General features: G+C 42.6%; 2 pseudogenes; both read left to right on the forward strand.

Moving 5' to 3' along the window:
* Positions 1–29,645: 29,645 nt before the first annotated feature.
* Positions 29,646–33,203, forward strand: LOC148032821 (uncharacterized; annotated as a pseudogene).
* Positions 33,204–37,165: 3,962 nt separating this feature from the next.
* Positions 37,166–42,577, forward strand: LOC148032822 (small ribosomal subunit protein uS3y pseudogene; annotated as a pseudogene).
* Positions 42,578–72,089: the final 29,512 nt, after the last annotated feature.

A 72,089-nucleotide genomic window follows, 5' to 3' on the forward strand; every position in this document is an offset into this window, starting at 1 on the left:
AATATACATGTCAAATAGTCGCAAGGTACACTCTCCTAAAAACAAATCAAAGATCCCAATGCATGTAATCTGTTAGACAAAATCATGCATAGTCACATGACGAAGTGTATAATAAACATATAAAAGTAGTAACAAAATGAAATGTCTAGAGTCTCTCGAAAAAAAAACACACTCTCTCTCAGCATGGTACCGGTCCACACACTATGGTGGACAAACACTCCCCATAGAGCACATCATCTATTTGTAGACACATGCAATGTCTCGTCTCCTCTACACTGGCCCACGCCAATCCACCACACCCCGCAAACACATCCAAAACATAGTCGTAGCGCTTTGTAAATGTAGCCAGTAACCACCTAACCATATCACCAATCACATATCACCAATCAAGATACAAAATCTTTGCAGCCATGCAAGTAGAAACAATGAAAATACCATACAAGGTAACCTGAGAGCAAAAACATGCAAGACTACTTATTTACCGATAGAAAAGATGAGACCTCTCTGCTCTGCCTCTAACAATGACACCATCAATGTCCATGGGAAAGACACAATCATCCATCATGTAGCTACAATACACTAGAAACAATCTCTCTAAAATCTTCTCCCCAACCTCTCTGTCGTAGCAAGGCACAACATGACCAGCACGATGCCAAAGACACACAGTAAGATCAAGTACCTATTCACGAGTGGAAATAGAATAAGTGATCCATGTTTTATTTAAAGCATGTAACACAAACTTTATTTAGAACATACAACCATACGTTCAACGTATCCAACTTTGTTATCTTACCGCCTCTCTAGTAACGAGATGTCGATAAGCCTTGGAGTCACACATGAGTGTCCAAGTGCGGTGAAGCACAAGCCCCACTCTTGCCGCATCCGTAATAAACTCACCTATATGCTCTACTAAGCACATAGTTACTAAGAATCCCTGGATGGCCAAATACTCGTGAGCAAGGTCCATACAACCCATAACTAGCTTTGAGAACGTGTTCCACTTGGGAATAGTCATGCCCTCTAAAAACAACATTGGTGTTATCATATATGAGAAGTGAGTTTGATGTAAACCTTGTGTGATAGAAAGCATAACTTACCCAATGGGATGGGACCTAGAGCATCCATAAGCAAGCTCGTAGGAAAATCCGCAAATATCAATCGAGCCACCTCTTGACATGGAACTCAATCTTTGCTATAAAGATGCATCTTTTGTGTTGCAAAAAACCTGTTGATGCTATACACAAAATAAGATAGTCATTAATGCAAAGTAAACGATGATGCAATGCTATATGCAACATGTAAATTGATGTTCTTGCAATATGTAGTTGTCATGTCTACCTATCAAGGGCAAATCTATCAATTTGGGTCACATCCACTAATAGAGCATCGACATATGTTTGATATATGGAACCCTGCAACAATTATTTCAAAGTAATTTATTTTTAATAATCATACATGACTATCTTCATGGGCGACCAATAAAGCACATGAATTTCAAGTTAGTATAAGACTTCTCACCTACTAAACTGGTCATAGGTCGCCTCTTCCAATTCTCTCAACCAAGAGATGACTCTGACAAAGGAGGTGGTGGGCGCCATAGAGGACTCTGGCACATTTTTTCTCCCTGGATCTGTAGAGGTGTCTATTTCTCCCAATAAGCCCTTTTCCTCTCTTGTCATCAACAATGATAGCAAGGGGAGTAGTAGTGGCTTTGGTAGTAGCTTCAATAGCATGTGCATTACCTTGAGTACCTTGGGTGGCATGTGTAGCATCCTTGCTAGCTTCACTAGCCTAAGTACTTCCTTCTGCACCTTTGGTATCCTTGGTTGCTTGCTCCTCTACAGTGGTGGGTGCGGTAAGTGGTTCATGACTATCACCTTCCTCCTTGAATCCTACATAGTATCATTCACCCTTAGATTCCCATACATGAGCACAAAAACTATTGCTACAAAAGTGACGAGATGTTTACATAGATTGAAGTACTTACTCTCATGCATATCTTTCTCTTGCTTAGGGATAACCCCCATAGGGTAATCTAGCCACCAAGGTGTAACGTGTCCACTAGAATCATCTAGGACACGTCTTAGTAGTCCATCGGGAAGAATGTCTAGAAAACTCTGCCCGGCACTCCCTTGGAATGTTACGGGTTTTGCAATCTAGGTCTTCCCGCATCTACCACGTAGCGGAAGTATCCTGACCGTTTCCCACTTAGGATCGACCGGAATTAGGGTTTCCCTGTTAGGTCATTAGCTAGCAGCAACTAGCATCAGACCCGAGCGAACTACTTTACGCAGGAACACCAGGTCCGAAGCGGATTCACGCTGCACTTGGTTCAAGGAGAATGGGAAACGAGAGGGATGCAAGGCTCAACCTCTCTGCCATAAGGCAGAGTCCCATTCCGTTCCCCTAAAACAGCGTAAATCGGGTAGGATGTAACTCTAGGTCATCGTTTTCATTATTAGCTTTGATGATGATGATCATCCGGTTGTTTCAAGATTTTTGAGAAAAGTTCCCGGCTAACCGGGACCACCCATCCATAGGACGGACCCATGGTCCAACCTCCGCACTTTCCTCGGTTTGTTTTAGTTATGTAATTACCTAACACATTAATTTAACATATAACAAACAGCTTCCTTGATTAATCCCGTTAAGCACTGGTTCCTTCACGTAATCTTATCACGTGACATAGAAAAACAATATCAAACAACTTCTTTATTATCATATCATCATTTTATCCTTGAAATACAGAGTTTTCGCCCGTAGGCTTGTTCATAATCCGCCCGAAGGCTATCCAGTAATCCGCTAGGGATCACTATTCCAAGCTTCTGCCCGTAGACTAGTATGCGGGCCTCGAGATCCAATCCCGAGTCACGTCAGCCTCTTGTGCAGGACCCGGAAGGCGAGGGATTTACGGCCAGAGCCCCCCCTGGCACCCAAGCGTCCTCCTGCACCAAGTAGAGCTCAACGGAAAGACCTCTCGCGGCGGGTTCAGTCCACGTTCCCGGCGTGGTCAACAACCCCCTTGGTTAGGGTCAGGCAGGCAGTCGGGGGTAACTGAGCTGCCACTCCCTTCAGGCCTTCAACCTGAAGCATTTATATATCTTTCATCCTTTAATTCCTTGAACAAACAATGCAAACAGTGCTTTCTAAACTGTTACAAGCACAATCAATTCCAGTGGTCGTTTAGTTGGCAAACTGTTAAGGAGTGACTCCTTCTCTCCGAATGCATCCCGCATTCGATCCGGAATCAATTGCAACTTGGCAAGATTCCTATCGTCCTTGGGTTAGGGTCATACCCAACTTAACCAATACCTTAGGTTTTATTAATAGTAGATCCCGGCGACCATGTCGCTTTAATTTATTGACTAATCATTTGCGCCGAGCAATTACTTAACTTCCCTTAACTTGGCAATTTTTCCCTAATGAGGGCGATGTAACAGGATGACTACCCATCCCTTTTCAAGTTAAACTTGCGCAAGAACCTGCCAACCTCATTCCAAGGAATGGCAAAACTTTCTTACGATCAAACCACAAGGCTATGCGACATTGCAACTAGTTGCACAAGTGTCGCCTCCATTCCAAGAGATCATTTCACCTATTGAATGGCATTTTCTGGTCACGGAATTATCTTCAGACGAGAAGCAGGGTTTAGGGTGTCTTTTTACCCGTCCCATCCCTAATTTCACTAGATCGACAACGTTTAGTCCTAGGGTTCCAACTCAATTCGAGTTTCATCATTTTGAGCGATTGGTCCTTAAGGTAGGAACCCTGGATTATTGTTTGCATGAGCACCCAATTGACTCAACATTTTGGGAATATGGTTAGGGCCATTGGGCATGAAGGTTTCGACTTAGCGACAATTGGAAAACTTGGCCGAATCCTTAACGTGCTAATACCTAGTTAGTGTTTGGGGTATCTATCGTGTTGACTGAACCATGCCATACGAATCCCTTGCGGCTAGGTGATTTGGGTAATTCACTATGCTTGTCTCGCGACAAGGATGAATCCTTCCCTAGAGATAATAACTAGATCTAAAAAAGAAAAATAGTTTCGACTATCACCATACATGTAAACATGCGACTCACTCTATCTTTCATTGGTAAAGTAAAAATACATGATAAGCTAGATACCAACTTTCTTAGGACCTACTAGGACTTACTTCAAATAATCATGTCTACTACCTTGTTATCTACACTTTAGAATCTCGTGCTTTGTTTAAATCCTGCAAACTTTCCCAAATGCAACACTTGATGAATGAATTTTATGCACGATGAAAGTGCAACATGCAACCCTTTCATAACTACAACGTGGTTAAATGAGATTATTGTTGAGTTAGTGTTGGTATATTCTTTCTTGCAAGCACATGCCACATGCCAATCCATAGATTCATTTTTGATACACCACCATTACTTTTCGGATAACCTCCTACGGGTGTTAACAACTTTTCCCCCATGAACCATTACAATAAAGATTTTTCCTAAATTGCGACATAAGCTTATTCTTTCCATGTCTAGTCAAAATACACTTAATAACTTCAGCCTTATAATGATAGGCGGTAGGTGTTCTAGGCTCGTCACTTTGAAATCCATGATAAGGCAGCATAATACTAGGGTTGTAAGATGGATAGACAACTCACGTTCATCATATTGAAAATGTTAATAACTCCATTTCATGTCATGAGCTAATTCTAGTAATCGATCAAATAGACAAATTTTCCTCAATTGCCTTTTTAATTCGGCTTGGTAAATTTGAACATGCATATGTGCTTTCTATTCCGTGAGAGTTATTATACCTAATGCATTACTTTTGCGTAGAATCAAAAATCATAAAAAAAACCTGGGTCTGTGGGCTCGGGGAGATGTCCACTTGAATGCTAGGAGATGAACCTCCCGCAGGTGCGCCTTGCGTCTTCTTGGGAGCCATTGTAGACATGAATACGGACTCCGCAGATTCCCTCTAGCCTTTACTCTTGCTCTTCGAGACGGCTAGGAGGTCGATACCTTCTCCTCGTGTAGGAATAGGAGTTTCCCGAACCCGGTTTTTTAGAACTGAGAAGCCACATAGGATCAAGGCCTATGGCCTTAACCTTAGAAGCTTCTAAGAAGCTTCTGGGCAACAACAGCAACGTCGGGGGGTCCCAATGATTGGGAAGGAGGTCGTGGTCAAGAAGAGGATGGGCGGCGGCCTGGGCCTTTCAGCAAGGCGGCGGCGTTCCTGGTCGCGGCAGCAGACGGTGGTCACGGCAGCCTCCTCCTCCTTCGAACCTCCCTCACGCAGCCTTCCGACTAGCATTCCCCTCTTCAGCACGGCGACGTGTATCCCACCTCTCCCCTCAGCACGTAGGGGATGATTTTATAGGCATGGGGGGGGGAGAAGGCCTCCACCATGTGGCCCTTGCATGGGTTCCCCCCCCTCCCATGCAGGCCCACGACTCATCCTTGACCCATTCCTCCACACTCCCTTTTCTCCAGTCGTGCATCGGCTGGGGAAAAAGGGATAAAAATAAAAAAAAATTGCCTTGAATATTCAAATTGCTCCTCCCAAGAGGGTGTTTATGTGAGACTTGCGGTTTCGAACTTTCGGTTTTGATTTACCAATGCGGAGGACCCCATTTCACGCGTGCAGGTCACACATTGCACTGCCGATAATTTCAATACGAGAGATAACCTCTACACAAGGTTTACGTCATGTGCGAGAAGTCAATATTCACGGGTGGGAATATTACATTCTCTCCCCCTTAGAAGAACCGAGATGTCCTCATCTCGAGATAAATTGGGGATATTGAAGGTTGAGAGAGCTTTCATCCATCCAGGTAGCTTCCTCTTCGGGATAATCTTTCCACTGGACGAGGTATTCTTTCAAGGTTCTAGATCTCAACTGTCTCTCCCTAACATCTAAAATCTTTTCCGGTCTTAGTTCAAGGACTCCTTGACTAGGCATTACAATTTGTTGGTCATCAAGTACATGATTAGGGTTGGGCACATATTTTTTTAAGAGACTAATATGGAATACATTGTGAACTTTTAGGTTAGCAGGAAGTTGCAATTTATAAGCATTGGGTCCCAGGCATTTGAGGATTTTATACGGCCCACAATACCTTGGACTTAGCTTCTTGCATTGTCCTAGAGATAGAGAACTCCTCTTTGGGCGTACACGAATGAAAACCATGTCTCCTTCTCCGAAGATCCTCTCTTGGCGCTTCAAATCCGCATATGCCTTTTGTCTATCTTTGGCTGCTTGTATGTCTTGTCTTATTGACCTTATTTGGTCATCCATGTCCTCCAACATTTGTCTTGAAGCTTCAACTCTTAGGGTTGGATCAGAAAAGTTTAGGGGACTTCGACAATCATGACCATACAATGCCTGGAAAGGGGTCATTTGAATGCTCTGCTGGTAAGAAGCATTGTAGGCAAATTCTACTAACGGCAAGTACTGAATCCACCTCTTCGGCTCTCGACAGCAGTAAGCCCTAAGCATATCCTCAATGATTTGATTTACTCGCTCTGTTTGTCCATCTGTTTGGGGATGGTAGGCAGTGCTAAAACAGAGTTGAGTTCCAATAGCTTCAAAGATAGCTCTCTAGAAGTGTGAAGTGAAGAGAGAATCTCGATCGCTAATGATCCTTCTAGGTAACCCATGTAACTTGAATATCTCCTTGATAAACACTCTTGCAATGTCGGAGGCTTTATAGTTTGTCTTTACTGGAATCAGGTGTGCAACCTTAGTAAGCATGTCAACTACAACCATAATGGAGTTGTATCCTCCTTGGACTTGGGGTAAGCCCACCACAAAATCCATACTGATGAATTCCCATTTCATCTGGGGAATATCAAGTGGTTGCAATTTTCCTGGCATCATGACATGTTCAGCCTTGATACGTTGGCAAGACAACCATTTAGTGACATATTTGAGAACGTCACCTTTGAGCCTCTCCCAATGGTAGCTCTTCCTAACTGCATTAAGAGTTTTAGCATAGCCAGGATGTCCTGCGAAAGGGGAATCATGAGCTTCCCATAATATCTTCTGCTTAAGTGACTGGCTTGTTGGTATACATAGCCTTGTTCTATAATAGACAAGTCCATTATCAATGGAAAATTCCCGATACTTAGCTTGTGACTTCAGATTCTGCTCCTTGGTAGATATTTCTTTTATCATGGTTTGGTAGGCCAAATCATGGCATGCTTCCTCTCTAGCTAGTTCGAGTATAGGGTTGCTTGGCATAGATACCTTTGTAGCCAGATATCTGGCCGTTGATGGATTCAACAAGATTAGGGAATTTAGGAATGCCTTGCGACTGAGTGCATCAGCAACTACATTCTCTTTCCCTGGTTGATACTTGATTTCAAAATCATACTCCTCCAATACTTCAATCCATCGACGTTGCCTCATGTTGAGCTCGTTCTGGGTAAAAATCCATTTGAGGCTCTTATGATCGATTACTAGAGTAAACCTGTTACCCAAGAGGTAATGTCTCCAAAGATTTAGAGCATGGATGACAGCTAATAACTCCAGATCATGCGTGGCATAATTCTTTTCATGACTCTTCAATTTCCTTGAAGAATATGCTACTGGATGACCTTCCTGCATAAGTACACACCCCAAGGCAAGAATGTTGGCATCAGTTACTACCTCAAACTCCCTATTGAGGTCAGGAAGTTTCAGAATAGGTGCTGATACCAAACATTGCTTCAATTGGTCGAAGCTATTTTGCTCGGGAGTTGACCATGTAATAGAAGTCTGCTTCTTTAGTAAGTCGGTAAGAGGTGCTGCAATCAAAGCATAGTTTTTGATAAAGACCCTATACCATCCTGTCAAGCCAAGAAAACTGTGTATTTCTTTGACGGATACTGGTATTGGCCATTCAAGCACATCTCTGACTTTGGCTGGATCTACTGATATTCCTTCTGATGATACTATGAATCCTAGATATTCAATCTGACATTTGAAAAATGCACACTTCTTCATTTTTGCATATAGCTTATGAGACCTCATTGTCTCAAGGACAATCCGAAGTTGAGATTCATGATCTTCTTCCTGTTTAGAATAGACTAAAGTGTCATCGAAGAAGATAAGCACGAAATCATCAAGATATGGTCTAAAAATATCCTGCATTAATCTATTGAAGGTGGCAGGTGCATTTGTAAGCCCGAATGACATAACCAAAAATTCAAAGTGCCCATATCTTGTATTGAAGGCTGTTTTTGGAATATCTTCATCCTTGATCCTGATTTGATAGTAACCTGACCTGAGATCAATTTTGGAGAAGATCTTTGCACCTTGAAGGCGATCAAGAAGCTCATCTATTCTAGGAATAGGATACTTATTCTTGATTGTTGATTGATTCAGCCCCCGGTAATCAATACATAGTCGAAGTGTCCCATCTTTCTTTTTCTGGAATAATACTGGAGCTCCCCATGGTGAGTTGCTAGGCCGGATGTAACCCTGATCTAACAGTTGCTTGAGTTGTTCCTTCAACTCAATAGCTTCTGGAATGGACATTCTATAAGGTCTCTTTGCAATTGGCGCAGCTCCAGGTATTAGCCTTATTTCATGATCAACTTCTCTTGGAGGTGGAAGTTCAGTTAATTCCTCAGGGAATACGTCAGCGTATTCTTTTAGCCAAGAGGGTCCCTCATGAAACTCTTGCCTTTGATCTAACTTGTTGAGTTTGATCAAGTAAACAGGTAATCCTTTCCTAACCCCTTTTATGATCCGCGATACTTTGGCTAATTGGATCCTTGGCACTCCTGCCTCACCTTGAGTTGTAACAAACTCTCTTTCAGAGTTTCGAAAGGAAACTTGACCCTTTCCACAGTGGATGTGGGCGTCATTAGGCTTAAGCCAATCCATCCCGAGTAGACACTCATGGATACCTAAATTCATGACTCTGAATTTGACTGAGGTTTTCCTTCCTCCCAGATAGAACTCCTCCTTAGCAGTTTGCCTAGTACAAGTTACCTCACGACCATTTGCCAATTCCACAAGTAGGGTAGGAGCTTCTACTGTGGCTATCCCTAATCTTTTAGCACACGCTGGTGAGATAAAGGAATGTGTACTGCCACAATCAATCAAGGTTTTGAAACCTTTACCTTGATAGTCCGACGGTGTTTGAATCACCGAGAACTGGCGATTCGGCCCCTTCTTGTGTAAAGCGGCATGGACTGTCGCTCTTTCGAACTCTGCTTCCATAGTTGGATCTTCCTCTTCTTCTGCTTCACCTCTTTGCCTATTGGTAATGCAGGTAGTTCTCCCTCTTCCACGGGTGGCGGCTCCCTGACCGCGGCCTGCACCTTGACGGTGTCCCTCGCTGAGCTTGGGACATTGCCTTTTGAAGTGACCGAGTTCATTGCAGTGGAAACATCGGAGGTTTCGGCCATTACTGTGAGTAGGAACAAAGTTATTGACGTTATTTGTCCTTGCCTTCTTCCTTTGTCCCTGATTGTGGCCTTGAACTCTCTTAACTTGGGGTCTGAATGCCCCTCTGTTCGGGTCGCTATAAGACCAATTTTTGTTACCCCTCGGTCTAGCTTGCACTTCCTGAATTATAGGTGCCGCTCGAATGAGTGCATCCTGAAGATCTGATGGACGCATAGATTCGAGATGAGTATTTACAAGTGGATTTAAGCCCGCGCAAAATTTGGACACCTGCTGCGTCATGTCCATTTGTGGCGCATACTTTAAGAGTGAGACAAATTTAGAGGAGTAGTATGCATCAAGGGTGAGTCCTAACTGTTTTAACTCATAGAACTCATTCATCTTCTGTGTGCGATATGCAGGCGGCAAATATCTCCCCTGCACGGCTTGCTTTAACTTCTCCCAGGTAACGGACCCCTCTGAAGTCCCTTGATCCCTACACCATTGTTTCCACCATAATCTAGCTTCACCGGTGAGTTTTAATTTGGCGAGCATGGCCTGATTGGTGGGAGCAGTACCAGCTGCTTCGAAGTAATCCTCCATAGATTCAATCCAAATCTCAGCATCCGACTGGACGAATCTGCCTCTCCCGTCAAACTCGGGTGGCTTTATCTGTTTGAGGAGGAACTTCTTCTCCTGGATCACAGTAGTACTTGATGTAGGGGGCGAATTTGGACCCTGTACCTGGGGTTGTGCCTGAGTAAAAGTTTTCTTAACATTATTATATGATAGTTGACTTTAGCTTATCTTTAGTTCAGCTATCTCATAAGTCATGAAGCTACTTAACTTTTTGTAACAACCCTGATGCACAGTCGGGTATTGATGAAAGAAGTCCTTATTTATATTTACATGGGCGTAGCCTTATACAACATCTCGTGTGATGATAATCCAATCATTACATTTAGTTTGGGGAGAACAACATTGTATTGCATTTGTCTACAGGAACTGTGTAATAGTAGGGTTTTGGGTCATGAATCTTTAGGAATCGATAACTCATTGGAAGTTCAAGATATCCTTTCCGCTGGAATCCATACTTCCCATGGCGGCCCAACACCTTAATCCTATCAGCTGGAATTACACGGGTTACTTCCTCATATACATATGAGTTCAATTCAACCCTCCGACCTCGAATATGCAAAGTCGAATTTACGTGAGCTTCCACAAAAATGAACAGCTTCACGACTTTCAAATCTTCCAACCACTTGATCCTCTTTAGGTTGGTTTGTAAATAAGCGAACCGGTGGGCAGCTATGTAGTAGATTCCTGAAGACCCAGTCAATCTTCGTTCTATATATAAAGGTGATGGATTATAAATCTGCTCCAGGATGTTCATCATTTCAATTCTCTGCCTATAATGCGGAGAATGCATTGCAGTCATAAACATGATCCGGAACACCAAAAACTTGTTCCACGCTTCATAGTTCTGCAAGACAGTATTGAAGATGAGGAAATGTTTGGACAGCAACAATTTCTTTACTTCATTTTAATGAGATCTCACGAAAACAATTCCGTTGTTGGTCGGCTCTGATACCAACTGTAACGTGTCCACTAGAATCATCTAGGACACGTCTTAGTAGTCCATCAGGAAGAATGTCTAGAAAACTCCGCCCGGCACTCCCTTGGAATGTTACGGGTTTTGCAATCTAGGTCTTCCCGCGTCTACCACATAGCGGAAGTATCCTGGCCGTTTCCCACTTAGGATCGACCGGAATTAGGGTTTCCCTGTTAGGTCATTAGCTAGCAGCAACTAGCGTCAGACCCGAGCGAACTACTTTACGCAGGAACACCAGGTCCGAAGCGGATTCACCCTGCACTTGGTTCAAGGAGAATGGGAAACGAGAGGGATGCAAGGCTCAACCTCTCTGCCATAAGGCATAGTCCCATTCCGTTCCCCTAAAACAGCGTAAATCGGGTAGGATGTAACTCTAGGTCATCGTTTTCATTATTAGCTTTGATGATGATGACCATCCGGTTGTTTCAAGATTTTTGAGAAAAGTTCCCGGCTAACCGGGACCACCCATCCATAGGACGGACCCATGGTCCAACCTCCGCACTTTCCTCGGTTTGTTTTAGTTATGTAATTACCTAACACATTAATTTAACATATAACAAACAGCTTCCTTGATTAATCCCGTTAAGCACTGGTTCCTTCACGTAATCTTATCACGTGACATAGAAAAACAATATCAGACAACTTCTTTATTATCATATCATCATTTTATCCTTGAAATACAGAGGTTCCGCCCGTAGGCTTGTTCATAATCCGCCCGAAGGCTATCCAGTAATCCGCTAGGGATCACTATTCCAAGCTTCCGCCCGTAGACTAGTATGCGGGCCTCGAGATCCAATCCCGAGTCACGTCAGCCTCTTATGCAGGACCCGGAAGGCGAGGGATTTACGGCCAGAGCCCCCCCTGGCACCCAAGCGTCCTCCTGCTCCAAGTAGAGCTCAACGGAAAGACCTCTCACGGCAGGTTTGGTCCACGTTCCCGGCGCGGTCAACAACCCCCTTGGTTAGGGTCAGGCAGGCAGTCGAGGGTAACTGAGCTGCCACTCCCTTCAGGCCTTCAACCTGAAGCATTTATATATCTTTCATCCTTTAATTCCTTGAACAAACAATGCAAACAGTGCTTTCTAAACTGTTACAAGCACAATCAATTCCAGTGGTCGTTTAGTTGGAAAACTGTTAAGGAGTGACTCCTTCTCTCCGAATGCATCCCGCATTCGATCCGGAATCAATTGCAACTTGGCAAGATTCCTATCGTCCTTGGGTTAGGGTCATACCCAACTTAACCAATACCTTAGGTTTTATTAATAGTAGATCCCGGCGACCATGTCGCTTTAATTTATTGACTAATCATTTGCGCTGAGCAATTACTTAACTTCCCTTAACTTGGCAATTTTTCCCTAATGAGGGCGATGTAACAGGATGACTACCCATCCCTTTTCAAGTTAAACTTGCGCAAGAACCTGCCAACCTCATTCCAAGGAATGGCAAAACTTTCTTACGATCAAACCACAAGGCTATGCGACGTTGCAACTAGTTGCACAAGTGTCGCCTCCATTCCAAGAGATCATTTCACCTATTGAATGGCATTTTCTGGTCACGGATTAATCTTCAGACGAGAAGCAGGGTTTAGGGTGTCTTTTTACCTGTCCCATCCCTAATTTCACTAGATCGACAACGTTTAGTCCTAGGGTTCCAACTCAATTCGAGTTTCATCATTTTGAGCGATTGGTCCTTAAGGTAGGAACCCTGGATTATTGTTTGCATGAGCACCCAATTGACTCAACATTTTGGGAATATGGTTAGGGCCATTGGGCATGAAGGTTTCGACTTAGCGACAATTGGAAAACTTGGCCGAATCCTTAACGTGCTAATACCTAGTTAGTGTTTGGGGTATCTGTCGTGTTGACTGAACCATGCCATACGAATCCCTTGCGGCTAGGTGATTTGGGTAATTCACTATGCTTGTCTCGCGACAAGGATGAATCCTTCCCTAGAGATAATAACTAGATCTAAAAAAGAAAAATAGTTTCGACTATCACCATACATGTAAACATGCGACTCACTCTATCTTTCATTGGTAAAGTAAAAATACATGATAAGCTAGATACCAACTTTCTTAGGACCTACTAGGACTTACTTCAAATAATCATGTCTACTACCTTGTTATCTACACTTTAGAATCTCGTGCTTTGTTTAAATCCTGCAAACTTTCCCAAATGCAACACTTGATGAATGAATTTTATGCACGATGAAAGTGCAACATGCAACCCTTTCATAACTACAACGTGGTTAAATGAGATTATTGTTGAGTTAGTGTTGGTATATTCTTTCTTGCAAGCACATGCCACATGCCAATCCATAGATTCATTTTTGATACACCACCATTACTTTTCGGATAACCACCTACGGGTGTTAACAACTTTTCCCCCATGAACCATTACAATAAAGATTTTTCCTAAATTGCGACATAAGCTTATTCTTTCCATGTCTAGTCAAAATACACTTAATAACTTCAGCCTTATAATGATAGGCGGTAGGTGTTCTAGGCTCGTCACTTTGAAATGCATGATAAGGCAGCATAATACTAGGGTTGTAAGATGGATAGACAACTCACGTTCATCATATTGAAAATGATAATAACTCCATTTCATGTCATGAGCTAATTCTAGTAATCGATCAAATAGACAAATTTTCCTCAATTGCCTTTTTAATTCGGCTTGGTAAATTTGAACATGCATATGTGCTTTCTATTCCGTGAGAGTTATTATACCTAATGCATTACTTTTGCGTAGAATCAAAAATCATAAAAAAAACCTGGGTCTGTGGGCTCGGGGAGATGTCCACTTGAATGCTAGGAGATGAACCTCCCGCAGGTGCGCCTTGCGTCTTCTTGGGAGCCATTGTAGACGTGAATACGGACTCCGCAGATTCCCTCTAGCCTTTACTCTTGCTCTTCGAGACGGCTAGGAGGTCGATACCTTCTCCTCGCGTAGGAATAGGAGTTTTCCGAACCCGATTTTTTAGAACTGAGAAGCCGCATAAGATCAAGGCCTATGGCCTTAACCTTAGAAGCTTCTTAAAGAAGCTTCTAAGAAGCTTCTGGGCAACAACAACAACGTCGGGGGGTCCCAATGATTGGGAAGGAGGTCGTGGTCAAGAAGAGGATGGGCGGCGGCCTAGGCCTTTCAGCAAGGCGGCGGCGTTCCTGGTCGCGGCAGCAAACGGTGGTCACGGCAGCCTCCTCCTCCTTCGAACCTCCCTCACGCAGCCTTCCGACTAGCATTCCCCTCTTCAGCACGGCGACGTGTATCCCACCTCTCCCCTCAGCACGTAGGGGATGATTTTATAGGCATGGGGGGGGGGAGAAGGCCTCCACCACGTGGCCCTTGCATGGGTTCCCCCCCTCCCATGCAGGCCCACGACTCATCCTTGACCCATTCCCCCACACTCCCTTTTCTCCAGTCGTGCATCGGCTAGGGAAAAAGGGATGAAAATAAAAAAAATTGCCTTGAATATTCAAATTGCTCCTCCCAAGAGGGTGTTTATGTGAGACTTGCAGTTTCGAACTTTCGGTTTTGATTTACCAATGCAGAGGACCCCATTTCACGCGTGCAGGTCACACATTGCACTGCCGATAATTTCAATACGAGAGATAACCTCTACACAAGGTTTACGTCGTGTGCGGGAAGTCAATATTCACGGGTGGGAATATTACACAAGGGCAAACCCTTGCCTCCCATGCCATCAATTTTCTCTCATGTAATGATGGAGAATACATAGTGTTCTCGTCATGAACATCAATCCACTCTCTTGTGAATTGTGGAGCTGCATCCAGCCTCTTCTCTTCTACACATTGTAGTATCCACCCAATCTCCTTTATATAAGACAATAGTTTGCAGAAAAATAGTTTTGATGCTAACCTATAAATCACAAGTTTGGCTAAAAACGTAAGCTCTGGCATCTTCTCTGCAACATCTGAAGATTTCACTCCATCCAAGAGGTGTACAAAAGCCTACACAAGTTTCACAAGCACTTAACATTAGCACATATACATTTTAAGAAAGAACTTAAAAAAGCAATATGAATGCACTGCATTGAGTCAACCTGCATGACATGATTCTTCATGTTAAGCTTAAAGAACTCCTCAAATGAATTTGGTAGCTGTGGACCTTCTGTATCCTTTCAATCTGAAGCAGTGCCTCTGGATGCAAGTGAGCCCAATATTTATCTTTCTTCATGTAAACCCGAAAGAGCTTATAATCACCAAAATGCAGGTATTGGGGGTCTTTGGCCTTTGTGAGACTCATAAGATGCAACAATATTTTTTTCCTATGATGCACAACAATTTACGCAAATAGAAAGCATTGAAGAAAAAAGCATCACATACATACAACTTGCGTTAAATATACAAATTACCTTTCCGTAGGGATTTTTGAGCTTGTGAGACAATACACCTTGTCTCTTGTGATCTTGAGAATGCTTGCATCATCCCACTTTAGCCCAAATAACAACTTAAAGAACTCATCACCATTTTGGGGATTAGCAACGGATAGGTACTTGTAACCCCTATCCTTAAGGTGCTCCTCTTCCACCCTTGTAGCCTTCTCCAAACGTTTCTTCCTCTCTACTTCATCTAGAGCAAGAGCCTCAAGCTTCACAGTTTCTTTTGAGATGAAGACATGAAATTCATCCTATCATTCCAAAAAAAAAAAACTAAATTAGAGATAGAAAAGCACATCTCATAGAAGTGAGCCATAGATAGAAAATCACCTTCAATACAAGTTGAGATATTAAAACACAAGGAGAGTTATACCATGGAGCAACACCATGATAATACCTTGCCTCTATACTTATCTCAACCTCAGCCCACTTCCTCATGGCTGGACTCAATCTATCTAGAATGGAGTCTTTGTTTGCAGTACCAAACTTTTGAAACATATACACCTCATGCGCAATATTTGGAGTAACATGAGCTCTAGAAATACTATTGAAAACAAACAGAAGCATAATATGAGAATGTAAGTGTAACATATTACAAAGAGGAGCATAGTTAAAGGAAGAAGACTTACATGTTGGTGGTGTCTAGTGCGAGTAGTAGCTCTGCTTCCTTCGCCTTTGGCACCTCAACAAATTGGCACCATACACTAACATGGTAGTGAGCATAGTCGGGGTACTCTGTAATTGAAAACCAATTAACATAAGAATGGGATACAAACATTCAATACTTGCATGTATAGTGGACAAATTACTTTCTTTAATGCGTTTCCGCCATGTTTTAAGCCTGTGGTTTCCATCCCAAACCAAGAACTTTTTACCCTTAATGTCTTTCCACTCTCTTCCAAGATCCCTCTCAAAGTCCTCAATTCTTTGACGCCATATTGGACCCCATTCATCTAGATTGCTGGCTGTCACAGACATGGTCTCCCCTCTCGGACCTTCAACTGACACAAGGAAGTGTCCCATAGTCTCAAGATAACCAGTGGAATCAAAGGAAGGAATCAACCACTAGGCATCATCTGTAGCAAATCTGACTGCCTCATGAGCCACCAATCTGCAAAGAGGCACAAGAGGAGGCAACGTCCTCTTTTTTATATAAAATTGACTCAGCACATCCTTCATCATTCCTAGAGAGACTTGCTTGCCTAAGTTCCTTGAGTGCTTCTTTTCTTTTTCATCATCATTCTCCCCTTGATCACTATCACCACTCACCTCTTCTTTGTCATCTAGACTATCATGCTGCACATTAGTCTCTATAGGAGCAAATATTAATAAGTAACAATAAAAAACAGTAGCATTAAACCAATCATACATAATGGGTAGACAATATATACATAGATAAAACAATACATAACAATAAAAAAACAGTTATATGTAAATGGAATGGACATATAAGTGACTATCTGTGTGCTCCGCAACCCCGTCAATTGTATTGGAGTCCCCATCCACTTGTGCTTCGTCATCAATGTAGACACATCCTTTTGGACCACGTCCTTTCTTTGTTGAAGGAGTGTCCCACTGATCTCAAATTCGATGATGCTTCTTGCTCTAAGATCTGCCCAGGAACACATCCTGAACATGGCTTCATACAAACTTCATGGCTATTATGAGGTGACACACATTTATTTCTCTTTCTAAGCACTCTTTTAGGTGCCATAACTTTCTCTGCACTTGCAAATAGATACACAATCAACCTCTGATGGACCTAAAAACGGGCCGGCACTGGCTCATGCACTAGCCGGGCCTCGTCACTACGCATAAGACAACCCCTCGGCCTCGCGGCCAGGAGCGTCTATCAAAATCTCTGCCTTCCTAAACATTGCGTTTGTAATGCGTTTTAGTCCAACTGATCCTAACCCAATATTACTCCTCAGAGGGAGTCCCTTTCACATAGCCAAAAGGCTCGAATCACATGCACATGGGGTTCCTCCTATGGCTGAATGCCGTCAACCCTCTGCGACTCTCCTACACCTTGGGGATTGGCCCCTCGATGCGTCGCTCAACATATAGACATTTCACACAAAATCCACTCAAGGTACCATTTAATCGTATACAGGAATGTACCATTGCCCTTACTTCTCTTTTCCCTAGACCCCAGGACTAGCCTATGGCTTAGGGTGCCCTGTCTCTCACTCAACGTGGGACAATGCCCTAATGAAAACAATTGCTATGCATCCAGGATTTCTGATACCTTTAAATATTTCCATGATTTATGCATAGTGTTGGATGCCTAGTGCTCAAACAGTTATGAAATCAATATCGTGCACATGTGGAAAACATCCTTTTAATGACTTCTAACTACTGTTCTTATGCGGCGTTGCACAAACCTAGCACCGAGGAAACCCTCGTACTACTAGGCCCTTGTTTTATAATTATTCACCGATCTATATGGCATGCAAACCAAAATAGCAATATTTTCATCACTTTAATCCACATTTAGACACACTTTAACCACTCTACCCTCCCATCGATCAAATGTTGCATTGTTGTATAGATTTATAGGGCATTTTGCCATCATTTTATGTATACAAAGCGGAAAAAACACACTAGAACAAGAAGGTGAGGTTGAACTGAGGCAAATCCTCATGCTTCAGTCCCCACAAACATTCACAAACATTGCTCTTAATTTTCATTAATTTCCCGCACCCAAAACGCATTTTTTCCCTATTTTTAGTGATTTTTCTCTATTTTCCTTGTATTTTCCCTTATTTTCTGCATTATTTAATTGCTGAAAATTCAAAATAGGTTATGAGCTGTGGCCCTTAGTTCCTTCTTGCAGCAAAAATGAAAGTTTAGTTAGTGTTCCTATTCATTTTCCCATTTTTATGCCCAAAACCATCATTTTTCCTTGATTTTCCATATTTTACGTGTTTTAGTGTATTATTTTGAACCACAAGATGCATATTTTTCTGATTTTCTGATTATGATCAGCAAGTACTCATGGAAAACAGCAACATAAACAATTTTTAGCCCACATGAATAACATTTTATCAATCAAAAGCCATAAAATCTCAAATTTCCTTTGAAAATTTTGAATTACCGCTTATTTGCGTGTTTCGGGTTTCATGTCCATGGCTGCAAATTTGAAAATCAGCAGCACTTCATGTCCAGCACAATCACAAATCACCATTTCCAGCCCGTGGAGCAATCCGATCCATGCCGGACAAGCCTCCATCATTCTTTCTTCTTCCTTCTTCTTCCCACATGAACTTGCCTTTAGAAGAGAGAGAGGGAGGAGAGAGAAAGACTGAAATCAGAGATCTTCAAAGAGAGCATCATTTGACGGGCAAGAGGCGGCGATAGAGTCAACATTCAGAGGGGAATCAATGCCCAAGATCCATTGGGTGGGTTGCTCACAAGCTGCATGATGCCTCCTCCAAGATTCGGCGCAAAAATCGGGCGCATCCTGACATCTCCCTCCCCACGTTTTTTCTTCATGCAAGACATCAAACTTTCATGTGACATTTAAAATTGGGCTCCCAAGGGTCACTTGCCCATTTTGGCCAAATTTTGTCCACCTCTTCGTATCTTGACCGGTTTCTTGGCCATTTCCCCGTCTGGACTCAGAATTGAGCTCTGAAAAATCCTGGGCATCCGGCTTCACACCCCGCATTGGCCACTAGCTCATGTCAACCCGCACGGCTGTCTGAAAAATTATGAAAAATCAACAAGTGTCACTCGGGCGCCTTTAAAGCACTTTGACGCTTAAAATCGTCCTAGATCGAGCCGCCGCCTTTGACGGTGAATATTTTTCCCTTGATATTCATAATTTTTAGTTATTTTTAAGCACTTTTCGGCACCAAAATTCTGCTCTCATTGACGACCATGGGATAGGGCGACTCAGCCCGTCGAATCCACGAACATATCTGCACAGAAACAACCAAAGAAGCATCAAACTGATACAAAACAATTATATAATAAAACTCAGCACAATGCTTCCTCTACCCGTGGACAGAACCAAGGCATGACATCCACAAGGAGTAGGCCTAGCATCATCTAATAAAAGATGCGAAGTGAGTCACTAACCAGCTGCTCCAACACAGCCAAACTAAAAAACTTATCAAAGAGGTGGCCCTAAGTAGTAGTCTGCACTACTTACCAACTAAAGACAACTCCACTAGGAGCTCCTACAAGGCGAGGACTCCTATAGCCTGATCAAAGAATATTTTATTTCAGTACATTGCTTCTTTTAGGGTTTTTATTTTATCCATCATACTTGGGCATGTAAAAAGGAGGGAGCTGAGCGTAGTGACCCAAGGAGAACAGGGCATCGGCCTCAGGACCTATTTGGCACCCAAGAACCTACCAAGCCCTCGCAAGGCGATACTTAATCCTTTTCTAACGCTCACTTTTATTTTCACTCCAACCTTCCTTGTTTTATCTTTTTTCTTTTTTTTTCAGCAAGAAGCCACCCCTAGGAAGACAAGGTATCGGCCCCGGGTCTGACTCGTCCCCAGGAACCTACCAAGCCCTCGCAAGGCAATGATCAACTGCTTATATATTTTCATTTCTTTTCTTTTCTTGGGATAGGGGTCAGAACCCCTTTTTACACACCTTCGTATTTATATTCATCTTGTAGGATGTTCAGGGTTTCTTGGCATCATTATTATTAGCTCCTGGCAGGCTTCTCTAACTGCCTCACTACTAACAAGAACTCCTAGGACGGCTGCCTAGCAGGCTAGCAAAACAGGGCCACTAGGACTTCCTTCAAAAACAGGTCTTTCGATGTTTGACAATGTCTTTACAGGAGGCAATGACTACTCCGACCTCCCTCAAAACATACTTAGCCTAAAACTGGGACTTCATGCCTTGGTTGTCGGTCCCTAACAAAAATGTATCCCCTTGACAAGTACAAATGCACATATAACAGGAAAGGAAGGTACTCGTAAAGGAGAGATATCAACTGGATTGGCCACAAGAAGCTTCCCTCGCAGCAAAGGCTCCTCCAGGCTCACCAAATTCCATGAACCACGAAACCTGTCCAGCACAACACGTAAAACAAAAACCCCATTAAACGCACCCGCACTAGACAGGGAAATGGCCCTCTTGGCCTAATGAAATGAAACACTTCACTACAAAACTGAATCGGCCCTCTTGTCCTAATGAAATCAAACAATACTACGCATAACATCCTCCTGGAAACAACTATGATAGACATCAAAGCATACCATTCCCAAGGAAACAGGGCTCGTAGCCCTAAACTAGGTGCATTAAATTATGACCCATCCCTCCTGCGTATATCGCAAGAGGTGTTCGCATCACATGTCCTCTAATCAGTCTGTGGGTCCCAAATACTAAAGGGAAATGAGTCTCGCTTACCCTCTGCATCACCCAAATCAACCATCGCCTGCCAAAGAGGGCATGTTCAGAAAGCATACCCCACAAACGACCGGGTCTTGTCTCACCATCAATAGATATATCGGGACAAGGGCCACAATTAAAGAAGAGGTCTTCTTCATATGCAAAATTAGCCAAAGAATCGGCAAACTGATTCCAATTCCGTGGAATCAGCTGAAAAGACACTCTATCAAATCCGTCTAGCAGGGCTATGGCAGTATGATGGTACATGCAAAGGATGGGGTTTCGTACCATGTACGTCCCATTGAGTTGATTTAAAACCAATTGAGAGTCCCCTTTCACCAATAACTGGCGGATACCACCCTTCTTTGCAATATTCAAACCCATTATGAGGGCTTTGTATTCTGCCATATTATTGGTAAAATTCACCCCGAGATAAGCAGCTAACTTCATGACAATGCGTCGTCGGGGGTCTCGGATGACAACTCCTACACTTCCTTTTTTCCATGCACCCCTGGACGCCCCATCAAAGTACAAGGTGTACGTCCATAAAGGGTTTACATATCCCGCCATCCAGAACTCTACTCGTAATTATGGTAATCGAAATTCAGCATATTCAACGGGTGGACTGTAGGCTCCATCCCTCCATCATCATTGAATTCAACAGGGATGCTCGTCAAAATTTGTAGGCAGTGATGGCAGAAGACCTTGATTTCCCAAATAAATGTCCCGCCTTCTTGCTCAATCACCTTGTATCCTTTGCTCCACCAAATGAGCTTTCCCCGATGATACCTCTGTTCCAAATATGGGTGTTCTAAATAAGGGATCAGACGACCCATCAACCTCTATCACGATTTCCTTGCAGATGTTTGATCGATCTCGCTTAGACCTGCAAGGCAGTCATAGCATTAGTGCAATCAGAAGTAATAAGGTTTAATCTTATTAAGATTAACCTTATTTTTAAATTCTATCCCTTCAAGGTCAGCTAACAAGACTGTCAATTTATTCTTTCCTATTCTAACGATCCTATAGGGCCCATCCCATTTGGGCTCTAGCTTGCCTGGAAATAATTCACGTCGTACATCATAATACAGAACAAGCTGTCCTTTCTTAAAGGTGTATTTCTTGGCTTTGAGGTCATGTAGCTGCTTCATTCGGTGCTTCGCCACTTCTTGGTGCAATAAGCTCTGCAGCTTAAGCTCATCTAAATGTGCGAGTGTCGTCAAGCACTCAAAAAGTGCGTCTTCATCACTCAAAGAATGATTGATGGTAAACCGAATAGTCGGCAACTCAATCTCTAAAGGCAAGACACACTCCTCCCCATATACTAACTTGAACGGGGTATGGCGAGTGGCTCGTTTGAAGGTCGTATTATAAGCCCACACTGCCACGTATAACTTTTTATCCCAATCCCGTTTCTTTTCCGACACAATTTTGGAGAGGATGCCCACAAGCTGCTTGTTGGTGCTTTCAACTTGCCCATTGGCTTGTGGATTATATGGGGTTGTCTTGTTATGCTTGATTTGCCACAACTCTGTCAAACCTTTAATCACCTTATTCAGGAAATGAGTTCCTTGGTCTAACACTAATTCTTTCGACGGACCAAACCGGCATATTATCTGCTCTAAAAGGAAACTAGTAGTTTCTTTAGCATCATCTTTCCTTGTTGCACGTGCTTCTGACCACTTTGTGAAGTAGTCAGTTGCTACAATGATGTACCTCTTTTGTGTAGTCAACGACGGAGTAATAGGACCCACAAAGTCTATTCCCCACTTCTCAAATGGAAGTATCGCCATAATAGGGGTGAGTGGTCGTTTCCTATTCTCTCGACTATTATGTCGTTGGCAAATATCGCATCTCCTAACATACGCAAAGGCATCTTGAAAGATGGCAGGCCACCAATAACCTGCTCTTAAAGCCTTTTGTGCTGTAAGACGTCCAGCAAAATGGCCACCACAAGCAGAATCATGGCACTCTTCCAAAATGAATGGCACCTCGTCAGGCATCACACACCAGCGATAGATATCATCAACCCCTTGCCTATATAATGTACATGCGATCAAAGCAAACTTTAACACTTGCTGCTTAATTTTCCTTCTCTCAACTTTAGATAATTCGGATCCTGCCTCTCCTGTTGATAAATAATGCGTTATTGCAGCATACCAGGAGGGGATAGATGCCTATCTATTTTAAATAATGACTCCATGTCACTAGCTTCAGCCACAGATTCTTTCGGCTCCCCAAAGTCCACAAGACATTCCACGATGCCTTGCAACCTTGGTGGCTTACTCCTGATTTCATAATCAAATTCCTGCAAAGTGATCAACCACTTTGCCAGACGATCAGGCGGTTATAGCTTATTCATCAATAATCGAAGTCCCTCCGCCTTCGTATAAAGCACGACTTTCTCATAGAGAATATAATGCCTGAATTTCTTGGTCCCAAAGACCATCGCTAGACACAGCTTCTCCATGTAGGTATAATTGATTTCGGATACCCCCAGCTTTCGACTAGCAAAAGCAATCGGGTGGTACCACTTCTCTTCCCAAATTTGGGCTAAACAACAGCTGATACTATACATGGTGGCTGCTGAAAATATATAGAACACCTCACCTCTTTTAGGTGCTTTTAAAAGGGGCGCTCTTGCTAGCTCTTGTTTCACATCCTCGAATGCTACCTTACAAGGGTTGCCCCATACAAACGAATAGCTAAAGGACAATAAATTTGTAAGCGACAACGTTCTTTCTGCTAAGGCATTGATGAATCTACGGTAGTAACCAACTGAAGTCAGAAAGCTATGAACCTCTTTCGGAGTGCGTGGTGGACCCATGGCAACTATAACTTTAACCTTCTCGGGGTCTGTCACAATTCCTACCGAACTGACCACATGACCCAGCAACAACCCATAAGGTACTCCAAAAACACACTTCCGTGGGTTTAGGGCGATGCAAAATTGTCGACAGTGCTCGAAACATTTTCTTAAAATGATCAACTGCCTTCCTCTCACGGTGGCGGCCCCTAAGTCATCAATTAACACCTTCAACTCCTCAGGGGATATGTCACCGAATGTCTTATCTGCTGTTCGTTGCCACGAACCAAGCGCATTGCATAAACCAAAGGCCATCACATGGTACGCAAAAGTACCAAATACAGTGATAAAAGTTGTTTTCAACTTATCCTCTTCTGCAATTGCCATTTGGTTGTATCCTGCAAAGCAATCCATAAACGAATATATCTCCCTACCCGCTAATTGATCCAAAACGTGGTCAATAAATGGCAACGGGTAGTAGTCCTTAACTGTCTGCTTATTCAGCTCCCTAAAGTCTACACATAAACGGATTTGATTATTCTTCTTCTTTCTAATCACAACTGGCGAACACCATTGCGTGTGTTACACAGGAAAAATCAAACCCGCTTTTCGAAGCTTCTGTAACTCTTCAAACAGGCCGTCCCTCAGTTCGAATGGCATACGCCTTACTTTCTGCCGTACAGGACGACTACCCTCTTTCAACGGAATTGTATGAACAGCAAGACTAGGAGGGATGCCTCTCAACTCATCATAACTCCAGGCAAAGATATCATGGAATTCCTGGATCAAGGCCACATAGTCCTCCCTTTCTGCTGAGCTGAGCATAGAACCTAATTTGATTGGCCGCGAATCATCAGACGTACCAAGGTCTAGCTCGATAACATCTGCATCTCTTATACGATCTTGGCCCTCTATCGGCTCATTCAAAGTGATCTGATAGATGTCTTCCGTGGTGGATCCCTCTTTGGACTCATCACTCGATGATGTCTCACTGGCAGATAAATCTTCTAATGTCTCCAACTCTGTAGAAGATAGAGGAGCTCTCTCACTCTGCAGGGACTCAGGATAAGCATCAACCACCACACGCTGGGCACCTCTGCCAAATATTAGCCGACCGGCGGGTATATCCACTTGGCAGTCCGCTTGCAAGATCCAAGGTCGTCCAAGTAATACTTGGTAACTTGGATGGCCTGCAAAACGAATCACCCTAAAGTCCAACAGGCATTCTACATTTGCAACAGTGACATGGACCTTAGTAATGCAGCCTTCCGGCTGTCTCAAACTATCATCTGCCATTCTGAGAATTGTGGAGGTATCTTTCTGGATCGCAAGACCCAACCTTTCCATCAGTTCAGAACTCATAATGTTAACAGATGATCCCGTGTCGACAATGGCATAATCTACTAATATCCCATCGACATAGGCTGCAACCCTTGGGCAATGCTTCTCAGCATGCTCGAACTAGTCATCACCAACTCGCGCAATACCCAAAGGCTCTACGATATACCCGGTACGTAGAATCTTTCTAAATTCCTTACGTACTCTTGGGGAAAGCTTAATAAGCTGTAAGAGATTCACATCCGTCTTGACTTCGCAAAGAGAGCTCACCAAATCGAATTCATGATAGTTTGATAGAGCTCGCTTTTCACGCCAAACCATCCACTCTTTAGGTCGCTGAACTGGCTTTAATGCCTCCTTTTTAACTTTCACCTTCTTCTTTGGTGGTTCCTTATCGGCTTTACTTTCTACGAGCTTCAAAGGTCCCCCTTCCATGGCAGGATCCAAAACTTGTGTTCCTTTGTCGCCTTGTTTAGGGTTTTCGTCGACAGGCTTATCCTTGTCGCCTTCTCTACCCTTTTGACCTCTTGTAATAATAGCACGCAGATTAGAGGTTTCAGCATCATTAACGCGTACAGCCTCAATCAAACTAACCCCACTACCACTTGGTAGCTCCTCCAATGTAGTCTTTGGTCGTTGAAGTATTTGTTTAGGCCCATCTTCTCGCTGGGAATCATTTCCTTGCGCACGATGATTAACAAGCCCTGGTTGTCGACTTCCTCGCTGGAGGGAACTGATCTTACTCCAGCAAGTAGCTGCTAAATGGCCGGATTTTCCACAAATGTCGCACTTAATATTTGGGCAATTTCTTGGATAGTGCTACCCACCACACCATTTGCAACTAAACCTCGAAGGTGCACCCTCCTCTGGGCATCTATTTCCTATCAAATTTTGTTGTTTTTTAAGGAAGTTGACATCAATGGCTATTTGTCGATACTACTCCGTAATCATGTCGGTATAATGCTTCATCATGTCCTTAACCTCGCCAAGAACATTGGAAGCACTTGACTCATAGCCTTGGTCATTACCATGTCGTTCCATTGGCCTAACAATTCGATTAGGCACTGGTTGTTGAACCATAGGCATGGTGTTAGAATTGACCATCTGGCCTCCACCATTTGGAGCCATTTGACTGCCCGTAGGCATCGACATGCTAGGGGGAGTTGGTAATAAAGGTACATTCTGCATCATGTTCCCTCTCCCATTAGGGTTAGCCATCGATATCCCTTGGCCACTGCTGCCATTGGCCATTGCCATATTGTTTCCCAATACTAAACCCATATTCGAATTGCCTCGAGAAGCATAGGCTGCTTGTAGTCGGGATTCCACCTCTTGTGCTCGTGTAATGGCAGTATCTATATCATCCAAGGGGACACTACTCAACTGCAATTGGATATTAAAGTCCAAACCATGTAGGAAATATTGCAATTGGGCAGCTGCGGGGATAGGAATAGAGGTGTCCAACTTACGGAAAACCTCCTTTATTTTCTTCGCATAAGCACGAATATCCTCATGTGGTTCTTGGCGGGTCACGTTGAGTACACGCAACCAATATTGCCCACCCCTTTCAGGGGCAAACTCCCTTCGAAAAGCTCCATAAAATGCATCAATATTCAATATGGTTCCGGCTTCTAAACCATGATACCATATGGCAGCTCTTCCCTTGAGAGTTATATTGAAGAACATCATTCAATGCCCTTCTTCTTGAATGCGACAGTTAAACATCAGCTTTTGAAACTCCCTAATGTGGAGTTCTGCATCTTCCTCAACTAACCCATTAAAAATGGGTAGCGGGTAACCTAAAGCCGGCAAATCCGTCATTCCTGCTGGAATTGCAATAGGCTGCGCCATGACAAGGATTGGATTTGCACTAGGAATAGGGGACGGTGGGGTTACACCTCTCGTACTTGATGTCAACTAGCTTATGGCAGAAAGGGGAGCACTAGAGCTTCCACCTTCTCCTAACTTGCTGCTTGTGGCCCCAAGACCACTAGATCCACTCCCTCGTAAGGGTTCAGCACCGCTACGCTTAGGAAAATATCTCCTAAAAATTTTAGCACGTCGCCTAGCTCTTTCGTCTCTTTCTTGCTTTTCGATTTCTACTAGACGATGCTTATCATCTCAGTATTCTTTGGCATAAACTGCTAGTTGGTCCCTAGACAACCAGAATTCGAGGACCGCCACTTGTAAGCGGCTCCCGGCAGACGCACCACTGATAGACCTAAAAACGGGCCGGCACTGGCTCATGCACTAGCCAGGCCTCGTCACTACGCACAAGACAACCGCTCGGCCTCGCGGCCAGGAGCGTCTATCAAAATCTCTGCCTTCCTAAACATTGCGTTTGTAATGCGTTTTAGTCCAACTGATCCTAACCCAATATTACTCCTCAGAGGGAGTCCCTTTCACATAGCCAAAAGGCTCGAATCACATACACATGGGGTTCCTCCTACGGCTGAATGCCGTCAACCCTCTGCGACTCTCCTACACCTTGGGGATTGGCCCCTTGATGCGTCGCTCAACATATAGACATTTCGCACAAAATCCACTCAATGTACCATTTAATCATATACAATAATGTACCATTGCCCTTATTTCTCTTTTCCCTAGACCCCACGACTAGCCTATGGCTTAGGGTGCCCTGTCTCTCACTCAACATGGGTCAATGTCCTAATGAAAACAATTGCTGTGCATCCAGGATTTCTGATACCTTTAAATATTTCCATGATTTATGCATAGTGTTGGATGCCTAGTGCTCAAATAGTTATGAAATCAATATTGTGCACATGTGGAAAACATCCTTTTAATGACTTCTAACTACTGTTCTTATGCGGCATTGCACAAACCTAGCACCGAGGAAACCCTTGTACTACTAGGCCCTTGTTTTATAATTATTCACCGATCTATATGGCATGCAAACCAAAAGAGCAATCTTTTCATCACTTTACTCCACATTTAGACACACTTTAACCACTCTACCCTCCCATCGATCAAATGTTGCATTGTTGTATAGATTTATAGGGCATTTTGCCATCATTTTATGTATACAAAGCGGGAAAAACACACTAGAACAAGAAGGTGAGGTTGAACTGAGGCAAATCCTCATGCTTCAGTCCCCACAAACATTCACAAACATTGCTCTTAATTTTCATTAATTTCCCGCACCCAAAACACATTTTTCCCCTATTTTTAGTGATTTTTCTCTATTTTCCTTGTATTTTCCCTTATTTTTTGCATTATTTAATTACTGAAAATTCAAAATAGCTTATGGGCTGTGGCCCTTAGTTCCTTCTTGCAGCAAAAATGAAAGTTTAGTTGGTGTTCCTATTCATTTTCCCATTTTTATGCCCAAAACCATCATTTTTCCTTGATTTTCCATATTTTACGTGTTTTAGTGTATTATTTTGAACCACAAGATGCATTTTTTTCTGATTTTCTGATTATGATCAGCAAGTACGCATGGAAAACAGCAACATAAACAATTTTTAGCCCACATGAATAACATTTTATCAATCAAAAGCCATAAAATCTCAAATTTCCTTTGAAAATTTTGAATTACCGCTTCTTTGCGTGTTTCGGGTTTCATGTCCATGGCTACAAATTTGAAAATCAGCAGCACTTCATGTCCAGCACAATCACAAATCACCATTTCCAGCCCGTGGAGCAATCCCATCCATGCCGGACAAGCCTCCATCATTCTTTCTTCTTTCTTCTTCTTCCCACATGAACTTGCCTTTAGAAGAGAGAGAGGGAGGAGAGAGAAAGACTGAAATCAGAGATCTTCAAAGAGAGCATCATTTGACGGGTGAGAGGCGGCGATAGAGTCAGCATCCAGAGGGGAATCAATTCCCAAGATCCATTGGTTGGGTTGCTCACAAGCTGCATGATGCCTCCTCCAAGATTGAGCGCAAAAATCGGGCGCATCCTAACATCTCCCTCCCCACTTTTTTCTTCATGCAAGACATCAAACTTTCATGTGACATTTAAAATTGGGCTCCCAAGGGTCACTTGCCCATTTTGGCCAAATTTTGTCCACCTCTTCGTATCTTGACCGGTTTCTTGGCCATTTCCCCGTCCGGACTCGGAATTGAGCTCTGAAAAATCTTGGGCGTCTGGCTTAGCACCCCGCATTGGCCACTAGCTCGTGTCAACCTGCACGGCTATCTGAAAAATTATGAAAAATCAACAAGTGTGGCTCGGGCGCCTTTAAAGCACTTTGACGCTTAAAATCGTCCTAGATCGAGCCGCCGCCTTTGATGGTGAATATTTTTCCCTTGATATTCATAATTTTTAGCTATTTTTAAGCACTTTCCGGAACCAAAATTCCGCTCTCAACCTCTTTAAGCTTCATAACCCCATTTTTTGTTATCTCATGATACACAATGAACCTCTTAAAGTTAGAAAATTCATGAATGGTGGTTGTGCATAAGCCCACCCATCGTCTGCACGGATGTGGATGATTGGGGGCTTCAATGTCAATGAACTGATGGGACGCGGAAGACGCCACGTGGACAAAGCCACGCTAAAGACCCAACCTCGAGCTGCACGAGGAACTGATGCGGCGAGACAATATATACATAGATAAAACAATATATAATGGGTAAACAATATATAGATTAAATGAGTGCATAAGCCCACCCATCGTCCGCACAGACACGGACGATTGGGGGGTTTCAATGTCAATGATTGGGACTTGGAGGATGCCACGTGGACGACGCAGATGACGCGGATGAGCTACACGATGCCACGCTAATGACCCAACCTCGAGCTACACGATGAACTGATGGGGCGAGAGCTGCAAGCATTTTGCTTCAGAGAGGCATACCTCAACAAGGGCGAGCTGATGGTGCGAGAGCTCCGAGCTGATGGGGGAGGAGTTATGGGGCGTTCCTCAAGGGCAGAGCCGTGGTCTAAGGAGGGTCTTGGCTGTAGGTCTACGGAGGAGGGACGCGGATCGAAAAACACGTGAGAGAGAGAGTGTATGTGTGTGGGGGGGAGAGTGTGTGTGTGTGTGTGTCGCGAGAGAGAGAGAGGGAGAGAAGGGAGAGAGAGAGTTAGTGTCTAAGTCTTTTTGCCTTGGTCTAGCTATAGAGAGAGAGAGAGAGAGAGAGAGAGACTAAGAAGCTAGTTAGTCTCTCTCTCGTAAGTTAGCTAGTCTCATAAATAGTTAGATATATAGTTAGACACGTAGTTAGCCGTTAAATAATTAGGTAATTAATACAACATAAATAAATCTTTAAAACATTAATTTAATCTAATTTACAACATTATTTTGAAAAACTCATGGGGCGAGAGCTCTTAATTATGAGTGCATAGTTGGTTATTTAGTTAGATATATAGTCAAAAATGTAGTTGGACGTTGAAAAACTCACAAATAAAAACCTTGCGAAGACAGAGAATGAGAGAATGATAGAGGGAAATAAAGGTGAAGGATGGTGGGTGATTGAGTCGTAAATTTTTCTTTTAATTTCTAATGATTATGCTTATTTATTATTGCTCTTAATTGTTGATGAATGACTGTGGCTCTTAAATTTTGATGAGTGTGCATATTCATTATTTAGTCATCTCTGCTTGTAGTGATGGTTGCTATAGCTTTGAGGTTATTCTAACCCTCTTGTAACTTCCTCCATGCCTCCCTTTTTTCTCTACACGGTCGTCCGACGGTGAACTGTTGCCTTCTCTTCATCAAATACACACTGTGAGCTCTATTCAGAGTTTTCTTCTCTTCATCAAATACTAACCCACCAAAGGGCACAACATGTTGAGTTTTGCTATTTTGACATGGAGACTAGCCAGTGATTGCTTAGAGCACGGGGTCTCATTAAGAAATGGAGAGGTTCTTTTGAGTGAGTACTACCTACAAAATCTATTGCCTCCAACACAAAAATTCCAGGGGTTGCAAGCCGTCATAGAGAATGATGGTGGAGCAAACAACGTCACCCTGTCTCCAAGATGGGATCATCAAGGGCATGCGCAGTATCCGATTGATAGTTCACTATCAGCCACCTACTCTATCATGCACTCAAATGACTATGTGTACATCTCTAACAGTATTGAGTCAATAGAAGATGAGATTGACACGTACATTGATTGTACTCCTGGTTGTAGCAAATCAACTCCAGTGTGTCTTGACATACCCTCAGATAACAAGAAGGATGTTGATGAAGTAACAATTTCAATAGGTGCATGCAATGACAGAGGGATCCATAAGGATCTACATGACACAAATGTCGATGAGGACCTATGTCTGGGCAGCCAAAGCGAGGACTTATCTTCCTATGATAACTCCATTGTAGCCTTCATTCAGGAGAAAGCTAGAATGGGTAGATTGAAAAAATTACTAGTGCTCTGTGGACCTCCACGGAGGGTGGATGAGCTGCCAATCGAGTATAATGGTACAGTTGCTTTTGAGCTTCCAGCCACACATAGCAAGAAACGAATGATGGGTATGGAACAAAAATATGATGGTCACCTGTGGTCGCGGCCCTCACAAACAAATATGGCTATTGAGTGCACTGTGCGCTTGAGCTATTGTCTTGGAAGTTCTCAATGTCTCAGGATCAATTGTCCTTACTACATAACCAAGGGAAAATACAATGATGTTTTTTCCCATGGTCACTTGGATAGATCCGTGAGCATGGGTTATCCTGAAAGTGAGGGAAACTCCAAGATAACATGTCACTATTGTCAAAATGTTGCTACTTGTGCAGCTATTTGCAAATGCTTGATCTATTATGTGTTGCCACTGGATCCTACAATGACACGTTTGGTGATCCATGTTGGGGAGCATGCTCACAGTGTTCAACAAGGCACAAAGAGGGCAACCCTTGACAAGGTGCGGAGGCTTGTGAGCACGGTCCTAAAGATCGAAAAGGGAGGCCCACGAAAAATACAGATGCTAGTCACTCGGTAGATGTTGTTTGAATCTTTAACAAAAGAAGACGAGTCGGAGGTGACTCAGGTGGACCTTAATCATTTTCTAGAAGAAATGATGCCACTTGTGCAGAATAAATGGTAAGCTTGTGCATTATTATTTTCTGCTTACAATGTATGTCTTGCATTTGAAATAACCATCTAATAAATACATAGGTTCAAAGGCATTGTTTCACAAGAGAGAGCCAAACAAGGTCAGGTGGTTGGTGATGGGTATGACAACATACTTCTTTTGTAAAAACGTTGTGTCTTCCCATTTTTCCATGGAAGTAGATTTCCGGGACAAAGTGATGCCAAGGAGAAGTGCTACTTGTTTAAAATATCCACCAAGGGACTAGCATCAGGGATGGACTTAGTGAATCATATGAGGTGAATAGGGACTGGAGATTTACGACATGCATGGGTGCACTTTGATCATACCCATAGGATTGATGGGTGGGCAACTATGTCTTGTTCAGTTTATGATCACGGGTATGTGGCAACATAATTAAAGCTTGTATTGAAATTAAATTGTTGTTAATGAACACTATACTAATGTATCAATCATGAACTAGCATGAGAGCATTATAGGTAATTGCAATATGTGAATTTAAAGAGGAGGACGAAGAGTCTCAAATCCTATTTTGGAGAAATTTGAATTCTGTCATGGTTCAATGTGGCCATGATCCACCTGACTTTGCTGGATTTATGTTCGATGAGGCAAGTGCGAATTGGATGGCAATAAGGGCTATGTACAATGGAGGACCTCATAACATAATGGAAGGGAGGGAGCACTCTTGTCTTTTTCATTGGGAGCAAAGTTTGCAAAAGCATACCAAGAAATTAGTCACTGTGGATAAACAAATGCATCACATTGAATTGTGTGAAGCATGGAGGCTAGCAACGACAACTCAACTAGCCTCACTTCAGGCCTCTGCTATCCAAGATTGGTGGGCACGAAATGTAAACAAGGAACACATAAAGGCTTTGGATAGGTGGTTGAAACGGTGGGATCAAAGAATTTCCCACTGGGGAGGAATTGAATCTCATGTAAGTGTGTCATTTTTTCCAGCTCATTAAGATTTGTTGCACAATGTAGCAATGGGGAGAGCTACTGATTCTCTTTTTGGATTTGATTCCACATGCTAACAAAAGTCCTTGGGAACATGCTCAAATTCCAAGCATAAACTTATCAAAAAGTTTCCATGCTAGATGGTTAGTAGGTGAGGGTGGAAAACGAAATATATCACTTTATGATGCATGTGTTAGTGATGTTTTGAATGCATATATTCAATGTGCAAAGAGGTTGGGCTATACCACAGGGAGCTTTATTGGATCTGGGCCTTCTATGGAGTCTTTGTTGGCTAGTGCCAGCAAAAGGGAATCCCCAAATCCACCTCTGTTGCACATGCGTTGCAAGGTGTTGTAGCTGGAAGTCCTTTGTACGAGGAGCCTATAATGCAAGGTGATAGGGAGACTGTGCAAAGAAAAAAGAAGGGAGGTGGAGCAACTGTAAGTTCTCATAGACCGGGGTACATGATGGAGTCAAGGCAAAGGAAAATCAGGGGCAAGCCGCGGAGTATACAATTTGATGATGGAAAGATGGAAGAGATATGTATCCAAGAGGATGAGGAGATACCAATCAAGCCCTTTGCAAGTGGAGTAAGTGCACCAGATGCGGGAACATCAACCGACGTAGAAGAGGTAGAAGTGGCACAGGAGGAGTGGGCTTTACGAAGGACACTGCCTAACTGTGTGAGAAAGTGTTTTGGTATGGAGGGTAGAAAGAGTTACAGCAGCAAATTACAGAGTCGGCAAGTGGGGTTAGTCGCGCCATGCTTTTGGTCTGAGAGAGCCTATAAGAACAAGGCCATTGCACAATGGATATGGTTCTGTAATCATGATGTCAAGTATACAAACGCTAAGTAGAAACAAGTGATAGCATCACCAATTGTTCCATCTTTGTGGCCCATTGATATAGAAACAAAGATATCGAAGAAAGAGTGTAGCAGCCCAAGACAGGCTGGTTTCAAGTTTTCCTGCTTTATAGCACCACCAAGGAACGAGAAGAGAAAACCTCATATTTCTACAGAATGTGGTTCAACCGGGAGAAGACGCAAGTGGAGACATGGAATTTCCAAAGATACACAAAAGAGAATAGAGGCAGCTGGTTGCATAGTTGTGACATTCTTGGAGGAGGTAGTGCAACTTGAGAGACAACATTCAATATTTTGAGTCTTGACAGAGAGTTGTTATGATGTGCATATCAAAGAAGAGCCTAGGTGCACTTGTCCTAATTTTCAAAAAAGACAATCTGCCCAAAAGGCATTTCTTGCTTGCAAACGTATGTATTATTTGTACATGCACATACTTGGCCTTCAACCCAAGGAGCACATGGTCATACATTAGCCTGCACACTAACTCCCACTGACCTTGCCTTTGTGTTAGGGCAAACACGTAAGATATCCCCTGTTATGTAGGAAGCCCAAAGTAAGCATGGCTCATTCATTCTTCTGGCCAACTCATCATCATGCACTTCATTAGGGTGTGACATGTCCTTTTTGTTACATGAAGATCGATCAAGGCATAGCAATCTTGGAACCTTTCTAGATATTCTACTCCTTTTGGATAATGCAAAACTTTGGAATGTTATTATTTGTTGTGATTATTCAGCACCATTGCTCCCTTTACTATGAATGGTTTAGTATTCTCCTTGGGAGCTCCCAAATGATGATGCATGCATGATGCGCAATATATGTTTATGTTAAACAAGAGCAGTAGTGCATGACATGTCCTTTGTAGAAAGCATCCAAGCTTATTTCAAAAAGCTCTAAAAATCAATTTCAATTGCAAAATCACGAAATCAAAAGCTCGCAAAAATAACACACCCATGTTAGAGAATGGTTTTTATCAATTTTAACATGAGAAATTACACAAAAATGAAAGTTATACCTATCAAACGAACGCAAAACATAAATAGTAGGAGAAAAGGGGGGTTGTAAAAGTGAGTGGTCAGTGAAAATGTTTTAAATTATGATTTATTTGATTATGCATAGCATACAGGCCGATCACTATTTAAATATAAGAGAGACTAGTAGCATAAGGAAACTTAGTACTATTCTCTAGCAATGTTGCAATTATGAGTAGCTTGGAAATCATTAAAGAATTGGTTTTGTACCTCACATTGTTGGTTTTTATCATAAATTTTTTGAGCACGAGGTGTGTCATACACCACAATTGCATTATTCATATCACATGGTAACTCCTGGATGCATAGTAATTGATTGCCAAACACATGACCTACACTGAATTGCGAGGAAACCCAAGCTATAAGCTAGACAATCGAGTCTTTGGGAAAAATTTAAGTGAGGAAATGTTATATCCTAAAACATTCAAAATATATAAGAGTGGAGTGTGTTCGTATGTGCTTTATATTAGAGTAGTGCATCTTGGCACCAATCGCCGAGATGTAGGAGAGCTGCAGTGGGGCCAATCGCCGAGGTGTAGGAGAGCTGCAATGGTGCCATAGCATTCAGCCAAAGGGGTGCCTCCATTATGTTTGTATGAAGTTGATGTACTAAACCAAGATGTGTGGGATCTCCCTCTGAGGAGTAAGGAAGGGCAATCATTGGAATATGTTCCACTACAAACACAATATCTACATTAGCAATTAGGATAGTGTGTCCCTTGGATGCTCCTAGCTGGAAGGCCATGTGGGGTTGTCTTGTGAGTGTTAGAGAGACCCAACTAGTGCCTATGGCTAGTGTTGGGCCCATTTTAGGTCCCGATAGGTGGTACATTTGTTGGGAGCTACTAATAAGTGGCAGTTTCCATATCTCGGTCAATTGGGACCTATTCATTAGTGTATACCAAAAATTAGTGAGCTAGACTCACAAGACCGTCAAGCCACTTCAAAAGGAAGAAAGAGCTGAGCGAGCTAGATGGTGGGCCAAAATAAATAAAAGATATTCTCTGAAAAGAAGTGGTCAATATTCTTACAAGCCCTGGGTTTTGGTAACCCTAGCTTGATGCACAGTCTGTTAGGGGGAGGAAGCTCTAGTACTTCCCCCCTTCTAATCAACTCATCCACTTTGAGTGGAGCAATAGTTCCAGTTGTTTTAACTCCTGCAAAGAATTTGGTTGTTTTCATGGCTAATGGAACAACCTATTGCTATACCTGCTGAAACGGTGGATTTTCTAGCTTTAGGGTTTCCTCTACCCATTTTTAATGGGTTAGCAAAAGAAGACGTGGAAGTGCATATTAACGAATTCCAGAAGTTCATGTTCAACTGATAGATTCAAGACAAAGGACACTTAATGATGTTCTTACACATGACTTTGAAGGGACGCACCATAGTGTGGTATCACACCCTAGAGGCTGGAACCATCACTATGATTGATTTATTCTTTGCAGCCTTTTGATGAGAGTCTATCCTTGAAAGGGGAGGGCGGTATTGGTTGTGTGTCCTTAATGTTACAGATCAAGAACCCCATGAGAATGCCAATAAATTGGAGGTGTTTCAGAAATTGCAAACCTATATCCCCATTCGAGCTGCTCCTCAACTACGATATTTTTTGAATGGATTGAATTTTAATATTCAAATGCAATTGAGAAATGTTGCTCTTGCCGACATTGATACAACTATTACACAAGAAGAAGAGGTAGAATCATGATTATAAGTGGTTTATGCCTCTAGGTTAAATTGGAATGCAAGTTTAGGGTTTGGAAATACTTTAGCACTCACAAACGAAGGCCAAGAGATACCCATGAGTCCTCGTAATGGGAGAGAAAGCATAATTCCCAATGTGCCCATGTTGTTAGCTCCTCCTAGTCTAACCATGCCAATGTCAAGTCAAATGGTTCCATCGACTGTTGAAAGCCCAACGATAAATCCTATCATTATTCTAGGGAATTAATAGCCAATCCCTAATGAAGTCAAGTGTGATCGTGGCTACGAGTCAAGCGCCTCAAATGTCTTTAGCAAAGTTAAGAATATGATGAAGCACTATGTTGATATGATTAGCAAACAATATAGACAAATAGTCATTGATGTTAATTTCCTTAAGAAGAAACAAAACTTGATAGGGATTCTATGCCTTGAAGAGGGTGACCAATCAAGATTCAGTTGTAACTAGTGTGGTGGTCAACATTTCCGTAGGAATTGTCCAAACGTCAAATGAGACATATGTGGGAAGTCCAGCCATTTAGTTAGTACCTAATGGAGTAAGATTGGCTCTCTCTAGTAAGGAAGTAAACAACCAGATCTAGTTAACCATCAAGTGCAAAGGAATAACCTCCAGCAAGATGAAGGACCAAAGCAAATATTACAAAGGGGGAAAGTTGTGGTAGTGGAGCTGCCTAGTGGTAGAGGTGTCAGCCTTATCAAAACTATGTGTGTCAATAACATTGAAGCTTCTAATTTAAGAGCCATTACAAGAAGGAAAAATGCTAAAGAAGGCAATAGGGATAATGCAAAACCTATTGAGGTAAACCCTAAACAAGATGATAAAGGAAGGTAAGTCCTTAACCCTAATGTAGGATTTGGTCATCTAAAAGTAGTTGGTGGCAAATCAAAACCTCAAAATGAGTTACCAAAGACAAAAGTAAAAGCCAAAAAGGAGGAGCCAAAGCCAATTCAAAGGCCAAAGGAGAGAATTGTATAGTGGGAGAAGAAAACTATTGCTAACTATCATGAGTTTGATTTAGCAAGTTCTCTTTGCGACATATAGCCTCATGTGAACTTGCTGGAATTGATCAAGCTATCTCCAAAAGTGCGCAAGGAATTTAAGAAGATTATATGCACATTGAGCCCTTGTGGCAATAGCTCGGGTGGGAGAGGGTTGATTTGAGCATGCTGAAAAGCATTGTCCAAGGGTGGCAGCGTATATTGATGGAATATTAGTGGATCATGATATTGTAGACATGCGATCCTCCATCAACATCATGAGTTTGGAATTGATAGAAAGGCCAAGCTATCAAGTATTTGTTAGGAAGGCCATGGATATTGCAATCTGACTACTAAGAGGATATACTTGTTGGTTGTTTGATTTTTGCAGGGGTGCTAGTCATGTTGTAGTAGATACATAACCTGAGTCTCCCCAAAGTGAGAGAGCTCCTTTATCCTCATCAAAATTATATGCATTAGAGGAATCACCTAGCAGTGAGACTTCGTCAAGTGATGAATCAAAAGAGGAGTCCACTATAGAGGATATATACTAGGTGACTCTCAATGAGACAATTGAAGCTCAAGATAGAATAAGATATGCGGATGTAATTGAGCTAGATCTCACTACGTTGAATGTTCCACAACCTATTAAATTAGGGGCTGCGCTCAGTCTAGAAGAGAGGAGGGACTATGTGTCCCTAATCCTAGAATTTTGAGACATATTTGCCTGGAGTTATGATGAGCTGAGAGGCATTCCTCCCAACCTGGCTGTCCATACCATTCCTCTAAAGGAAGGTAGTTGTCCTCTATATTAAAAAGTAAGGCATATGACTTTCAAACTAAGAGACGACTATTTGAAGAGTTACATAAATTGTGAAAAGTTGGTTTAATCTTCCCTGTTCAGCACACTGAATGGTATTTACCTGTTGTTATCAGGAAGAAGAAAAATAATCAAATCCAGTTGTTTGTAGACTTGAGAGAGCTTAATAAGCAGACAGTTAAGGACTACTATCCATCGCCCTTTATTGATTAGATTTTGGACTAGTTATCGGGTAGGAAAATATATTCATTTATGGATTTCTTTGTGGGATACAACCAGATGGCAATTGTAGAAGAAGATAAGCTAAAAACAACTTTCATTACTATCTTCGCTATACCTTTCATACCATGTAATGGCATTTGGTTTATGCAATGCACCTCGTTCATGGAAACAAACAATAGACAAGACCTTAGGTGACATCTCCCCAAAGTAGTTGAGAGTATTTATCGATGACCTGGCGGGGGGCAACCACCATTAGAGAAATGCAATTGATTATTCTAAGAAAGTGTTTTGAGTGCTGCAAATAATTTTGCATAGTTCTTAACCCATGGAAGTGCATCTTTGGGGTGCCTTATGGCTATTGCTAGGCCATGTGGTCAGTTCAGTAGGGATCACGATGACTCACCCTAAAAAAATCATTGTTTAGCCCAAATCTGGGAGAAAAAAATGGCATCATTCGATTACCTTTGCTAGTCGAAAGTTGGCCATATCAGAAATCAACTACACCTATATGGAGAAGTTATGCTTTGCAATGGTGTTTGCGACAAAAAAATTCAGGCACTACATCCTCTATGGAAAGGTAGTATTTTATACGAAGGTGGACGGGCTTAGATTGTTGATGAACAAGCTATAGCCACCCGCCGACAATTTAGCAAAGTGGTTAATGACTTTGTAGGAGTTCAATTATGGGATTAGAAGTAAGACACCAAAGTTGCAGGGCATTGTTGAATGTCTTCTAAATTTTGGGGAGCCAAAGGAGACTTGTTTGGCTGAAGGAAGCGATATGGCAATATTGTTTAAAATTGATACAGTCTCCATTCCATCATGGTATGCTACCATAATGCACTATTTATTCATAGGAGAGGCTAGAACTGCTTTATCAAAGTCTAAAAAGAGGAAAATTAGATAGTAAGCTTTGAAATTTTCAATGATTGCAAGAATATTATATCGAGAGGGGGTTGATGATGTTTATCACTGATGTGTTGTGCCTGACGAGGTTCCATTTATCTTGGAAGAGTGCCATGACTCCCCTTGTGGAGGGCACTTTGTTGGCCAGTTGACTACACAAAAATCTTTAAGAGCTAGATATTAGTGGCCATCCATTTTCCAAGATTCATTTGAGTAAGTTAAGAGATGTGATATATGTCAAAGACATGATACTAGGGGGAATAGAAAGTGGTCAGTGACTCCTATTATGGCTATACTACCATTTGAGAAGTGGGGCATTGATTTTGTGGGTCCTATTACCCCATCTTCTTCTACACATAAGAGATATATCATAGTGGCAATTGACTATTTTACAAAGTGCTTAGAAGCACGAGCAATGAAGAATGACAATGCAAAGGAGACTACTAGCTTCCTACTTGAGCAGATTATCTACCAATTTGGTTTGCCAAAGGAATTGGTATCAAACTGAGGAACACATTTTCTAAATAGGGAGATTAAGAGCCTGACTGAAGCATGGCAGATTAAGCACAATAAGACAAATCCTTATAACCCACAGGAAAATGGGTAGGTTGAAAGCACTAATAAACAACTTGTGGGTATTCTGTCAAAGATAATATCAGAGAAAAAACAAGACTAAGATAAGAAGCTATGTGTGGCTATGTGGACATATAATACAACCTTTAAGAGCACAACTTGTCTATATTGCATTGTTGCAAGTAAGTCAGAAGGCATGGGAGGCCTTTTCTCTAGCACTTCAATCAATCTCTTTAAAGCTATGTATTAAAAAAAGGTAATAAATTTAGAGTTATTACAAAAGAAAGATCAAAATATTTAGAGTACCTACCATAAAAATATCAAAATATCAAGGAGACCCTAGACTATATAACTTACAACTTGGCATTTCCATGGCTTCCTTTTATAGAATTGATGAGGAAACATTGCCTCTCCACACATCTATTCCAATTAGGCTCCAATGAGAACTAAAAACAAAAATATTTTGTAAAAGAGTGGGGATAGACGGGTAGGACACGGGTTAGCATGGGAATACCCAGTTACAATGACAGGGTATATAAGGTGTTGACTGACCCAATTAGGGATCAGTTTTATCAATAATCAAGTCTCTTTTCTCCTTCCTTCTAGCTTCCATGGCTTCCCTCCTCTTTCTCTCTCTTTTCATGTCTTTCTCTCTCTTCTACTAGTATTTCTCTCTCTTCTTCTCTCATCTTCTTCCCCTTTCTCTCTCCTCTTTTGCAGTCTCTTTCTTCTCTCCTTCTCTCTCCTAGGTCTCCTTCATTATAGTTGGTATCAGAGCTTAGTTTTTAGATCCTTCCTTTCTCTCTCCTTCTTTTAGATTTAGTTCTCTCTTTAGTCTCAAGAAACCCTAATTTTCTCAAGTACACCAGGACAAGTATAACATTGAAGACAACAAGAGTCAGGGAGTACTATAGAGATGGCAGATTTCTTGGGAGTTTGAAAAGAGGTCTTCTGTTTCTTCCTTGTAAGCTCCCTTTTGGAGCTTCCATGGAGTACCAAGCCAAGATCATTTCATATCTCTTAGACCTTGCTCCTCTCTTGCAAACGGGTGCTGCCATGGCTTTCTCCACTTCATCTTGAGAATCTGGATCAAATGACTACCACCCCATATCGTGCGAAAGCCCCAAGGCTACCTCCATAATTTTCTTCAAACTTTCGCCCCACTAGCACCATCCCACCAGCATCTATGAATTGGTGACGGTGGCTCATCATCATTCTCTAAGGCTGCATTTTCAATTTCTATGGCCGATTCATCCACATCATCGCAAATGCTCGTGCGACCATGCATATGCACTTCCTATGCTATTTGGTTTTTTCGCTTGGTCCGTGGGTTGCCAGACAATGAGATGTGGAATGTGCTAAGCCTCTCTTTCTTGAAGTCTTGTATCCAGGTCACCTGACTAAGATGTGTTATTCTTGACAATGGTGCACTCTTTAGCATTTTGCAAGTCTAATTTTGGCTTGAAGGATCAAATCCATGTGCTTGGAATAGGAGAGCCAAGTTTGGTATTGAATCATCCAACTGAGAGATTTCAAGTTCAAATGCAACAAGACACTAAGTAGCAACCAATAGTGCTTCATGATCAACATCAAGAGAAAGTTCCACTGTGTTGAGAAAACACAGAATGCATAACTCGTCTCGTGAGAGGGAAATCGCTCTGCAAGTGACGCACGCCTTCCATTATCAACTGTGGCTTGTCGTATGCACTAGTTGATGGTGTGAAGGTCCCAAGAAGATGGATACTTGGGCGTCAAGGTCCGCGTCACTTCCATGTGCACAGAGATCATCATCCGTGCCACCAGGACTCAGAATGTTCTTGGTGAGAAAGGACAAAGAATCAAAGAACTAACTTCTATAGTTCAAAAGAGGTTCAATTTCCTTGAAGGAACTATGGAGCTTTATGGTGAGAAGGTCAACAACCGTGGGCTTTGTGCGATTGCCGAAGCTGAGTCGTTGCGGTACAAGCTTTTAGGTGGTCTTGCCATTCAAAGGGCTTGCTATGGAGTTTTGAGATTCATTATGGAAAGTGGTGCTAAGGGCTGCGATGTCATTTTCAATGGCAAACTCAGAGTTCAGAGAGCTAAGTCCATGAAGTTTAAGGATGCGTACATGATTGCATGTGGTCACCCAGTTAATCTCTACATTGATTCTGTTGTTCTATAGTTCAAAAGAGGTTCAATTTCCCTGAAGGAACTATGGAGGTTTATGTTGAGAAGGTCAACAACCATGGGCTTTGTGTGATTTCTCAAGCTTAGTCATTGCAGTACAAGCTTTTGGGTGGTCTTGCCATTTGAAGGAATTGCTATTGGAGTTTTGAGATTCATTATGGAAAGTGGTGCTAAGGGCTGCGATTTCATTATTAGTGGAAAACTCAGAGCTTAGAGAGCTAAGTCCATGAAGTTTAAGGATGGATATATGATTGCATTTGGTCACCCAATTAGTCTCTACATTGATTTTTTTGTTCGCCATGTTTTACTTAGAAAGGAAGTGTTGGGTATCAAGGTTAAGATTATGTTGGATTGGGATCCGAAGGGAAAACAAGGCCTACTATTCCTTTGCATGACAATGTAACTATTCACACTCCAAAAGAAGAAGAAGAAGTTTGTGCAGAATGAATCAAGGTAGAGGAGAGCACAATAGAGGGAGTGAAATGTCGGCAGAGAGAAGAAGATGAGGCAAGGATTTTCCCTTTGGCTCCTCTGTCATCTAAGGAAGAAGCACAGGGAAGCCAGGTTGAAGAACTCGAGAAAGAAGCAGAGAGCTGCAAGAGTGAAGAGTCAAAGATCCAGTCAGAGTTACTTTTGAAAAGAGGCTTTCTATTTCTTCTTGTCATCTTTGTCTGCATTGTTGCCTTTGGGCTTAGCTTGATTGTTAAACACTGCACCCTTCGATTCTCCTCAGGGAAATCATGGAACTAAGGATGTATGATAGAGAGCAGTGGCTGCCAGGTGCAGATAGGCCCATGGGCATCCCCAGGCCTATTTGGGTTGAGAGGTGTATCGATAGACCTTGATTGTTGCATATTGATATGGATAGAACATGCCTAGAAGGATGGATGGTCCAGTTTTGTCATGACCATAGGGCAATCATGTTTTACAGATAATGGAAGGCCCTAGTTTATTGCACCTTGACGGTGCTGGCATTCTATGCCCACAAAGCCCTGGTATACTGGACCTTGAAGGGGATCTCACTTTAATGATGATTGATGGTGCTATTATGCTTCACCCTAAGGATGACAACAATTTTGCGGAGAAGAGAAGGCCCTAATGTGCTTCACCCTGAAAATTTCAATGCTCTTAGGAGGATAGATGGTCATGGTATACTACAGCCTACTAGTGACAAGACTCTTAGGAGAAGGGATGGACCTGGTATGCAACAGCCCGAAGATGATAGTCTAAGGAGAATGGAAGGGATTGGGATTCTTGGTCCTGAACTTGATGATGTATTTAGAAGAGTACAAGGCCTCAGTGTTAACATAGATCATGGCAATGATTTTAGGCAGATGGAAGGGCCTAGTATGCAAAAGCTAGATGGCAACAATTTTGGTTGGTGGACGCCTAGACATGACATCAATTTTGCAAAAATGGTGGTAGCAAGATATAACGTTCTAAATTTTCTCGCGTGAACTACCTCTTATACGAAATAAGGATAATGATATAGCAATTTTCTACTAAGGATAATGGGAAAAAAAAAATCCTTATCCCCCCCAAGCCGACGGTCGTGATGGAGGGGGAGAGGGGAATAGAAGGTCCAGTAAGCTCCTTGCTGGAGCTTGCTCACACTTGAGGCTATGCAAGTTGACACATAGGAGAGGGAGGATCCCCCTCCCCTCCCCTATTTAAACAGACGAGGGCTACTATGACGAGGAGAGGGAAGGTAGAACGCTGCATTGATGGATTGCGTCGGAGCCATCAAACTACCACCATTGAGGAGGAGCTTGACGCTGTGAGAGTGAGGGGACGAGGCGCTGATGTACGCCAAAGGACTGGACGACATCGGCTCTGCTGTCATCCGTGCCCAGCCCTCAAAACGCCGCCTTCGATGTTGGCTTTAATTCCCCCCTCCTACCACGTACCTAAAAGAAGCCGTAGAAGCTTCTGAGTGGAAGCTTCTAAGGGGGCTATAAGCCCCTTTCCCTTGGCTTCAAAACCACCCTTCCCCCCCTCGTGTTTAAACTCGTTAGGCCCCTTTTTCTTGGGCTTTATAAGCCCCCTTTCCCCCCCCAAAAAAGAGTTCAGACCTTAAAGGTCTTATCACCCTCCTCCCCACACCCCCCCCATGCTTTATCCCTTAAGCATGCCCCTTAGGCTTTAAAACCCTTTTTCCCCCCTCAGTTTTAACCCTCTATAAGCCCCTTTCCCTTGGCTTCAAAACCTCCCTTCCCTCCTCCGTGTTTAAACTCATAAGCCCCTTTTTTCTTTCCCTTAGCCCCTTTTCCGTGGCCTCTTGAAACCCTTTCCTCCAAACTTGCCTAAGGGTCCTTAGACCCTTACTTATAACCTTTAAGGTTACTTTTTCCTTGGAGTCCCCCATAAAAGGTTACTCCAAATAACCTTTCCTTTTCCCCCCATGTTTTGTTAAAAATCCCTCTTAGGCCATGCAAAAATAACCCTTGGAGCTCTCCCGCACCTTGTTTCTTTTCCACACCTTTCTATTCCCCGTTTGTGCAAGTTTACAAAGGCCACTAAGCCTTCCCCATGGCTTCAATGGGTCTTAGTTCTGAGAAATTTTGAAGCACCCCCTTCCAAAATCCCTACTTCAAGGACGGAGCCTTCTAAAAACTACTTTCGACGGATGGTGCAAGGGAGCGATGGTGGAATTCCAAAGAGGAGTTGTAAAGCTGCTTCCACATCCGAAAAACTACAATTCCGATGCCTCCTAAGAAAGTCCAAGGCATAGCCGCGGGAGGGTCATCTCCCAGCATCCACGTGGACATCTCACCCAGATCCCAGGTTTTCCTTCCTAATTTATATTTAATATTGTTTTAATTCAATCATGCAAGGTTAATTGTTAGAAATAGGATATATTTTTGTCCTAGATGCTCACAACGGAGGAACTTAGTCATCAATACTTTTAAATGAAACATTAAAATTAAAGAAAGCATAAACACATTTCTAGCAAATAGCTTTATGCATTGAAATGAATTATAAACTAGATTATTGTCCATTAAAATAGTATACTTTGTTTAAGACTAGATGTATAATCTACGTATCTCATTATTAACCCATATCCTCTTCGCAATGAATCATCATGGAAAGCGCAAGCATGAAATGATTCTTACGATGCATAAACTCTAGGAAAATATCGTTTGTCAACCGCATAGATTATCAAGAAAAAGGTTGCTTGTTTAGCATGAATTTTGTTCGCAAAGTATAGGAAGGTTAGTTTTTGTTCGCTAAAAGTGAAACTCCTATACCTTAAATACTTGCCCACATTCACTAAATGTAGGGGACAGTGAAATGAAATTGGAAAGTGAGCTAGGGTTTGTCCCTAAGAATCTTACAAGATGAAACTTGGAAGCCCTAGGTCTAACGACGCCAGCCTAGTAACCTGAAACAGATTGTTTCATGACTCCATTGTCTCAATAGTTCGATGCGACACTTGTGCAACAAGTGCGGAGTCATATGATCTTGTGATTGGATCACAAGGGAATGGCTCTCGCAATGAAGTTGGCATGTCCTTACGCAAGTTATCTTGTAGGAGGATGAATAATCATCCTAATTTAGTAGTTTTTCTTGAGTAAAGAAGATTGATTGGAAATTAAAGACCACAGCTGATAAACTGAAGTAACCAATGAACTTAAGGTTTGACCAAGTTGGGTTAATAGGGTATGCCATAACCCAGGATATAGGGGATCTTGCCAAGTTGCAAGTCATCCTGGATCGAGTGCTGGACGCATTCAAAAAGAAGGATTCATTCCTTAGCAGTTTGCCAACAAAAACGATCAATGGAAATGTTTGTGCTTGCTACAGATTCTAGAGCAATGTTTGGCTTTGTTTGATCAATGAATTAAAAGATAAATGGATATCTATACTTCAGGTTGAAGGCTTGAAGGGAGACGGAGCTTCAGTTACCCCTGACTCCGTGCGTGACCCTAACCAAGGGGGTTGTTGACCGCGCTGGGAAAGTGGACCGAACCCGCCGTGAGAGGTCTCTCTGTTGAGCACTACTTGGAGCAAGAGGACACTTGGGTGCCAGAGGGGGCTCTAGCCGTAAGTCCCTCGCCTTCCGGGCCTTGCACAAGAGGCTAACGTGACTCGTGATTGGATCTCGAGGCCCGCATACTAGTCTACAGGCAGAAACTTGGATTAGTGATCCCTGTGGATTGCTGGATAGCCTTCGGGTAGATTGTGGATAAGTCTAAGGGCTGGACTCTTTGTATTTCAGAGATAAATATGATAACCTGTTAATAAGGAACTTGTCTAATATTGTTTTTTTCTATGTCAAGTAATAAAATTACAAGAAGGAACCAGTGCCTAACGGGTTAATTAAAGAAGCTGGTTGTTACATGTCCAACTAATGTGTTAGGTAATTAAATAACTAAAACAACCCAAGGAAAGTGCGGAGGATGGGCCATAGGTCCGTCCTACAGATGGGTGGTCCCAGTTGGCCACCGGGAACTTTTCTCAAATCACGTTGGACAATAGGAAGATCGTCAAAGAATACGAAAAACAAGAGCGTTGACCTAGAGTTATGATTAAACCCGATTTATGATGTTTTAGGGGAAGGGAATGGGACTATGCCTTATGGCAGAGAGGTTGAGATTTGCATCTCTCTCATTTCTCATTCTCCTTGAACCAAGTGTAGTGTGAATCCACTTCAAACCTGGCATTTCTGCATAAAGTAGTTCGCTTGGGTCTGACGCTAGTTGTCGTTAGGAAATGACCAATAAGGAAAACCCTAATTCAAGTCGATGCTAAGTGGGAACGGCCAGAATACTTCTGCTACGTGGCAGACGTGGAAAGCCCTAGATCGTAATGTCAAGAATCGCGTGGTGGAGGGGGTTGCTCAAGATGCTGCGCCGAACACACACAGAATGCATAAGGAGAAGCTCACTCAAGAGACAAGAAGAGAGATGGAGGCCAAAACGTTTTCTTGCTGATTTCTTCTTCTTCTTCACACTCTTTACAATGTACACAAAGTATAGATAAGATACAACATAAAAGGAAAGTGGCCTACTAAGTCAAACAATGAATAACCGACTACACTAGTCGACTGGTGCTATAACTATGCCAGCTGTAAATAGGTGTAACAACCTGAATATAATAAGTAATGAGTCAGTGGCCATGTGAGAGTCATAATGACCACTGACGTGCTAAGTGTAGACGTGTGGACCCATCTAACCAGGCGGTCCATCATCCATGTCCACATGTGTTGAGCTTGTCATCTCAACACTCCCCCTCAAGCTCAACTGCATCTCTGCAACTCCAAGTAAGCTTCGAAACTTTTGAAGCTTCTCTGTACCCAATGCCTTCGTGAATATGTCAGCTATCTGATCCTGTGTGGTGACATACACCAAGTCAATCTCACCTCCTAGTACCTTCTCTCTCACAAAGTGGTAGTGTACCTCAATATGTTTTGTCCTGGCATGGAACACAGGGTTCCTAGCCAACTGTATACTGCTCATGTTGTCACAATAAATGACAACTGGACCTTCCACATGGACATCCAAATCAGCCAATAGCTTTTGCAGCCATACTACCTCACATGCTGCAACAGCAACACCTCTATACTCAGCCTCTGTACTTGACAAAACAACTGTAGATTTCTTTTTGCTGCTCCATGCAACTGCTGCACTACCAAGAGAGAACATGTATCCGCTGGTAGATCTTCTATCACACATACTACCAGCCCAATCTGCATCTGTGTATCCAAACACCTGTACATCTGTACCTGTCTCATAGAAAATTCCATAATGTAATGTGGACTTCACATATCTCAATATGCGTCTGACTGCATCCAAATGTGGCTTTCTAGGTACTTGCATAAACTGACTTACAAGACCAACAGCGTAGCTCAAGTCAGGTCTTGTAATAGTCATGTAAATCAAACTCCCCACTATCCTCCTGAACGTAGTAGGGTCTTCTATCTCATCTCCAACATCAGCACTTAGCTTTACATTCTGCTCCAATGGGACTGAAAGTGGTTTGCATGCTGTCATACCATACTTGGACAACATATCCAAGCCATACTGTCTTTGGGATAGCCATATACCATCATCACATCTAACCACCTCAATGCCAAGGAAGTACCTTAGCTCACCTAGATCCTTCATCTCAAACTTCATCTTCAACCAGCCCTTAACTTCAGCAATCCCAGTATCACTATCACCTGTAATAATCAAGTCATCCACATAGATGACTATGATGACCAAACCTGCATCTCCCTTTCTCACATAAAGTGAGCGATCAGCATCAGAAACATAAAAACCAATATTGACAAGATACTCTCTAATCTTGTCAGACCATGCTCTAGGTGCTTGCTTGAGCCCATAGAGTGCCTTCTTCAACCTGCACACATACGTGGGATGCTCTAAATCTTCATAACCTGCTGGCTGATCCATATACACTTCTTCCTGCAAATCATCATGCAAGAAGGCATTCTTTACATCCATTTGCTGCAACCTCCAACCTTTGGCTGCTGCCAAAGCAATCACACATCTGACAGTTGCCATCCTAGCAATTGGACTAAAGGTTTCATCATAATCTATGCCATATGTTTGAGCATAGCCTTTTGCAACCAGCCTAGCTTGGTACCTGCTAATAGAACCATCTGCGTTGTGCTTAATCTTATAAACCCATTTACATCCAATACCTTTCTTTCCCTTTGGCAATGATACTAGATCCCAAGTCTTATTGGCCTCTAATGCAGCCATCTCCTCATCCATTGCTGCATCCCAATGAGCATGACCAACAGCCTCCTCAAAACATGTAGGCTCAACATCCTCAACTAGTTTCACCATATAAGCATAATGGTGAGCTCCATAACCTTCAAAACCAAATCTTTTAATAGGGTATCTCACCCTGCTAGACCTGCGTACCACTGGATCACTCAATGGAGTCTTTGCATTAGCACGTGCTCTCTACACACCTGGAGTCCTCACTGAAGGAATGCCAAGCTCATCATCTAAGCTCTTTGAGCCACTGGAGTCTCCATCAAGAACTGCATCAATGCCTTCTGACACTTTATTCTTTCCTTTGTCTTTACCTGTAGTGCTAATAGATGCACCTGAAGATGTAGAGGTACTCCTTAGTCTCCCAGACCAAGGACTACCAGATGATGTATCTGGTCCACTAAGAGTCCGTGATTCTTGCCTTTCAGCCTGCACATGAGTGTCATGATCATCATCAACATCCAATGCATCACCACTAGATGCATACCAACTGCTCATTTCATCAAAGATGACATCCCTGCTCACTCTGAACTTACATGTGACAGGGTTGTAACAGCGATATCCTTTCTGCTCTAAAGAGTATCCAATAAAGACACACTTTTCAGCCTTTGGATCTAGTTTCTTCCGCAACTCATCTGGCACATGAACATACGCAATGCAGCCAAACACTTTCAAGTGTGAAACATCAGGCTTTTTACCTGTAAAACATTCTTCGGGGGTCATACCATGAACTGCAGCTGTGGGAGTTCTGTTCATAATATAAACAGCAGTATGAACAGCCTCAGACCAAAAATGCTTAGGCATATTCTTTTCAGCCATCAAGGCACGTGCAACTTCTGCAATATGCCTGTTTTTCCTTTCTGCAACCCCATTTTGCTCTGGGATATACCTGCATGTGAACTGTCTCTTTATCCCATGAGACCTCAGAAAATCACTGAACTCATTGGAGAGGTACTCTCCCCCTCCATCTGACCTCAAGCACTTTATTTTCAAGCCTGTTTCTCTTTCAACTGCAGCCTTGAAAGTTCTAAAGTGCTCAAAAGCTTCACTCTTTTCCTTCATAAAATATACCCACAGCTTTCTAGAACAATCATCAATGAATGTGATGAAGTATGAACTACCTCCAAGAGATACATTTTGTGTAGGCCCCCAAATGTCTGTATGAACAACATCAAGGATATTTCTGCTTACATCTCTGTCATGTGAAAAGGGTTGCCTTGACTGCTTACCAAACTGACATGCTTCACATACCTTTTGAAATTCTGCAACTCTAAATGTAGGCAAACCTGTAACCAACCCTTTGGACTGCATTAGTTTCAGCCTTTGTACATTTGCATGTCCAATGCGTTTGTGCCAAATTTCAATGTCTGCAACAACACCTTTTCCTTTGGCATACATAGCAGCATTCATAGTAGGAATTCCAGCATCTAGAGTGAACATATGTCCAACTCTACTTCCCTTTGCTACCAACCTGCACTTGTCATTGAAGTCTTCTACAAAGCAGCCCTTTGCATTAAATATGATTTGCAGCCCTTGCTCTACCATTTGACCGACTGACACCAAGTTCTTTGTAATAGATGGCACATGTAATACATCTGAAAGACTCTTTGTCTTACCATCATGCAAGGACAAGGGAACTTTTCCAATGTGTGAAATTGGGTGGCATGAGTCATCACCCGTCTGCACATAACCTGCATTCTGCAAATCCTGCATCTCTCCAAACCATTCTGCATGGTTGGTCATATGATTGGATGCACCTGAATCAACATACCAAACATCTTCATGTGTTCCCTTTCCTGTAATAGCATTCAGCATATGCTGCATAACGAACAAACATTCATTTTTATCTTCATTCTGTCGTGAAGACGATGCATAGTTTCCTTGCTGCAACTTACCACTGCGGATATCATCTCTCTTAGCATAACATTGGGCTGCAATATGACCTATTTTGCAACAGTAGTGGCACACAATACCAGAGTTGTTAGAACCTCTGTTCTGCCATCCACCTCTTCCTCTAAATCTCCCCCTGCCTCTAAAGTTACCACGACCTCCTGAAACCTGCATATCGCCAAATTGCTGATTCAATCTGTTTTGCTGGTTGTCACTACCACGTCCTGTACCACGGCCTCTTGAAGAGAACCTGCCACGTCCCCTTCCTGAACTGGAGTAGAAAGCTTGGACCTGTTCACCGCCTCTTTCAGATGTCTCACTCTGCATGTTGATCTCTTCAGTGATCATAAGGGAGACCAACTCATCAAAATCTGGAAATGGCTTTCTGACATATACGGAAGTTACAAAAGACTTCCAAGCCTTTTCATTGTTAAGTCCACCCAAGGTAGACGACACCAAATCATCATCATCAGGCATTGCATCAATCGCTGCCAATGCATCTGCAATGCTTCTTACCTTCAGTGCATACTCATTTATAGACATCTTCCCTTTCTTTAATGTATTCAACTCTTGCTTGAGTTGAATCTTCCGTGCCTTTGTATTTACAGAAAACATACTTTCAAGTATGGTCCAAGCTGCATATGCATTCTCTGCATTTCTAATGTGTCCCAGCATATTATTGTCAATTACTGCAGACAACCAATACATAACCTTTTTATCCTTTGCATTCCATTCCTTCCGCGCCTTTATCTCTTCTGCAGTTGGAGGATCACTCACCTCCGGCTCCTTTTCTTCACCTGAAACGAACTCGTAGAGGCCTTTTCCAATAAGAAAGTTCGTGACACGGAACTTCCATGAAGGGTAGTTGTTCTTGTCGAGCTTCTCAATGATGGGGCTTCCACTATTCTCTGTCATTATCACAAGAATAATACCAAACAACAAGCAAATCTTCTGCAATCCTCGACCTGTAGTGAACAGCAATACACTAGACAGCCTTTTTCACTATCTGCTCAACAATACATGCAATCTGCAACCTGTTTGCAGATAAACCTCGTGTTTACTCACTGATAAACACCTTTAATCTTACAGATTTGAAATCTGTAACCTGCGCACCTACTGTCGGTCGATACAGCTGAAGTCGCAGCGAACCCTGAAACTGTTGTCCGCAACTTGCGGCTCTAAAACGGGCCCTGAAACGGCCTCAAATGCCCAAAATAACTGCGGAAAGGCCTAAAGGGCTTATATGCAAAATACACAGTGCTCTTTGCACACATCAAATCTCACTGCAATCTGAGATTTTTGCTTTGCTCTGCTTCCGGTGCCTCCACAGGCACTATCCAAGAGGAGTGGAGGAATGGGAGAGATTCTTACCCGTAGCTTGCTTGCTCGAACCTTGCTTCTTCTCCTTCACTTCAACCTTCGAGATCAGCCTCTCTCAATGGCACGGCTCTGATACCATGTCAAGAATTGCGTGGTGGAGGGGGTTGCTCAAGATGCTGCGCCGAACACACACAGAATGCACAAGGAGAAGCTCACTCAAGAGACAAGAAGAGAGATGGAGGCCAAAACGTTTTCTTGCTGATTTCTTCTTCTTCTTCACACTCTTTACAATGTACACAAAGTATAGATAAGATACAACATAAAAGGAAAGTGACCTACTAAGTCAAACAATGCATAACCAACTACACTAGTCGACTGGCGCTATAACTATGCCAGCTGTAAATAGGTGTAACAACCTGAATATAATAAGTAATGAATCAGTGGCCATGTGAGAGTCATAATGACCACCGACGTGCTAAGTGTAGACGTGTGGACCCATCTAACCAGGCGGTCCATCATCCATATCCACATGTGTTGAGCTTGTCATCTCAACACGTAAATCCCATAACATTCCATGGGAGTGCCGGCGGGCAGAGCTTTCTAGATACCCTTTCCGATCGACTGCTAAGACATGTCCTGAAGATACAAGTGGACACGTCACAGTTGGTATCAGAGCAAATCAAAAATGGAATTGTTTTATGAAATCTTAATAAGAAGAAGTAAACCAAATGTTGACGTTCCAAACATTTCCTTACCTTCATTGCTGTCTTGCAGAATTACGAACCGTGGAACAAGTTCTTAGTATTCCAAATCATGTTTATGACTGCAATGCATTCTCCGCATTATCGACAAAGGGTTGAGATGATGAACATCCTAGAGCAAATCTATAATCCATCACCTTTGTACATGGAACAAAGATGGAGGGTGCATCAGGAATCTACTATATCGCCACCCACCGGTTTTCTTACCTACAAACCAACCTAGAAAGGATCAAGTGGTTGGAGGACCTGAAAGTCATGAAGCTGTTCATTTTTGTGGAAGCTTAGGTAAACTCAACCTTACATATTAGAGGTCGGAGGGTTAAGATGAACTTATATGTATATGAGGAAGTAACCTATCTAATCCCCATCAATCGGATTAAAGTGTTGGGCCGCCATGAGAAGAATGGATTCCAACAGAATGGATACCCTGAACTTCTAATGACTTATCGATTCCTAAAGATCCATGACCCGAAATCGTACTATTATAGAGTTCCTGTAGATAAATGTAATACAAAGTTGTTCTCCCCAAACTAAATGTAACAGTTGGCTTATCATCGCAAGAAACGTTGTATTCTGAAAGGGCTATGCCCATATGAATACAAATAAGACTTCTTTTTATCAATGTCTGATTGTCCATGAGAATTGAAAAAAATTTAAGTAGCTACATTGCTTACGTAATAGCAGAATTGAAGATGTAATCAATAACAATTATCATATAATAATGTTAAGAAACCTTTATCCAGGCACAACCCCAGGTACTGGTTCCTAGTTCGCCTCCTACATCAAGTACTGCTGTAATCCAAGAGAAGAAGTTTCTTCTCAAGTAGATCAAGCCGCCCGAGTTTGACGAGAGAGGCAGGTCCATCCAAGCGGGTGTTGAAATTTGGATTGAATCCATGGAGGATTACTTCGAAGCAGCCGATACTGCACATACCAATCAGGCTATGCTCGCCAAGCTAAAGCTCACCGGCAAAGCCAGGCTTTGGTGGAAGCAATGGTGCAGGGATCAAGGGATCGCAGAGGGATCCGTTACCTGGGAGAAGCTGAAGAAAGCTGTGCAAGGGAGATACTTGCCACCTACATATCGCACGCAGAAAAAGAATGAGTTCTACGAGCTAAAATAGCTGGGGCTTACTCTTGACGCATACTACTCTAAATTCGTCTCACTTTTAAAGTATGCGCCATAGATGGACATGACACAACAGGTGTCCAAATTTTGTGCTGCTTTAAATCCACTGGTAAATACCCGTCTCGAATCTATGCGTCCATCAGATCTTCAGCACGCACTCATTTGATCAGCGCCTATAATTCAAGAGGTACAGTCTAGACCAAGGGGTAACAAAACTTGGTCTTATAATGACCCGAACAGAAGAGCATTCAGACCTCAGATGAAGAGAGTTCAAGGTCATAATCAGGGACAAAGAAAGAAAGCAACGACTAATAACATCAACAACTTTGTTCCTACTCAAAGCAATGGCCGAAACCTCCATTGTTTCCACTGCAATGAGCCCGGTCACTTCAAGAGGCAATGTCCCAAGCTTGGTGGAGGACATCGCCAAGCGCCTTTCCAAGGAACAGGCCATGGTCAAGGAGCCGCTACCCAAGGCAGAGGAAGAACTGCTTGCGTTGCCAATAGGCAAATGTGCAAAGAAGAAGAAGAAGAAGAAGATCTGACCATGGAAGCAGAGTTTGAAAGGGCGACAGTCCATGTCGCTCTACACAAGAAATGGCCGAATTGCCAGTTCTCGGTGATTCAGACACCGTTGGACTATCAAGGTAAAAGTTTCAAGATCTTGATTGATTGTGGCAGTACTCATTCCTTTATCTCACTAGCATGTGCAAAAATATTAGGAATAGCCACAGTAGAAGCACCTACCCTGCTTGTGGAATTTGCAAATGGTCGTGAGGTTACTTGTAACAGGCCAACTGCTAAGGTGGAATTCTTTCTGGGAGGAAAGAAGACTTCGGTCAAGTTCAGAGTCATGAATTTAGGTATCCATGAGTGTCTACTCGGAATGGATTGGCGTAAGCCTAATGACGCTCATATTCATTATAGAAAGGGTCAAGTTTCCTTTCAAAACTCTGAAAGGGATTTAGTCACAACTCAAGGTGAGACTAGAGTGTTGAAAATCCAATTGGCCAAAGTATCTTGGATCATAAAAGGAGTTAGAAAAGGATTACCTATCTACTTGATCAAACTCAACAAGTTAGATCATAAGCAAGAGTCTAGTGAAGAACCTTCTTGGGTAAAGGAATACGTGGACGTATTCCCTGAAGAGTTGACAGAGCTCCAGCCTCAAAGAGAAGTGGATCATGAGATTAGGTTAGTACTAGGAGCTGCACCAATTGCAATAACGCCTTATAGAATGTCCATACCAGAAGCAATTGAGCTGAAGGAACAACTCAAGGAACTACTACATCAAGGCTACATCCGGCCTAGCAGTTCACCGTGGGGAGCTCCAGTAGTGTTCCAGAAAAAGAAAGATGGGACACTTCGACTATGTATTGATTACTGAGGATTGAATCAATCAATGGTCAAGAACAAGTACCCTATTCCTAGAATAGATGAGCTTCTTGATCATCTTCAGGGTGCAAATATCTTCTCCAAGATTGATCTCAGGTCAGGTTATTATCAGATAAGGATCAAGGAAGAAGATATCCCCAAGACGGCCTTCAATACAAGATATAAGCACTTTGAGTTCCTAGTTATGTCATTCGGACTTACGAATGCACCTGCCACTTTCAACAGGTTAATGCAAGATATTTTTAGGCCATATCTTGATGATTTCATGATTGTCTTCTTCGACGACACTTTAGTCTATTCTAAACAGGAAGAAGATCATGAACCCCAACTTTGGATTGTCCTTGAGACAATGAGGTCACATAAGCTATATGCTAAGATGAAGAAGTGTGCATTCTTCAAGCATTAGATTGAATATCTGGGATTCATAGTATTCGCAGAAGGAATCTCAGTGGACCCAGCTAAGGTCAGAGATGTGCTAGAATGGCCAATACCAATATCTGTCAAAGAAATACACAGCTTTCTTGGTTTGACAGGATGGTATAGGGTCTTCATCAAAAACTATGCTTTGATTGCAGCACCTCTAACGGACTTACTAAAGAAGCAAACTTCCATTGCATGGTCAACTCCCGAACAAAATAGCTTCGACAGATTGAAGAAAAGTTTGGTATCAGCACCTATTCTAAAACTTCCAGACCTCAATAAAGAGTTCGAGGTAGTAATTGATGCTAGCATACTTGCCTTGGGGTGTGTACTTATGCAGGAAGGTCATTCAGTAGCATACTCTTCAAGGAAATTGAAGAGTCATGAAAAGAATTATGCTACTCATGATCTGGAATTGCTAGCTGCCATCCATGCTCTAAAGCTTTGGAGACACTACCTGTTGGGTAACAAGTTTACTCTAGTAACTAACCATAAGAGTCTCAAATGGATCTTTACCCAGAACGAGCTCAACATGAGGCAACGTCAGTGGATTGAAGTGTTGGAGGAATATGACTTTGAAATCGAGTACCGACTAGGGAAAGAAAATGTAGTTGTCGATGCACTTAGTCGCAAGGCATTCCTTAATTTTCTAATCCTGCAGAATCCATCAACAGCTAGGTTTCTAGCTACAAAAGTATCTATGCCAAACAATCCAATACTTGAGTTAGCTAGAGAGGATGCATGCCATAATCCGGCCTACCAAACAATGCTAAGGGAGATCTCTATCAAGGATCAGAACCAAAAGTTGTAGGCTAAGTATCATGAATTCTCTATTAATAATGGACTTGTCTACTATAGAACAAGGTTGTGTATACCAGCGAGTTAGTCACTTAAGCAAAAGATATGGTGGGAAGCTCATGATTCCCCTTTTGCACGACATCCTCGCTATGCCAAGACTCTTAATGTAGTTAGGAAGAGCTACCATTGGGAGAGGATCAAAGGTGACATTCCCAAATATGTCACCGAGTGTTTGTCTTGTCAACGTATCAAAGCTGAGCATGTCAAGATGCCAGGGAAATTGCAACCGCTTGACATTCCCCAAATGAAATGGGAATTCATTAGTATGGATTTTATTGTAGGCCTACCCCAAGTTCAGGGAGGATAAAACTCCATCATGGTTGTGGTTGACATGCTTACTAAGGTTGCACACCTTATTTGAGTAAAGACAAACTATAAAGCCTCAGACTTTGCAAGATTGTTCATCAAGGATATATTCAAGCTACATGATTTACCCAGAAGAATCATTAGTGATCATGATTCTCTCTTCACGTCACACTTCTAGAGAGCTATCTTTGAAGCTATTGGGACTCAACTCTGCTTTAGCACTGCCTGCCATCCCCAAACAGATGGCCAAACAAAGCGGGTAAATCAAGTTATCGAGGATATGCTAAGGGCATACTGCTGTCGAGAGTCAAAGAGGTGGATTCAATACTTGCCTTTGGTTGAATTTTCCTACAATGCTTCTTATCAACAAAGCATTCAGATGACCCCTTTCCAAGCTTTGTATGGTCATGACTGTCGAAGTCTCCTAAACTTCTCAGATCCCACCTTAAGGGTTGAAGCTTCAAGGCAGATGTTGGAAGAGATGAATGACTAAGTAAAATCAATAAGACAGGACATCCAAGCTGCCAAGGATAGACAGAAGGCATACGCGGATTTGAAGCATCAAGATAGAATCTTCGAAGAAGGAGACATGTTCTTCATTTGTATACGCCCTAAGAAGAGTTTCCTATCCTTAGGAGATTGCAAGAAGCTAAGTCCAAGATATTGTGGACCATACAAGATCCTCAAATTCCTAGGGCCTAATGCTTACAGATTACAACTCCCTGAGAACCTAAAGGTTCACAATGGATTCCATATCAACCTATTGAAGAAATATGTATCTAATCCTAACCATGTACTTGACGACCAACAAGTTGTAATGCCTAGTCAAGGAGTCCTTGAACTAAGGCCTGAGAGGATCTTAGATGTTAGGGAGAGACAATTGAGATCCAGAACCTTGAGAGATTACCTCATCCAATGGAAAGATTATCCCGAAGACGGTGCCACTTGGGTAGATGAAGGCACTCTCAACCATCAATATCCCGAAGAGGATGCCACTTGGGTAGATGAAGGCACTCTCAACCATCAATATCCCCAATTTATCTTGAGATGAGCACATCTCAATTTGTCTAAGGGGAAGAGAATCTAACGTTCTAAATTTTCTCGCGTGAACTACCTCTTATAAGAAATAAGGATAATGATATAGCAAATTTTTACTAAGGATAATGGATTTTTTTTTTCCTTATCCCCCCCCCCAGCCGATGGTCGTGCTGGAGGGGGAGAGGGGAATAGAAGGTCCAGCATGCTCCTTGCTGGAGCTTGCTCACACTTGAGGCCATGCAAGTCAACACATAGGAGAAGGAGGATCCCCCTCCCCTACCCTATTTAAACAGACGAGGGCTGCTGTGACAAGGAGAGGGACAGTTGAACGCTGCATTGATGGACTACGCCTGAGCCACCAAACTGTGACCGTTGAGGAGGATCTTGATGTTGTGAGAGGGAGGGGACGAGGCGTTGATGTACACCGAAGGACTGGACGACGTCGGCTCTGATGTCGGCCGTGCCCAACCGTCAAAACGCCGCCTTGGGCATTGGCTTTGATTCCTCCCTCTTGCCACGTACCTAAAAGAAGCCATAGAAGCTTCTGAGTGGAAGCTTCTAAGGGGGCTATAAGCCCCTTTCCCTTGTCTTCAAAACCACCCTTCCCTCCCTCCCCCCCCCCCCCCCCCCCCCCGTGTTTTATCCCTTAAGCATGTCCCTTAGGCTTTAAAACCCTATTCCCACCCTTTGGTTTTAACCCCCTATAAGCCCCTTTCCCTTGGCTTCAAAACCACCCTTCCCCCCGTGCTTAAACTCATAAGCCCCTTTTTTCTTTCCCTTAGCCCCTTTCTCATGGCCTCTTGAAACCCTTGCCTCCAAACTTTCCTAAGGGTCCTTAGAGCCTTACTTATAACCTTTAAGGTTACTTTTTCCTTGGAGTTTTCCCCTTAGGGTTTTCCCCCATAAAAGGTTACTCCAAATAAACTTTCCTTTTCCCCCCATGTTTTGTTGAAAATCCCCCTTATGCCATGCAAAAATAACCCTTGGAGCTCTCCCGCACCTTGTTTCTTTTCCACACCTTTCTATTCCCTGTTCCTGCAAGTTTACAAAGGCCATTAAGCCTTCCCCATGGCTTCAATGGGTCTTAATTGTGAGAAATTTTGAAGCACCCCCTTCCGAAATCCCTACTTCAAGGAGGGAACCTTCTAAAAACTACTTTCGACACGGACGGTGCAAGGGAGCAACGGTGGAATTCCAAAGAGGAGTTGTAAAGCTACTTCCACGTCCGAAAAACTACAATTGCGATGCCTCCTAAGAAAGTCCAAGGCGTAGCCGCGGGAGGATCATCTCCTAGCATCCACGTCAACATCTCACCCCAATCCCAGGATTTCTTTATTAATTTTTATTTAATATTGTTGTAATTCAATCATGCAAGGTTAATTGTTAGAAATAGGATATATTTTTGTCCTAGATGCTCACAACGGAGGAACTTAGTCATCAATACTTTTAAATGAAACATTAAAATTCAAGAAAGCATAAACACATTTCTAGCAAATATCTTTATACATTGAAATGAATTATAAACTAGATTATTGTCCATTAAAATAGTATGCTTTGTTTAAGCCTAGATGTATAATCTATGTATTGCACTATTATCCCATATCCTCTTTGCAATGAATCATCATGGAAAGTGCAAGCATGAAATGATTCTTACGATGCATAAACTCTAGGAAAATATCGTTTGTCAACTGCATAAATTATCAAGAAAAAGGTTGCTTGTTTAGCATGAATTTTGTTCGCAAAGTATAGGAAGGTTAGTTGGAATTAATGACCTTAAATCGATAAGTTAAGGGTGAAAATTTAATTTATGCATAGACAACGAGTCATGTGGAAATGATCACGTAATTATTTTCTAGATTTAACCAAATTGGTATGAACCTAAAACACCTAAACCATGGATTACTCATTTAGAAAGAGTTGAAATTCTAAGAAATTCACTAGGAAATTAACACGTGACCTTATCATTACGTATCGCTAAAAGTGAAACTCCTATACCTTAAATACTTGCCCACATTCACTAAATGTAGGGGACAGTGAAATGAAATTGGAAAGTGAGCTAGGGTTTGTCCCTAAGAATCTTACAAGATGAAACTTGGAAGCCCTAGGTCTAACGACGTCAGCCTAGTAACCTGAAATAGATTGTTTCGTGACTCCATTGTCTCAATAGTTCGATGCGACACTTGTGCAACAAGTGCGGAGTCATATGATCTTGTGATTGGATCACAAGGGAATGGCCAAGTTCTTGCAATGAAGTTGGCATGTCCTTACGCAAGTTATCTTGTAGGAGGATGAATAATCATCCTAATTTAGTAGTCTTTCTTGAGTAAAGAAGATTGATTGGAAACTAAAGACCAGCTGATAAACTGAAGTAACCAATGAACTTAAGGTTTGACCAAGTTGGGTTAATAGGGTACGCCATAACCCAGGATATAGGGGATCTTGCCAAGTTGCAAGTCATCCCGGATCGAGTGCTGGACACATTCAAAAAGAAGGATTCATTCCTTAGCAGTTTACTAACAAAAACGATCAATGGAAATGTTTGTGCTTGCTACAGATTCTAGAGCACTATTTGGCTTTGTTTGATCAATGATTTAAAAGATAAATGGATATCTATACTTCAGGTTGAAGGCCTGAAGGGAGTGGGAGCTTCAGTTACCCTCGACTGCGTGCCTGACCCTAACCAAGGGGGTTGTTGACCGCGCCGGGAAAGTGGACCGAACCCGTCGCGAGAGGTCTCTCCGTTGAGCGCTACTTGGAGTAGGAGGATGCTTGGGTGCCAAAGGGGGCTCTGGCCTTTAAATCCCTCACCTTTCGGGCCCTGCACAAGAGGCTAACGTGACTCGTGATTGGATCTCGAGGCCCGCATACTAGTCTACGGGCAGAAACTTGGATTAGTGATCCCTGTGGATTGCTGGATAGCCTTCACGCGGATTGTGGATAAGCCTACGGGCTGGACTCTTTGTATTTCAAATATAAATATGATAACCTGCTAATAAGGAACTTGTCTAATATTGTTTTTTTCTATGTCATGTGATAAATTTACGTGAAGGAACCAATGCCTAACGGGATAATTAAAGAAGCTGGTTGTGACATGTCCAACTAATGTGTTAGGTAATGAAATAACTAAAACAACCCAAGGAAAGTGCGGAGGATGGGCCATAGGTCCGTCCTACGGATGGGTGGTCCCGGTTGGCCGAGAACTTTACTCAAATCATGTTGGACAGTATCGGTCATGGGAGAAAAGGACTTCGGTCCCTATCATGCTGACCTATTCTTCGAGAAAAGGTGGAGACACCCTCGAGAATAGAAGAAAAAGAAAAAAAAACAACAACAAAACAAGAAAAAAAGAAAAAAAAAACAAACAAGAAAAGCAACAAAAAAAAAACTGTTATGGGAGACTAGGAAGAAATTCCCTGTCATAGCAGGCCTCGTTCCAAGAAAAGGTAGTCAACACCCTTGGGCGGGAAGCTGGCTGTGGAAAAGGTGGCAACACCCAGGATTCCAAAAAGTGGATTCATTAGTTGACATCCCCAGGATCCAGTTTGGAAGCTGCCTCCCTTGGTACGCTGTGTCCTATGCCTTTCTGCAGAGCTTTTGACACAGTCCTCTAGTAGCAGACGCCATATTCCTATCTAACACAACGTTTGATCTGATGGCTACCTCCCTGGGTATGCCTCTTCAACAACTGACAACGCAATCTTCATCGACAAACAATCGAGTGACGCGATCTTTCATCCTAACCAGATGGGGAAGTGAGTATGGGTTGCCCTCTGTAACTATCAAACGAGTGTGAGATAGAGGGTGGGGCGAGTGACCAGTTTTTTTCCTTCAAATCAAATGAGAGGTGAGAAGTGTGAATGGAGTGTTACACGCACGGGATGGGCCTCTCAATGCACAAAGCACGATCTGTTTCTGTGCACTACACTATAAGGCTCCCTGGTCTTCCTTCTCACACCGTATGCCGACACTGGGTGGGATGCACAGTTGCACCATCAAATGCACACAAGGCATACAACCTTTGCACAAGTGACCGTGAGGATTACATCAACGGGTTTCAAGACATGGCTGCCCTCTGTATCTTTCAACAGAGCATGAGACAGAGGGTGGACTGAGTGTGACTGGAGTTTCTTCAATCAATTACCGAGAGGTGAGGATTGAGGGACGTTACGATCTTTGGAGTAAGGTATGTTCTCTTTTCCCTATGCATCCACGGGGTGGGTCTACGCCATCATCACAGGACACGTCACCCTCTTCTGTACAGTGCACTATACGGCTCCCTTGCCTTCCTCCTTGCACCTATACCAGACGGGTTGGACGCACTAGTGCACCATCAACTGTGCATCCTGGCATACTCCTTCTGTATCATCCCCTTTGTCAATTCCTAAACCAGGTGTGAGATATGGGTTTCAATCATTATTCATCGAGTGATGTCCATAATGGGGCAAGTGACTATTCTCTCATCCCATCTGAGTGCTGTAACCTTAGTGACTATCCTTCGTCACCGACACCGACTCAACGAGATTCATCCACCAGCTACCTCCCTGGGTACTCCCACGTGGTCCCTACCATGAAGGATGTGTGTTGTGAAGATACCTTGGTACCTCCTGCAGTCGACAACGACAGCGGATGTGCCATCGACAGTCAACCTTGATTCTCAACAACATGGGCCAAGTTTTTCTAACCGTACACTTTTTTTTGTCAGTGATGATCATGTTTTAAGTGTGGGGACGTTAGCGGTTGGTCTGTTGTGTGGTATTAGGTCCCTGTTGCTCGCTCAACCCTATCCGTTAATGTTTTAAGTATGGGGACACGTTCCTGCGTGTCTACACTGCATACCCCTCTACATTTGCCTTAACCTGGCCATGCATGTATACCATGACTTTCTGTTATCCTCCAAGGGTCCCTTCCCCACCCAACCATCCCTTGTCACCCCTCCCTTGGGGCTGTTCCTCCTCCATTTCTCTTTCTCCCTTATTTTGATGTGTTTCCATGTGAGCATACTCTCCATCTAGCAGAATCCCCATCTACCCTTACGGCCCTGTTCGTCCCTTCGAACTGACCACTTTTTCTTTTTACCTACCCCTGTTTCTATGCATAGTTTTTGAGTTATTAAATTTTGAGGAATTTTGTGTACATTAGATGGTTTTCCATGTGAACGTGCTTTTCATGCTTCGGAATGGTGCTTTGACATGGCAGCCCTGACAAACATTTCCCCCCTGATATTTTTCCTTTTTACTCCGTGTCATTCCGATGTACAGTGTCGTGCTGCTGCGCATCCGAGCCGTATACACCTCCATTTCTTTTGTTGTGCATTTGTGTTATTTTTCCATGTGTGATTCATTGTGTGTGATTGATGCATTACGATAACCTGCATCCAATGTATATATTCCCTTAGTGTGTGTGTGTGTGATTCTGTTTGGATGCATGATGTGTGTGTGTTAGAAAAATATGAAAAACTGATGCCAAAGGACATTATCAAGCTGATAATTTCAAAGATGATCTCTAAGAAAAGTGCAGGGAATTGTAGAATCAAAGGAAGCTTTGTGGAAGCCGATCATCTAATGAAATAGAGTTGAAGAAAGTCTTTCAAAAGCTGCTTAAGCGAGTAAAGGAATCCTTCAACGGGGCTATTGACAGCACTAGTGAAGCACCGAGGGAGCATTTTGCCACCCAATTCTCAAGGCCGAAGTCGAAGTTTGTGCGCAGATCACTCATCGTAAAGCTGACTGTTAATGGGGCAATTCATGACTCCAAAGATACCCTACGTTAGTCCTCAAGGTCAAAATCAAAGTTGGTGCATAGATCTCCTAAGGGTGTAAAGAAACTAGAATTATTCTTGTCAAAGAGGAGTTTTTTTTTTCCCGCTCAGCTAAAAGAGGAGAAGGGGGAATCTAATTTGGGGTGATGCTGCTAGAAAAAGAGGGGGAGTCATGGAAGAAGGATGGCGACAACAAGGAATTGGTTAGGAGATAGGCACTAGTGTTGTGGAAGAGAGCTTTGATTATTTGGATGCACCTGTCGAGCGAATAAGAGGTGCTGATGTACCTGTTGAGATATCGAGCTCCACTCGTGATATGCCAGGGTGACCGTTGTGCATTTATGTCACCAACTTGTCAATTACAGACGCGGTTGGTACACCACCCATGAATAATAGCTACATGATAGCTATCCTTATCTACTCTAGTTTGTGGCTCAGTTAGTATGCCACCTTAGTTAGTTGAGTTTAATTTGAGATCCATATATAGGGTTCTTCTATTTCTTTGTACGAGAGTTCTTTTGGCTTACACAACTAAGAAGAGGAAAACTGTTTTCAGCCTCCACCCTTGTGTGTATTCCCCCATTGTGCAAGCAAGAAAGCTACAAGTGAGACTCCTTCCTTCTCTCCCACAATCTTGACATGGTATCAGAGCCTTGTTCGTGGTAAGGAGCTCAAGAAAGCAAGCCAAGCTCGCGGTGTTCTGGTAAGAGGAGCAGTGTTGCTTTCATTTTCTGTTTTGGGAGTAGATCTCTGTAGGTAGCATAGCCGAAAAGTGCAGGAGTGCATTGTCTCAGGTTGAGACGCCCTTCGCGGTGAAGCAAGAGGGCAGTATATGCTGCGGGAAAGGGCTTTAGCCCTTAGCGACCTTGTTTTTTTTATTTGAGGCCATTTTGGGGCTTGTTTTGGAGGTGGAAGTTTTCTGCACGCACTCAAGAAAAGGCCCAGTTTTATGTTGTGCAGCCACTGTTCTACAGGTCGGTGAAAAGTTACTGTAGAAATTGCATCGTATGCTTGTGCACAGAGACATTGGGAGTTACAGAATCATCCCTGTTGCCTGTTGATGCAAAATCATCACTAGGAAGTGATTGTGTGGTCAAATACCACTTTCGCCAGTTTTGCAGATTTTCCCTTGTGAGGGTGAAGCTGTGTTTTTTGCAGTGACAGAATTTTTTATAGTGTTCTATAATGGCGTCTGATTCTCTTTCACAGATTGTCACTGAAAAGCTTGACAAGAACAACTTCCAAGCATGGAAGTTTAGAATGACGAATTTCCTTATGGGAAAAGGATATTGGGAATTTGTTGCAGGAAATGAAGAAGAACCAGTTCTTCCTGATGTTCCCAATCAACAACAAATGCAGGCATTTAAAGCATGGCATGAGAGAGCCAGGAAAGTTATGTATTGGTTGTCTATCAGCATTTCAGACTCTATGATTGTGCATATTCAGGATGCAAGTACACCAAAGGAGGCATGGGATACTTTGTCAAAAATGTATAGCACAAATACGCAAGCCAGGAAAATGCAGCTCAAGCAAGAGTTGCATAATGTGTAAAGAGAAAATATGAGCATCAATGACTACCACATGAAGGTGAAGAAGATTGCAAATGCACTTGCTTCCATTGGGTTGCCAGTGGAAGATGATGATTTAGTTTCTGTGACCTTGAATGGTCTAGGAAAGGATTATGCACAGTTTCGGACATTCATTTCAGTTCGTGAAAGATTTCCTGATTTTGAGGAGTTGATTGCTCTTCTGATTTTTGAGGAGTAGAGAAATGGTGGTGCATCTTCTTCAGGAGGAACTTCAAAAGAATCTGTCTTCTACTCAAATGCTGGAAGAGGTAGAGGCAGAGGTAGAGGAGGCCGATATGGAGGCCATGGTAGAAATCAGAATATGCAGCAAACTCAAGAAAACCAGTCCTATGGAGGAGGATATGGTAACTCTAGAGGCAGGGGGAGCCAAAGAGGTCGTGGTGGATGGCAAAGAGGCCAAAATGCAAACAGTAATGTTGAATGCTACTACTGTGGTAAAATGGGTCATATGGCTAAAGACTGCTATAAAAAGTAGAATGACATCATGAATGGAAAACTGCAATAAGAGAATTATGCATCTTCTAGTAGACAGGGTGATGACAGAAATGAGCATTTGTTTATGGTGCAGCACATGAACAATTATGTGACAAGTGCAGAAGAAAGCAATGATGTATGGTATGTTGACTCAGGTGCATCAAACCACATGACAGGTCATGCAGAATGGATGGAGGATGCAAGGAAAATGGAAAAACCAGGATTTGTGGAGACTGGTGATGATACTGCACATCCTATTGTGTAGATTGGAAAATTTTCTTTGTCTATGCAGGATGGGAAAAAGAAATACCTATCCGATGTATCTCATGTCCCGAATATCACCAAGAATCTGGTTTCTGTTGGTCAAATAGTTGAGCAGGGCTTGCAGGTCAGATTTAATCCTCATTGATGCTTTGTTGAGGATATGAAAAACAAGGTCACTTGATAGCAAAAGGAAAGAAGAAGGGCAGAATGTCTACATTGGATGCAAACATGTCTGAATTGAGTGCAGCAATGTTTGCACATGGGACCGGTGTAGTTGCAGATATTGATATCTGGCATAAACGCATTGGTCATGTTAATGAACAGCAACTTAAATCAATGCAGGCCCAAAATATTGTTGCAGGATTGCCCAAATTCAAGGTTGCAGAAATGCATAAGATATGTGAAGCCTGTCAGTTTGGAAAACAGGCAAGGAAACCATTTCCTAGACATGTTCAAGAAAGTGACAAGCCATTGGAATTAATCCACTCTGATGTGTGGACTACTAAAGCTGCATCTCTTGGAGGCTATCATTATTTTGTCACTTTTATTGATGACTATAGTAGAAAAGTTTGGGTGTATTTTATGAAAAAGAAAAGTGAAGTTTTTGGGCATTTCAAAACTCTTAAAGCTATGGTTGAAAAAGAAACAAGCTTGCAGATAAAATGCCTAAGGTCAGATGGAGGGGGAGAGTACCTCTCAAATGAGTTTGCAAGGTTCCTGCAGGAGCATGGCATAAAGCAGCAATATTCATGCAATCATACCCCACAACAAAATGGAATTGCAGAAAGGAAAAACAGGCATATTGGAGAAGTATCTCGTGCCATGCTCAATGAAAAAGACTTGCCATATTTTTATTGGGCTGAAGCAGTTGCTACAGTAGTCTACATAATGAACAAGACTCCCACTGCAGCAATACATGGAATGACTCCAGAGGAGAGGTATACTGGTAGGAAACCAGATATTTCTCATTTGAAAAATTTTGGTTGCATTGCCTATGTACATGTGCCAGATGAGTTGAGATCCAAGTTGGATCCAAAAGCTGAGAAGTGCATCTTTATTGGTTATTCTCTGTAGCAAAAAGGGTATAGATGCTATAACCGTTCTACTCGTAAGTTTACATTGAGCAGAGATGTTGTTTTTGATGAGATGAGTAGTTGATATAAACCAGTAAATGTGTTTGATGATGTAGATGCACAAAATGGTAATGCTGCACAGAATTCACAGCAGCAATCACAAAATATTAGTGGACTTGAAGCATCCTCTAGCAGTGGTTCACATTCTTCGCCATGGACAGGCAGATTGAGATCAGGAGAATCTTCTCAAAGCAATGCAGATAGTGGTATGCAGGTATCACGAAAAGGAAAAGAGAAGGTTGATCAGCCCATGTTTAATGTGAATGCAGGTCACTCTTATGTGGATGGTGAATCCAGTGGCTCAGAACAGAGCATTGATGATGAGTTGGGTATTCCTTCTATTGTTACACCTGGAGTAAGGAAGACCAGGATGTTTTGAGAGCACCTGGGAGTGAACCTACTTTGCGCAGGTCTACGAGAGCTAGGTATCCTGTGGATAGGCTGAAATATGATGGATTTACAGCCATTCACTATGCATATATGGTCAAAGTGATACAGGAACTAGAACCCACTTCTTTTGAGCAAGCTATGGGAAAAGAAAAATGGGAGAAAGCCATGGATGAAGAAATGGATGCCTTGGAAGCAAATGCTACATGGGAATTGGTACCTTTGCCTAAAGGTAAAAATGCAATTGGCTGTAAGTGGGTTTATAAGGTGAAGCACAATGCAGATGGTTCTGTGAACAGATACAAGGCAAGATTAGTAGTCAAGGGGTATGCACAAACATATGGCATTGACTATGAAGAAACATTCAGTCCGGTTGCAAGGATGGCAACCGTAAGAGCAGTCATTGCTATGGCTGCATCAAAGGGATGGTCTTTACATCAGATGGATGTAAAGAATGCCTTCTTGCATGGTGATTTGCAAGAAGAGGTCTATATGGAGCAGCCACCAAGTTATATGCATGCTGTTCATCCTGAGTTTGTTTGCAGGTTGAAGAAAGCCTTGTATGGCTTGAAGCAAGCACCTAGAGCATGGTCTAACAAGATAGGAAAGTATCTTGTCACTATTGGCTTTCAGATTTCCAAGGCAGATTTCTCACTTTATGTAAGAAAAACAGAGAAATGTATTATGCTCCTTGTCATTTATGTTAATGATTTGATTATGACAGGTTACAGTGATGAAGATATCCTTCATGTGAAAATGCTATTGAAGTAGAATTTTGAGATGAAGGATTTGGGAGAGCTGCGTTATTTCTTGGGCATTGAGGTGATTAGATCACCAAGTGAGATACAGCTCTTGCAGAGGCAGTATGGATTGGACATGCTGTCCAAATATGGGATGACAGGCTGTAAGCCTATTTCAGTTCCTTTGGAGCAGAATGTGAAGCTGAGCACAGATGCAGGTGAGCTTCTAGAAGACCCTACTATGTACAGACACATAGTAGGAAGTTTGATTTATATGACTATTACCAGGCCAGATTTGAGCTATGTTGTTGGATTGGTAAGTCAGTTTATGCAGGCTCCAAGGAAACCACATTTGGATGAGGCTAGACGCATACTCAGGTATGTGAAGTCCACATTGCAGTATGGACTATTTTATGAGACTGGGGTTCAAATACAGTTGCATGGATACACTGATGCTGATTGGGCTGATAGTATTTCTGATAGACGATCTACTAGTGGATATGTGTTCTCTTTTGGGAGTACTGCAGTCACTTGGAGTAGCAAGAAACAACCTACAGTTGCCTTGTCGAGCACAGAGGCTGAGTACAGGGGTGCAGCAATGGCTGCATGTGAGGTAGCTTGGTTGCATAAGCTACTTTATGATATGCATCAGTCTACAGATGGGCCAGTGGTCATTTATTGTGACAACATGAGTAGTATACACTTGGAAAATAACCCAGTCTATCATGCTAGAACAAAGCACATTGAGGTGCATTATCACTATGTGCGAGAGAGGGTTTTACTAGGTCTTATTGATCTAGTTTATGTCAGCAGAGAGGATCAGGTAGCTGACATTTTCACGAAGGCATTGGGCGCAGAGAAGCTGCGCAAGTTTAGATACCTGCTTGGCATGCAGGAATTGGGATTGAGCTCGAGGGGGAGTGTTGAGATATCGAGCTCCACTCGTGATATGCCAGGGTGACCGTTGTGCATTTATGTCACCGACTTGTCAGGCAGACGCGGTTGGTACACCGCCCATGAATAATAGCTACATGATAGCTATCCTTATCTACTCTAGTTCGTGGCTCAGTTAGTATGCCACCTTAGTTAGTTGAGTTTGGTTTGAGACCCATATATAGGGTTCTTCTATTTCTTTGTACGAGAGTTCTTTTGGCTTACACAACTAAGAAGAGGAAAACTGTTTTCAGCCTCCACCCTTTTGTGTATTCCCCCATTATGCAAGCAAGAAAGCTACAAGTGAGACTCCTTCCTTCTCTCCCACAATCTTGACAGTACGGATGCCTTACGCTACCAATTTAGAACGAATAGTTGTTCCTCAGATTGATGAAAACAAGCTTGTAACTGTGGAAGATGATGGCAAGGGGAACAGAGGGCAGCTAATGATGACAGTGTTTGGAAGGCCTTATTACACAAGGACTTTGCAGCTGAACAGAGTGGTGTCATTGTGCCGTGTGGGTGGAAGGCTCACTATGCTGCTACTAAGGCTATGCTGGAAACCAACAGAAACTTTTACAAAAGCTTTCATGCTCAGTTTTTGAAAGGCATGAGCCGTATCTGGTTACAGTCTGACTATGTTAAATGTATCCATCCAAGCGGAGAATTGTTGTATGGCTATGAGAATGTTATGGAGAACTAGCAGACAATTTTTAGCTAGAATTAAAGGTTTGATTTTGATCTCCAAGAAGAACGTGTGAGGGTTTTTGGTCACATGGCTTGGGTGACTGTGAAAGAGTACATTAATTCATCTACAGAACCTTTGTTGACTACTAATGTCTTTGAATTCCATCATGGCCACTACTTCCAAACTGCTGAAGGGCTTCTTTGAGAATTTTCGGAATGTATCCAAGGCCAAAGTGGTTTCGCAGTAGCAGGGCTATGGCTTCGTGACCTTTCAGGCACAGGAGATTGTGGAGGCTATTATCATTGCAGGAACCGACAAGGATGGACTTCGCATGGATGACATGAAGATTCCAATTTGGGCTTCTGCTCCTATGCCAGAAGTTGAGACATTTAACTGAAAGTTGCACATGAGGAATGAATCCAGGAAGCACCGTTAGCCCAAAGGTCCAACCCAATACAGAAGTATGCATAGATCTCTTGTGACAATACCAGAGGCAATCACAAAGCAGGAAAAATTAGTACCCCAGGATAGGAGTACACAGTGACCCCTTGTGGAAGTCTCGGAGGTGATCATGAAGGAGGCGCAATCACCAGCTCAAGGCTATGGGAGACGGACAGCTTGCTACCTATAGCTTCATCCCTCGACAAACGTTTGGAGGAATACCGCTCAGTGCTTTCCCAACTCTTACATTTACTGGATCCTGGTTTTGCAGTAAGTAATGTGCAAGTCAATCGTGATTCAAGGTCTTGGCAGGTGGACTGTCACGTTGGTTATGATAGGCCAAGTGTGGCTCCGTTGGATCCTGCTCTAGGTGTGAGTTCTCTTCCAGCTCACAGTAACACCCCATACCGTTCAGACAACATATACTGTCCAGACTCTGAGTTACATATATCAGATTCTTACCAAATTGGCACAAAAGATGTCAAAAAGCAGTGCAATCAGACCAATCAAGAGGGCCACCCCAACGATGATGATGGCCATGAAAGCATCAGTTGCTGTGGCAGAAGATGCAACTAGTGCAGTTAAGTCAAGGTAGAGGCCTTAGCCAAAGCTTTGTGAAATTTGACCATGGAGGTTTAAGGTCCACAAGCATGGAAGCGGAGAACAGTAAGCCCTCCATAAATAGAAGATTATCAAGAGCTCAGAGTTATTCGATAATATCATCATTGTCAGCAGAGGGTTGGGCCTGATTCTCCAGAATACTACAAGAGCACTGCCTCCTAGTGCCATAGAAACCACACTGAGAGCAGAAGGAACAGTCAGCAAAGAATTTGTAACATGTTTTTGTGCCAATAAGAAGCCTAAGACCAATCAGAATGTAAATGCCATAGGGTGAACTGATGCAACTATGTCCTGCTCTATCGCCTGTTAGAGGTCATTTCAGACAAGCCAAATCTACTTCTTTGTCATCAGCATCTTAGACTGGCCATACTACTAGCACAGTGAGCAGTGCTGCCCACAGAACTCCATTGTTTTGACTTTGTATGGAAACCTGAAAATTTGTTCATATGAATTATTAGCCAGCAGAATTTCATAAGTCTATGTACCAATGGCAAAACTAAACTTGAACATCTGAAAGTAAAGCTGAATATGTACAGCTTTTTCTGAATATGGACCTCATGTAACTCAGTTGACAAGGAATATACTGAAATTTGGCATAAAAAATTTGAGTTCTTCTTGTTAGCCTCTTCCCTTGCTGTATCTTGAACCCCGTGTTCTGCAGCCTTTGCGTGAACTCTACGACATTTTTGATGAACCCGACGTGAAAGTGCTGCGTCACTTGTCAGCAAGATGGGAGACTCGCAAGAAGAGATGGCAGATGACAATGTCATGAAGAACCTGTTTCAGTCATTTACAACCTATATGCAGCAGCAAGCTCACGCGAAACGTGATAGTGATTCCATGGATGCCTTGAAAGCTGTCCAATAGGAGATGAAGCAGTTCAACGGCCAACAAGTGTCAACTTACCTGCATTTGTATGAAGAAAAGATGAAGTTTTTTGGGGTTTCTCAAGATGTTTGGAGCCGCTACTTCTTGCGGATTGTGGTGCGCATTCTTGAAGTCTGAATTTTAGAAATTCAAGAAACACATGCAGGTTGGGCAGAGTTTAAGAAGGCATTAAAAGATGAATATTTCCTGGAGGATACAGGT

This window comes from Lygodium microphyllum, chromosome 8 (genome assembly GCF_053477565.2).
Source record: "Lygodium microphyllum isolate KBCC chromosome 8, Lygodium_microphyllum_v1.1.10, whole genome shotgun sequence".
NCBI classification, from domain to species: Eukaryota; Viridiplantae; Streptophyta; class Polypodiopsida; order Schizaeales; family Lygodiaceae; genus Lygodium; species Lygodium microphyllum.